The following is a 72,089-nucleotide window of genomic DNA, read 5'->3' on the forward strand; positions in this document are numbered from 1 at the left end:
AACAAGGCACACTTGATGCAATCTGGGAATCCAGTGCGTAAAAAAAACTGAGACAAAAAAACAAGAAAAGAAAACTGAGGTACCACCTGATTTTTTTTGTGTAAAGACAGGAACTCGGTTTGGCTCCTCCCCTTTCATATTCCACATCCTCCCGGGTGCTTCTGTGTTTATTCCTACTAACTACAACATTACATGTTTAAGGCTGTGGTGCTGAGAACAAAAGGAAAAAAGATGAGCAAAAAAAAAAATCGAGAGATTACACAGGATGTAACACAATATCTTGATCTGTTTCGAGTTTCAATGTGATGTGTGAAGCCCAAATATTCCCCTGAAAATATATTATTGTTCTGTGTGTGTGTGTGTGTGTGTGTGTGTGTGTGTGTGTGTGTGTGTGTGTGTGTGTGTGTGTGTGTGTGTGTGTGTGTGTGTGTGTGTGTGTGTGTGTGTAGGAATGGGAGAAGCTGAACTATGACATACACACTCTGCGTTATACCAGACGAGAGGTCAGCACGCGATGGAAGAAGATTCTACTGCAACTTGGTCTGTTCTATTTTGAACACAGATGTTTGCATTATTGGACTCACATTTTTGCATTTAAACAAAGCCCAATGTGTAATGATAGACTACTTACATAAATAACTTTTGAACAATATTCCTAAAGATTATCTAGGGTTTTCAAACGTATTCATGTCACAGACCCCCAAATTGACAGTTATTAAGCAATGGACCCCCATTTCAAACGATTCCGTTTTTTATGTCTTTATATGTCTTGATGAATTGAATACAAAGGACCACAATGTAAACAAGTATAGTATAGTTTGTATAAGTGTACCACTGTACCTTTTGCTAATTGTTAATAAAGTATTCAATCAATCAAGCAAGTAATAATAATTTCAAGTGAATTGAACTGTAGTAGATTAAGCTACTCTTCTCTCTCTCTCTCTCTCTCTCTCTCTCTCTCTCTCTCTCTCTCTCTCTCTCTCTCTCTCTCTCTCTCTCTCTCTCTCTCTCTCTCTCTCTGTAGGCTACCAGTGTGAGGTGGAGGCCCTGCTGTCAGTGAACAAGCAGAACTTGCTGGGTATGGACTGGGAGCACCTGAACAGAGCCAGTCAGTTGATACAGCGGCTACTGGATCAAACCTCTCTGTTCCCTTCTGGAACAGGAACCTCGGAGAGATACCTTTACGTTATGGTACACATGCATTATCCCACTTAAACCCCATATGGTTGAGTCCCTTAGGGCTCCATACTAGTGTCTTGAAAGCTTTCACTGAAAATAGCCGATCGACAAGCTCACGACGCGACGCAACGTGTTGCGTCGATCCGCTATTTTCAGCAAAAGCTTTCCCCACAATATAAATGCTGGGGTTTCAGTGCTTAAAAAAATCTAATCATGTGGATCTCAGGATCCACATGGGAACATCATGGATCCAATGTGGATCTCGGACTTCGTGTGGGTAAAGTATTCAACTTATGTGAAACATAATTAGTGGATGTCCTTCTACTGGCAGTGTGCACACAATTTGATAAAGCCAGTAGTTAGCTCCAGACACACGCGCACGCACACACACACACACACACACACACACACACACACACACACACACACACACACACACACACACACACACACACACACACACACACACACACACACACACTGCAGTAGCTAGAAGAAAAGCTTAGAAAAGCTCTAACCTCACACTCTGCCTCTCTCTCTCTCTCCCTCTCCCTCTCTCGTCCTCCTCCTCTTTCTCAGGACCGTTTGGTTTCTCTGGACAGTGCTGAGGACTTCATCACAATGGCAAAGCAGAAATACCCCAAGACAGAGAGCTGAGAGAGAGAGAGAGAGAGAGAGAGAGAGAGAGAGAGAGAGAGAGGGCCTATGTGTGAAGAGAAAGAGACTGGATCTGGGGAATGTTGAAAAATATTTTTTAAGTTTTGTTTCCTTTTTTTATGTACTAACTGCAGATAATTGGTGAAATGTTTGAAACTTTTTCTAATATTTTATGAAAACGATAAGTCTATTTAATGGCACACTACGCTGGACACTTACTGGTAGGGTTCACTGCTGCTTAAAATCTATCATCAAGTTTGTCTTGGGTTTTTTGTTTTCTTATAAAGATAACTGGTCTTAAACATACTATGTTGTTTGACTTAATACATATAGATTATCTTCCGGATATTCATCATTGCCCAGGTTTATCCAACCGAAGGCAAGCTCATATCAGATGCAGCAGAGCCCAAGGCTGGATAATGAGGGCAATGATTATTGCCAGGTGGGAATGTGTTTGTCACATATCCATATCCTTGTTTATTCACAAAGCAATGTAAATAAACACTTTAAGTTACGGTACTGTCAAAGGAGAATTGCACTGTTGAACAAAACGGTGTCCCACTGGACAAAACTGTGTAGTCCCACTAACAGTGGGTTAGGGTTAGAGTTAGGGTTGGCTAAGATGAGGTCCTGGCACAGATAATCACATGGTGGCACGATTGGTCTGCTGTCGTATTATCCCAAGCTTATGACCCTCTCGATTCATTTATCACCGATAACTGATGAGGGCAACATCGAATGCCAGATGATAATCTATATTTAACACGTTCCCAGCATTAACTTGTCTAGGCTGAGGGGGTGATAGCTGCCGTATCTTCCGATACCTGCCCTTATCCAGTCGATTGGAAAACACAGCAGTTGCTGGTGCAAGTTCAACTCAACTTCAACTTCATTGTCTCATAACAAGTTTACAGGTATAAAAGAGTGGGTGAAATTCCTTTTCGTTCAAGTTCCCAACATTTTACAGTTTAAAAATTGTCATAATAATAGAGAATAGAGAAAGAAAACAAAGGAAACAAAGCCAGATAACAGGACACAATGTCAAAATATAGGCTACATAAGGAAGTAAAAACACTGGCTGCCAGCCTTGTCTTGATGCAGCCATTCTGTAAACCACTGAAGGTCGCTGTTTTCCTCTGTAGCTTTCTCCTCAGCCGTGACTCTTTGCACATCATCCACAGAAACCATGTCTGAATGCCCAGTTTCATCCATGTTGGACATGGTGACTTCCTTGCGTAACAAGGTCACAGTGCCAGTTGAGTGCACGGGGGCTCTTTAGCTGAACTGACTGGTCTGGTCTGCTGCTGAATAGACCCTAGGGAAGGTAGGGCTGTAGCTTGTACTGATTGGTTAGCAGACGTATAAACTATAGGGAAGATACAGAGGCAGACCTAACAGAGCAAGGACCCTCTGAGTCCTTTTTATCACTCCCCTCACTCAGGGAAAAATATAAGTTGAAAAAAATATGTAATTATTTTTTTCTAATGATTATATTGGCTACAGCATTTTATTTTACAATATTGGCCTATGTGATTATAGCATTAATTAATTTACAGATGTCTCTTCATTCTATCCATGATTTCCCCTAAGCTTTTTGAAGCAGCAGAGGTTTAATTTGTCCAGCAGATGGCAGCATATACATGCAGTAGATACTCTTAAGGTAAAGGATAACCTTTTTGGAAAAAAAAACATTAATAAAATGATCATGTTATTGTCTGCTTTGTTCTAGGTAGGCCTATTCGTGACTGGCTTTTACATTATGAACCCTAAAGAAGTCTCAGTTCTATGTTACAGTTACATTATTAAACTATGTTACAGTCTGATTATGTTGCTGCATGTGATGTTATGGATACTGTTGAAGATAATCGAAAAAATAAACTAAGCTAAAAAGAAGTCACAGTTTTCCTACAGTAGGACTGATCTACTAACTGGTCCCAGTGAGGTTAGTGAGGCACTGGGAACAATGAGGCAGCATTTAGTTATGATGTCACACAGAACTGGAACCAACTCTGACAAGTGTCAGGGACCGAGTTGGTCGGCAAGAGAGACACAGTGAGACTTGTGTAGTTTTCTTAAAATGTATTTTTCTTTCAAAACAAATGAACATACCAATAAATCTGGGCCCAAAAACAAAGGGGGTCAAGTTCAACTTAAACAAATTGAACAGACCTCAACTGCACAGCATGACAAGCCTAACCAAAATGAGACATGAGGAGGGGAACATATATATAAGACCACTCTTAACACAAAGGGGAATGACAAAGAATAACATTTGAACAGACTACAAATAACTGCAACAAGCACTAACTCATATGAACTAATGCAATTGTCGTAATAATACATTCAAACTCATAAACCCCTGCCCCTCCCCATATGCAAAGGCGACATGGTGCAGTCCAATTACCCATCAACTCCTTATAGACTTGAAACAGCTGGTCCTTCTTTCCTTGGCCAGCCAACTAAACTCCAGCACTCATCTGAACTGAGAACTTAATGAATGTACAGTACACTCCAGTCAGTAACTTTCCCATCAAACTTGAAATAAACAGTATGTCACGTAAACAGTTCTGTGTGTAGTCCTTTACATTGTGCTATACTGAAAATAAATATAAACTAAATTAATAAACCAAAAAAGACAAATGTTCACCAAGATTTACTGAATTTGTGTGTCTTAAATCTTAAATCGAGCCTAGCCTAATTTTCTGCACTATCAATACCAGCTGTGACTGTGCAAATGACTGTGCTTCCTCCTTTCATCTCTCCCCTACCTGTCACATTTGAGGTGAATGAACAAGTTACCAGCAAGCCCTACAGAACAGTGACAACCAAGGGTGGTTAGGTTACACATTTGTTGCACTACATTGAACCAGGAGTATGATGATGATGATGAAGATGATGATCGCTCAGTGTGGGATTTATGAAACAAATATTAGCCGCAATACAAGTCAAGTGACTTTGCAAATACTTATGAACTATACAGTACTCATTTTTCAGTAAAACAAATTAAGTTGCCCTGCCAATTATGATTTCTGGAAAAAATCAATTTTAAACAGGTGTCATGTACTACTAACACTACGAACACTACGAACACATGGCAAAACAAGGGAGTCCACACACAAGTCAAATGTTTAAAGTGAAATCTGATCTAAATTAAATAAACAATGGCCATAAAATAATCTGGTGTGAGATGTGGGCAAGTCAGTAATCAATAATGTCTGCAGTCAGTGTATGGATGTGTGGAATGTGCCGTGTGAGTGTTTAAAAAGGTAACTTTAAAAAGGCAACTTAAACAAAAGGGTTAGGCCCCACAACAGGCCAGATGGCAACCCTAAGCAGATCCTGCTTCCAAGGAGGAGAGAGAGAGAGAGAGAGAGAGTGAGAGGTTGGTAGGAGAGGTCCTGACGTCACTCGTTCATCCCCAGGTTCGTAAAGTAATTTCGCTATGGAGAATAACATTGGGTCATCATAGAATCGTCTCATATAAGAATTGTGGTCCAAAAATAATCAAACTGTCTCGGCGATATTGTCAGGGAGGAGGTTCTGTATCGTTTATGATAGTCAGTCACTTATATTTGATACAGTCTGTTTCTGGCGAAAATTTAACTAATTCGGCGGAAGTAACATTATCGTTTTCTCACCATCAGTTGATGCTTCATATCCATAAGAGTAAAACCGCCGGGGCCATTTGTTTATTTTTGGAACAAAGTTCTTATTTGATGCGATATTAAGTACGTCTATGGGGATTCAGAATGTGGAAAACCGCGAACCAGGTAGACAAACCTAGGGTGTGTAAATTACGTCAGACTTCGGTGCTCTATATACAGTAGGCCTATACTCTCCCAAACCACCCCACCCAGCTGTACACAGTACTCAGGCTGCCGGCTAGCCAATAGTGGAGGCAGAGGGGCACTGCTATCCCCATTCACCTGCAGTGTGTGAGCATGAACTAAAGTTTATTGCATTAAGCCACATTAATATTAGCACAATGTGTCAAAGTACTAAGAAGTCAAAGAACTAAGCTGTTTTAAACAGTTTCAGTTACTGTAGACTGGGACAAAATATGTTTCAAATGCATTATGGGCGAACTGTCCCTCTCAGTGTCATTATTAAAACGGGTCATCAACATGTCCGTACACGTGTCTGTGGCACATTTTGGATTTTGGTTATATAATGTGTACATAATTTATCCTAAAGATTCACAATGCTTTGCTCATTAATATGTTGCAGGAGATTTGTTGTGTTGGTACCCGGCAATGATTGCATCAGGTGAGGATGCAAGACAAGACAGAGAGCTAGAAGTAATGTTTGCAAATAGCTGCCTTAATTCTTTCATTGTTCCACTGGCATACCTTACATCATACCACCTACGCATGGACTGAGACTTTCTCATCAACATCGAATACTTGTTCACCTTAACGGAAACCCCAACACTTGAAACTAACAAATGAGTGGAGCAGTGAATCAACACAGGATTGACCCTGGCAGCATATCAATGGTACATGTGTTACCTGTTTATTAAGCTACTACAATTTTTCAACCACATCTAATGAGACAAGACAGCAGTTGAATTGAGTTTGGGAACAGACCTCATGAGACAAAAGACATAGTATACAACACATTATTTTTAATGGGAAAATGAATTACAACAACTATGCAGTAAGTGAAGAAAGGGAACTTTCTTCAGAATAGAGATGGGGGGTATGAGGTGAAAGATCTAAACAGGAAGCCAGAATAGTTCCTCATCTTGTCTATCTCCCATGTCCATCAGTCAGTGTCCGACCCTGAGTATGAAAATGTCTCAACCACGCCTGTGAGTCCTTCCTCTGCAGAGCAGACACAAACCACAAAGCCACATGATGACGTTCACTGTGCTACCGTCCACTTCTCTCACGCCAACGACCAGGGAGGACCAACTGCTTTCACCAAGATGTAGGGGTGCAACAGTTAATCAAACCATATAAAAAGTAGGAATTGAAAAAAATCCCAAAAAGGTAGCACATCCAAAACTTCATATCAATCGAGGACAAATTACTCACATTTCCACTTTTTTTAATTGGCATATAAAATAATAAAGGAAAGCTTAGCGTTAGGTCTCAATGTACTAAACTGGGCAGTCTATGAATTAAAATGAGATAATAGATACAATATTATATTTTTACCAAATATTCAATTGATGAAAGTTACATTTCTGAGATCTGGGAGAATATAAATGTCAAATGCATTATGGGTGAAATGTTCCTTTCAGTGTCATTAGTCTTCAAGACGTAGATTCATCATATTTATATTAAGGAAATGATGATTAATCAGTACAAGGAATTATAATTCGTAGAGAGAATTAGCCTACTCTTTACACAGAGTACTGTATGATATTAAATGTTACTTAAATAAATGTAATTTAAATACATTTAGATGTAACCCTGACCATCATGATTGTGATTCAGGTTGGAAGGCACTTCAGTGGAAATGTCCAGTTTTTACTCATGTCCCAGTGGTTATGTAGTGTCTCAATAGAAGTGCAGGGAGACAAAATACAACCACCCTAATTGTATAAGTTATATTGTATTAACACACTCTACCATACAGATTGGACAAAATTACATTTTATTCATTAAAAAAAGTTACATAATGCCACTTTAATACTGGGAATTATGCTGTAGAGGCTTGATTGTGACGTGGAGTAACTTAGTTCTGTAAAACATCATTTGGACAAATAATATTAACTTCACATGTATCAGTGTTATGGTTGATTTATAAGTATATGTGTTCTGAATGAGTCATGTGCTGTAGCATGTGCTATTTAATTATAATGATTATATAAATATAAACTACTGATTCATGATTGTTTTGAAATCTCATCCCAGGTTAGAAATGTATATGTTTAACCTTTTATACATATTATTTGCTATATTGTACTCATTTGCTTAGTACATATAATGGATAATTATACAATATATTATAATATAATTATATTATATATCATTATAATTAATGTAATATGAGACACAAAGCCATAACCCTGTGGCAGGAGAAATGAGCGTGACAAAATATTTGATCAGAACAACAAGGCCATTTCAGTTCCTGTTTTAATCTATGTGATATCTGCTCAATCTCCCCAGAATGTCCGTCTGCCGGGCCTACACACTAATCATTGAATCTTTTTGTGTGGTGATAGCTTTTACTAGACCCTATAGCTTGTTTATCATTCTGTTGTGAAGAAGAATTTGATTATGTGGCTGAATCAATACAGAGAGGAAGGCATTCCACTCATCCTCTGTGTCATGTTTGATTTTTCTGTTATCTAAAAATGTTGTGTCCTGGTATCATATACAGTTTAAACTAGAAGGTCATCAGCATGAAACACCAGCATGACTAGCACAAATGCCAGCTTAAAGAAGCACCAGCATTCACCAACAACATATAGGCTGGTCACCAGCATGACCGGCAAGTTACGCAGTTCTTTGTCAGTGGGCATGCTCACTTCTTCTTTTTAAGATATTTTTGGGGCCTTTATTGATAGGACAGTAGACTGAGAGGAAATGGGGAGAGAGATGGGGGGGTGACACAGAGCAAAGGTCGTCGGGATCGGGAGTCGAACCCGCGACACGCTGTCAAGCTGGATCACCAGCATATGTGCCTGGACTGCTAGGCCAGCGGGTGCCCCGGGCATGTTCACTTCTTATGTGCACAGCAATCAAATTTTCAATACATATTGATTTTGAGTATTTGAGATTGTTCAATTATCATTTCTACTATGACTCTTCTCTTCTCTGCCTAGGAGATATTTGTAAGAAAACGTACTTGCGCCACAGCGCCACACACACACACACACACACACACACACACACACACACACACACACACACACACACACACACACACACACACACACACACACACACACACACACACACACACACACACACACACACACACACACACACACACACACACACACGCAAGTACAGTAGCAGCCCCACCTCTCACACACAGTGCTGCATTCAGCCCTTCTCACTTTTTTTCTCAGTTTGCGGGTGTTTACTACTGCTAGATATAAATCCGGTTTTGAGTTACAAATAAGAGGCGCTGTGGACTACAGTCAAATGACTGTGCTTCCTCTTTTCATCTCTCCGGAACCCCTCTCATTAGAATTGAATTAATTAACAAGTTAAAGGATACCAGCCAGCCTTACAGAACAGGGACAACAAAGGGTGTTAACATACTTGATGATGATGATGATGATATAATCCTATTTTTTTGTGTATGTGTCTGTAGGCCTACTGATGTGAATTATGTGTGAAATATTTTTTTTTCCTTTGGGAATTAATGAACTGTATCACTTCATGGCAACTATACAATACTTTTTCATGATATAATAATATGTAGATGTAGACTATGCTTATACCCTCAACTTATTTTTCGATTTTACCCCATGGTATTGAATATGGAAAAGGGTCAAGTAAATGTAAATAAATACAAATGTTACATTAAAAACAGCCAATAAAGTAATGATGTTTACATAAGCAGTTGCTGAACTCTGTTTTATCGGTCATTCAGAACAATACATTCCTTCAGTAAAAATGTATTCCCATGTACTCTCTCTTCAGAGTGGGATTTTGATTTATGAAGCAAACATTAGCCGCAATACAAGTCAAGTGACTTTGTAAACACCTCTGCCCCATACAGTACTAACAGAAAGTAGATGACATTTTGTCATGTTTGAGAGCACACTTAAAAGCTGGCCTTCAAACATGATAATTTCTGGCAGCATTCTGAATACATGTCTTGAGAGTTATTTTTTACACAGGGCGCTGATAAAGTTAGAGTAGGCCTATACCCACTTCTCCAGACAACACAACACCACTGCTACTTTATAAGCTATACTTTTCTGACATACTGTAACTATTTATGTAATTTTGGAAATGTAAGATACAATGTACTCCTCATATATTAGATGTTACATAATATGCAAATTGATACATACACACTGTGTTTTAGAAACATATGTAAAGCAGTTCACAGAGCAGGTTCCTTTTTTCTTTTCTTTTTTTTTCAGGTCAAGGATTCAAAATATAACAGTTGTTTTTTTGGCCCAAAGAACCCATGCATGTAAGTCAGATACAACAGTGTATCTGACTTACTTACTGTACTTACTGGTCATATACAAAGAGGAAGGATGCCAGTTCACACACATACTGTCTGTGTCAAATAACACCCACACAGAACCGCTTCTACTTATCTACAATTTTAAATAAAGTAAGTAGCCTGCAATGCTTTTGATTTCAACAAATGGGGTAGATTGCATTTGTATGAGTGGGAATACACAAAATGTTGCTTTTAGTGATGCTCTCATGAATGTTGTTACTCAGTCATCTTTCTAGTGAGAAGCAGAAGGACCAAACCACCATGTTGATGGCAGGAGCTGGGTCTGTGTTTGTGGCTTTGCTGCTGCATCTCTCAGGTATGAAGTGATTCTCAATCATTTCTTGACCAAATCATCAGAATCAGAATGTGTTTATGTACACATACAAGGAATGTGACTTGATGCATTGCTCTCAGACAGAAATTATTGACAGTGACTGCAGGTCACAGCTTTGAAGAATCATTAAATAGTCATTTATGTTTTAAGTAATGCTGTACCACTTTCTAAAATGTATTTGGCAGAAATGTGGCAGACATGAAAGTCATGTACAGAGCTTTACATGTATTTATTTTATTAAGACTAGTCTATCATTATTATTATTTTAGCATTACATTTTAAATGAGATTTAAGCAGAAACACACACAATGCATCCTCTTAGATGCTTCAGGGCCTGTGTTGAAAGAATATTTCTACTGTTCTGTTTCCCAGTTTGTGTTTTGGTTCCTTTGAGCGCAGATAAAGTCCAGTGTTGTCTTCATATTTCTAACATTCTGTTTCAGTAGCTCTTGGTGAAACAAACATCTGTGCCTTGAAGGGATCAGAGGTGGAACTGCCCTGTTCTATCAAAGATCCTTCAAGCAAGAAATGGTTTACTGCCCAACGGAATGGCCAAGAATATGACAATCTGCAGGAAGTCTCAGTAGATACAAATCGTTTAATGTATAATGGATCTAAACAAAGCAGCTCCTCTCTAAGAATCCATGACCTGAGAGAGACTGATTCAAATACATACTTGTGCCGAGATGATAAGGGCCAATCAGAATCACTTAGTCTCAGTGTCACAGGTACAGTAGTGCTATGTCAGTAATTGATTACTAAAAGTAGGATAATAATGATCAATGTAATATTAATGCTTCTATCACATCCTTTCATTCCAGACGTACAGGTGTCTCGTGCAAGGCCCAATGAAGGTCAAGTTACGCTGAAATGTGACCACAGCTGTAAACTGACTGATATTACCAACCCTACCTACTACAGTTGGTATGAGAACCAGTACAAGCAGGCTGAGTCAAGTCAATATCTTGATGTTACAGTTCCCTCTGCAAAAAGTTACTCTTGTTCTTTAAAAGACCATGATTATCCCCGCTCAGCTGCAGTGTGTGAGTATGAAACAAACATACAGCATTAGGTTACATTGATATTAATATGTATGTGATTTTAATACTATTGGTCAAATGTGCTTAAACACTTTCACACTGCATTTCTTTTTTGATCATAATATTATATAAATATAGCTTGATCAAAAAATAAATTCTCATTTGTTGCTATATAATCTCACAGATTTTAACCAATTTTAAACAAATGTATTAGTTTGTCTCCATATTGATGCCTATATATATATATATATATATATATATATATATATATATATATATATATATATATACATATATATACATATATATACATGGACAGATATATATATATATATATATATATATATATATATATATATATATATATATATATACATACATATATATACACATACACATACATACACACACACATATATATAAATATATATATAATCAAATATTCAATTGGTGAAAGTTACATTTCTTTACTTTTCTGTAGACTGGGAGAAAATGTATTTCAAATGCATTATGTGTGAAATGTTCCTTTCAGTGCCATTAATCAGTACAAGGAATAAGCTACTCTCTTCACATATTAAATCTTTATAAATATATGTAATTTAATGCATTTAGATGTAAACCTGACCATCATGATTTTGATTCAGGTGCTGTTGATAACTGCTGGAGTGTGAATTACATCAAGAGGAAAATCTGTGCCCTGGAAGGCACTTCAGTGGAAATGTCCAGTAATTACTCATATCCCAGTGGTTATGTAGTGACTGACATAATCTGGTTTACTGAACTGGACAAGGAAGGTGCTCACACAAATCTGCTTTCTATCCCAAAATATAATGATCGTTTAGAGTACAATGGAAATATGATGAACCAGAACCACCATAAACTGATAATCAAAAATGTGACAAAGTATGATTCTGCAGATTACGGATTCAGATTTATAACAGATAAGACAGAAGGCAAATATGCTGGTATTCCTGGAGTGATATTAGATATAACTGGTAAGTAAGTAACGAAAAAGGTACTTAGATATGGAATTTTAACATTAATTTCTCTCTATATTTCTACTTTGTCGTGACAAAACAGTTAATCAATTAAACAAACTATAGTCTTGTATCGTGGTCCCCATGATAAATGATGATATAATAACATTTACCCATCAGCTCTGACAGTGACAGTGACTCCTGCTACCACGGTAACAGAGGGACAGAGAGTGACACTGTCCTGTACAACCAGCTGTCCTCTGAGTGACTTCAACCCCATCTACATCTGGTACCAGAACCATCGATTTCTAAAGCAGAGCCAACAGAACTATGTGACTCTAGACCCAGTGCTCAGTCAGCATGCAGGAAACTACTCCTGTGCTGTCAAAGACCAAGAGACTCTCAGAAGTCCAGGAAAGACTCTCAATGTCAGATGTAAGTATACAAATATATTTCAATAATATCATAAATAATAATTTATATTCGGGTACATTTAAAATGTACCCGAGTTCCTTATAAATTAACATTTTATATTTTAAATGGGGAATTAAAATATTTCCCCAGTTTCAAAAAGTATGCACGCAAGCATTTACTTGTGCTGTATATGTCTACAAGAAATGCTTGTTTTCCTTTTGGCATTAAGATACTATTACCTATTCAATTCATACCTATATGCATGTATGTATACATATACTGTATGTTTGTATGTAGGTAGGCATCATCATGTGTTTTGGTTGCTGTTGTAAATATCAAGTTTACTCCTGCAAAATCATGTCATATCAGACCGTCCAAAGACCCCCTTGGTGTCAGTGAGCCCCTCTGGTGAAATAGAGGAGGGCAGTTCAGTGAGTCTGACCTGCAGCGGTGATGCCAACCCACCAGTGAAAACATATGTCTGGTACAAGAAGAGTTCAACGTCACCTAAGTCTTTGGGACAGAACTACATTATCCTAAACATAAGCCTTGAGGACGGTGGAGAGTACTATTGTACAGCCACAAATGAACTAGGGGCTATAAACTCTACTATCCAACTCACTGTAACAAGTTTTTAAAAGTAAAATAAAACTATTCTCTAAAATAATTATAACAGTGGAGATTCAGCTAATCAGAGACAGCATTTTATTGGACAATGTCAAAATAATAATTGAAATCTGTATTTACCTTTCATACCTCATGTCTCCTCTCCTCTCCATTTAAAGGGAAAACAATGGCAGCTAATGTGGGTGTAGTCATCAATGCATTCCGTCTCATCCTCGTACTGCTCGTCTCTCTTCTACTGCTCATCTACATGGGAATCAGGTAACAAAAGAAAAATCCCAGGCAATTATTTCTCTCACAAGTCATTTACTTCCAGTCATCAACCATTGTCATTTATGTTTATTTACTAATGGTACAATGACTCAATCCAGCATGAAGAAATGTCTGATGTCTGACACTGAGCCTAGTGACCCTGTACAACCTGGACAGGTGAGGATTATCGTATATTGCAGGTGTGTGTGTGTGTGTGTGTGTGTGTGTGTGTGTGTGTGTGTGTGTGTGTGTGTGTGTGTGTGTGTGTGTGTGTGTGTGTGTGTGTGTGTGTGTGTGTGTGTGTGTGTGTGTGCCTCCCTCCCTCCCTCCCTCCCACATCTGGTGGTTATACAATGTGTGGGTCCAAATATTTTGAAGGGGGGGGGGTTAGAGAATAGAGATGGGGGGTATGAGAGGTGAAAGATCTATGTAAACAGGAAGCCAGAATAGTTCCTCATCTTGTCTATCTCCTATGTCCATCAGTCAGTGTCCGACCCTGAGTATGAAAATGTCTCAGCCACGCCTGTGAGTCCTTCCTCTGCAGAGCAGACACAAACCACAAAGCCACATGATGACGTTCACTGTGCTACCGTCCACTTCTCTCACGCCAACGACCAGGGAGGACCAACTGCTTTCATCCAGATGTAGGGGTGCAACAGTTAATCATACCATATAAAAAGTAGGAATTGAAAAAAGGTAGCACATCCAAAATTTCTAATCAATGGAGGACAAATTACTCACATTTCACTTTTTTTATTGGCATAAAAAATAATAAACGAACACTTAGCGTTCGTTTTAGATCATGGTTTGACACGATCTAAATGTCTCAATAGAAGAGCAGGGAGACAAACCACCCCAATTGTATAAGTTATATTGTATTAACATACTGTACTCTACCATACAGATTGGACAAAATTACATTTTATTCATTAAAAAAAAGTTACATAATGCCACTTTAATACTGGGAATTATGCTGTAGAGGCTTGATTGTGACGTGGAGTAACTTAGTTCTGTAAAACATCATTTGGACAAATAATATTAACTTCACATGTATCAGTATATGTGTTCTGAACGAGTCATGTGCTGTAGCATGTGCTATTTAATTATAATGATTGTATATAAATATAAACTACTGATTCATGATTGTTTTCATATCTCATCACAGTTTAGAAATGTTTGTTTTAACCTTTTATACATATCATTTTCTATATTGTACTCAGCTGCTTAGTACATATACAGTAATGGCTAGTATTTTTTTTTTCCATTGCAAAGTGTTTTGCAATGAATACATTACAATAGACAGTGTTTTTTGTAATTTGGGAAATTCTATGTAAAAATCAGGCTATAGCTATCATACAGTATAACATAGAATGTCCCAAATTTTATTTTGTTGTGTAAATAATGTAAATCCAATGTGCTTAGTGTTTCTTGACCATCTCTGTATAAACCAGTGGTTCTCAAACCACAGATTTGAGTGCGCAAATGCCCTTTTCTTTCAATTTAGTATTTACTCCAGCACCTCAGCTATGTCTGATACCTGGCGAGCGGTGAATTCGTCTGTAAAATAAAAATAAATAATTTACCATAAAGTGGTTTGTCTACTGTCTGAATATCTAATGCAATGTCTTAGTGCACTAATGTGAATCCCATATGTCCATGTACAGTATGTACTTTGATTGATTTCAAATGTTAAAGGGGTATTTCACTTCAAAACACTTCTGGGGTCATTTTAATGTCTACTCAGGCTTTTGTGTGCACCCCAGATTCAATGCTTGATTCAATATTTAGATATTTGATATTCGTTTGATCAAACACTGTCCCCTCCTAAGCCCATTCAACTTCTGACTCCATGTTAATCACGTTAGACTCACACACATCCCTGGTTCTGGTGACTGATTGTCCTTTGAGGTGAAGTAATAGTGAAGTTTTAGTTAATTAATTCAATCACTTTTTTTTTCTTAAACAATTAAGTAAAATTATAAGCACACAGATTCTATGCCTTTATAGCACATTTCCCTTGGATATGCAATACCATTGTACTTGTTGTCAGCATATTTAGTGCAATTATCGTAGTACTTTCGATTTCGGTTTCTGTTCTGAACAGAAGAGAGATATGCAGGGGAAACAAAGACCTTAAATGTGAAAAAGCGAGATCAAAATCCTCTGTCTTTGGAGGTTGGGTGCGAGTACAATGGCTTCTGCTGTATGTGTTTGATCAAACCTAGCTAGTATAGCAGAAGGGGTTTAACTTATCCAGCAGATGGCAGCATAGACATACAGTATAGTCTCATAAGGTAAAGGATAACCTGCTGAACAGTGGTTCTCAGTCCTCGATCAAATAACTGCTCTCACCTGGTGTCCTAGGTCTAAATCAATTGATATGATGGCTAAATGATAAGTAGCAATATTCAGACAATTAGTCATTGAGAGAGAAAGAAGAAAGAGTACAATTCATGAAAATCAATAAACATGGGATTTACCATGATTTTGTCTCCTTATGAGTGACTTTTACAGTACATCAAGAAGTATCAGTTCGCCTTTGGTAGGCCCAGTCTAGAGTATTTAGTTATGATCTCACACCCATTGGAACAAACTTCCAGAGGATCTGAGACTTGCACCAACTCTGACAAGTTTTAAATCCAGACTAAAAGCTTCTGTGCTCCAACTGCCCTTTATTAAAATATTCAGCCTACAGTACTAAAATACTGATTATTGAGTTAATAAATACTTGTTTTTTTCTGATACAAAATGGTAAATTCTAAGTTGTGAATTGTTCATTCTGATTGAGTAATGAAAACTGCACACTGAAAGAATAAAGAGAAAAGGCATTTGGGACTACTACAAACAGGGTGCATCTAGACAAGTATTCATGGACACTAGAACATCTTGGCAAGTGAATGTTGAAGTTCTGTTAAGAGGGATTTGGACTGCATAATGTTAAGGGAATGTTTGTTCTGGAATCACAAAATATCTGAATATATATGAACATGCTTTCTGTAAAAAACAATGACAAATTGATAAACCAGAAAGAAAGAAGTAAGAAATGGTTCAGACCATTACAAGTTACAATGTAATAAAGATGTTTCAGAGTTGAGTAAAAATGCACCAAAGAATGCAGTCTCTGAAGCTGTCTAAACCAGCAGTCATGTCACCATTAAAAACACTGCTCAATGTAAAAAAAAAAACACAAAAAAAAGAAAAGAAAAAGAAAATTAGTCCAGTGGACAGAAGTGCCTGGGGCAGACTCATCATAACAATGGTTCGAATACCTCATTTTATATTTTAATCCTCTCATACTGGTTTGGGAAGTTGCACACATGATTATTTAACATGTTATTAACAGACTCTCAAGAAAGTTTTTTCCAAGCTTATCAACTGGAATCAAGTGGAACAGTGCAATCACATGTGTAATATGAAGCACAAAGCCATAGCCCTGTGACAGGGGAAATGAGTGTGCCAAAATATTTCATCAAACAACAAGGCCATTTCAGTTCCTGTTTATAAGCTACAGTATATGATATCTGCTCAATCTCCCCAGAACTTCTGTCTGCCGGGCCTACGCACTAATCATTGCATCTTTTTGTGTGGTGATAGCTTTTACTAGATCAAACCGTATAGCTTGTTTATCATTCTGTTGTGAAGAAGAATTTGATTAGGTGGATGAATAAATGCAGAGAGGAAGGCATTCCACTCATCCTCTGTGACATGTTTGATTTTTCTGTTATCTAAAAAAAATTTGTCCTGGTATCATATAAATACCAGTTTAAACTAGAAGGTCATCAGCATGAAACACCAGCATGACTAGCACAAATTCTTCAACCAGCTTAAACAAGCACCAGCATACGTACCAGCAAACACCAACAACATATAGGCTGGTCACCAGCATGACCAGCAAGTTGGCCAGTGCTGGTACAAGACGTATACGCAGTTCTTTGTCAGTGGGCATGCTCACTTCTTATGTGCACAGCAATACATTTTTCAATACATAATGAATTTGAGTATTTGAGATTGTTCAATTCTCATTTGTGTATTCTACTATGACTCTTTTCTGCCTCTGGGACATTTTTAAGAAAAATTACTTGCGCGGTTGCGCCACAGCGACACACACACACACACCCACACACACACACACACACACACACACACACACACACACACACACACACACACACACACACACACACACACACACACACACACACACACACACACACACACACACACACACACACACACACACACACACACACACACACACACAGTTGCCCGCAAGTACAGTAGCAGCCCCGCCTCTCATGCACAGTGCTGCATTCAGCCCTTCTCGACTCGTCTTGTTGGCTTCACTTGAAAATAGCTGTCACAGTGTTATAGTTTGCGGGTGTTAACTATTGCTAAATATAAATCCAAACGGTTTTGAGTTACAAATAAGAGACACTGTGCATTAAAAATGACTGTGCTTCCTCTTTTCATCTCTCCGGAACCCCTCTTATTAGAATTGAATTAACAAGTTAAAGGATACCAGCAAGCCTTACAGAACAGAGACAACAAAGGGTGTTAACATATTTATGATGATGATGATGATGATGATGATGATGATATAATCCTACTTTTTTGTCTCTGAACTGGTGTGAACTATGAATTTTCCCATTGGGGGTAATTAATAAACTATATCACTTCAACAATACAATACTTTTTCATGATATAATAAAATGTAGACTATGCTTATACCCTCAACTTATTCTTTGATTTTACCCCATGGTATTGAACGTGGAAAAGGGTCAAGGAAGGTATTGCTTCAAGTAAACGTAAATAAACACAAATGTTACATTAACAACAGCCAATAAAATAATGATGTTTACATAAGCAGTTGCTGAACTCTGTTTGATTGTTCATTCAGAACAATACATTCCTTCAGTAAAATGTTGATTTATGAAGCAAACATCAGCCGCAATACAAGTCAAGTGACTTTGTAAACACCTCTGGCCCATACAGTACTCACAGAAACTAGTTGACAATTTATCATTTTTTAGAGCACACTTTAAGCTGGCCTTCAAATATGATAATTTTTGGCAGCATTCTAAATACATGTCATCAGAGTTATTTTTACACAAGGTGCTGTTAAGGCAAAGTTAGAGTAGGCCTATACCCACTTCTCCAGACACCACAACACCACTGCTACTTTATAATATAAAAATGAGCTACTCTTTTCTGACATACTGTAACTATTTATGTAATTTTGGAAATGTAAGATCCAATGTACATATATTAGATGTTACATAATATGCAAATTGATACACACTGTGTTTTAGAAACATATGTAAAGCAGTTCATGGAGCAGCTTTTTTTCTTCTTTTCTTTTTCAGGTCAAGGATTCAAAATATAACAGTTGTTTTTTTTGGCCCAAGAACCCATGCATGTAAGTCAGATACAACAGTGTATCTGACTTACTTACTTACTGGTCATATACAAAGAGGAAGGATGTCAGTTCACACACATACTGTCTGTGTCAAATAACACCCACACAGAACCTCTTCTACACATCTACAATTTTAAATAAAGTAAGTAGCCTGTAATGCTTTTGATTTCAACAAATGGGGTAGTTTGCATTTGTATGAGTGAGAATACACAAAATGTTGCTTTTAATGATGCTCTTATGAATGTTGTTACTCAGTCATCTTTCTAGTGAGAAGCAGAAGGACGTCTGGACCACCATGTTGATGGCAGGAGCTGGGTCTGTGTTTGTGGCTTTGCTGCTGCATCTCTCAGGTATGAAGTGATTCTCAATCATTTCTTAACCAAATCATCAGAATCAGAATGTGTTTATGTACACATACGAGGAATGTGACTTGATGCATTGCTCTCGGACAGAAATTATTTAAATTTATGTTTTAAGAAATGCTTTACCACTTTCCAAAATGTATTTTGCAGAAATGTGGCAGACATGAAAGTCATGTAAACGACAGAGCTTTACATGTATTTATTTTATTAAGTAATTAATAAAATAATATTTTATCATTATTATTTTAGCATTACATTTTAAAATGAGATTCAAGCAGAAATATGCACAATGCATCCTCTCAGATGCTTCAGGGGCTGTGTTGAAAGCATATTTCCACTGTTTTCCACTTTGTGTTTTGGCTCCTTTGTGCCCAGATAAAGTCTTCATATTTCTAACATTCTGTTTCAATAGCTCTTGGGGAAACAAACATCTGTGCCTTGAAGGGATCAGAGGTGGAACTGCCCTGTTCTATCACAGATCCTTCAAGCAAGAAATGGTTTACTGCACACTGGAATGGCCAAGAATATGACAATCTGCAGGAAGTCTCAGTAGATACAAATCGTTTCATGTATAATGGATCTAAACAAAGCAGCTCCTCTCTAAGAATCCATGACCTGAGAGAGAGTGATTCAAATACATACTTGTGCCGAGATGATAATGGCCAATCAGAATTGACTTCGTCCAGTGGAATTAGTCTCAATGTCGCAGGTACAGTAGTACTGTGTTAGTAATCGATTAATATAAAGATCATATTAATTATCAATTTAATATTAATGCTTCTATTATCCTATCAATGCAGAGCTACAGGTGTCTCGTGCAAGTTCAAGAGAAATAAATAAAGTGGAGCTGAAATGTAATCCTAGCTGTATTTTGACTGATATTACCAACCCCACCTACACCTGGTATAACAATAAGGTAGAGGTGGCTCAGTCAAATCCATACCGTGTCGACGTTACCTCTACTGACAGTTACTCCTGTGCTGTAAAATACCATGATTATCCCCGCTCACCTGCAAAGTGTGAGTATAAAGCAAACATACAGCATCAGATTACATTAATATTAATATGTATGTGATTTTAATAATGTCAAAATGTGCCAACTACTTTCACACTGCATTTATTTCTGAATCATAATGTATTAATAATGCATTAGTTTAAATAATCAATTTGAATATGACTATGATGCTAATAGGGGATAAATGCAATGTTGAAATAATCCAAATGAAATGAAAATAATTATTCTGGCCTAAAAGCATAGTGGAGAAAACACAGGTGTATATGTACTAAACTGGGCAGGCTATGAATTCAAATGAGATAATATATTATTACCAAATATTTCATTGATGAAAGTAACATTTCTGAGATCAATTAATGTAAACTGTCAGAAAATAATTATGGGTGAAATGTTCCTTTCAGTGCCATTAGTCTTCAAGATGTAGATATTCATCATATCTATTAGAGAAATTATTATTATTTGCTAGAATGTTTTAGTACAAGGAATTAGCCAACTCTCATGATATTAAATGTTATTTAATTAAATGTAATTTAAATGTATTCAAATGTAACCCTGACCATACTTTCTACCATTTGTGATTCAGGTGCTGTTGATAACTGCTGGAGTGTGAATTACAACAAGACGAAAATCTGTGCCCTGGAGGGCACTTCAGTGGAAATGTCCAGTTATTACTCCCATCCCAGTGGTTTTAAAGTGACTGACCCATTCTGGTATACTGAATGGAATAAAGACGTCGGCGATCCCACAAACCTGTCTTCTAACCCCAAATATAACGGTCGTTTAGAGTACAATGGGTCCATGATGAACCAGCATAAACTGATTCTCAAAAACGTGACAGAGAACGATTCTGCACATTACAAATTCAGATTAATAACAGATCAACCAACAGGCAAATATGTTGGTGATCCCGGAGTGATATTAAAAATAACCTGTAAGTAACGAAACATCTTACATATGAAATGTTAATTTCTCTCTATGTTTCTACTTTGACATGACAAAACAGTTAATTGATTAAACCAGTAATTTCAAACTTTTTCGTGCCAATGACCCCCAAATTGATATATAATTGGCGGCGGACCCTCATCTGATTTTTTTTGTGCCAGGGACCTCCCGAAGAGAATATGTTTGGTTTTTTTTAATTCAAAATGATTCAAAACATTCATGATTTTTCAAAAACAATTCAAAAATAGCAGATGTACAAGCTCACAGCGTGGCACAATTGAAACGCTGTGAGCTTGTAGATCTGCTATTTTTGAATAGCCAACATATAAATGGATAAACTGGTTAAAATGATTGTGACGCTAAATTAACTATTTTGCTGGGGAGACCCTGGAACCCCCGCCAAAAGGACCCCTGGGGGGTTCCCGGTCCCCACTTTGAGAACAAAAGAATTAAACAAATTATAGTCTTATATCATGGTCCCCATGATAAATGATGATTTCATAACATTTACCCATCAGCTCTGACAGTGACAGTGACTCCTGCTACCACGGTAACAGAGGGACAGAGAGTGACACTGTCCTGTACAACCAGCTGTCCTCTGAGTGACTTCAACCCCATCTACATCTGGTACCAGAACCATCTGTTTCTAAAGCAGAACCAACACAACTATGTGACTCTAGACCCAGTGCTCAGTCAGCATGCAGGAAACTACTCCTGTGCTGTCAAAGACCAAGAGACTCTCAGAAGTCCAGAAAAGACTCTCAATGTCAGATGTGAGTATAAAACTATATTTCAATAATATCATAAATAATAATTTATATTATTCAGAATTATTTAAAATGTACCCGAATTCCTTATAATTTCACATTTTATATTTCAAATGGGGAATTAAAATAATTCCCCAGTTTCAAAAAGTATGCACGCAAGCATTTACTTGTGCTGTATTATGTCTACACGGAATGCTTGTTTTCCTTTTGACGTTAAGATGCTATAGATGCTATTACCTATACAATTCATACCTATATGCATGTATGTATATACTGTATGTGTGTACTGTATGTATGTAGGCATCATGTGTTTTGGTTACTGTTTTAAATATCAAGTTTACTACAGCAAAATCATGTCATATCAGACCGTCCAAAGACCCCCTTGGTGTCAGTGAGCCCCTCTGGTGAAATAGAGGAGGGCAGTTCAGTGACTCTGACCTGCAGCAGTGATGCCAACCCACCAGTGAACGCATACGTCTGGTACAAGAAGAGTTCAACATCACCTAAGTCTTTGGAACAGAACTACATCATCCCAAACATAAGCCTTGAGGACGGCGGAGAGTACTATTGTACAGCCACAAATGTACTAGGGGCTAGAAACTCTACTATCCAACTCACTGTAACAAGTAAGAGTTTTTATTTTGTTAACAGGCTAAGGAAACAGGTAACGCCTCAATAAAGAATACAAATTAAATAAAGAACTATTCAATATAATCAATATGAACAGCTCTTTATCATTAAGCATATTTTGGCTTTTAGTAATTACTGGAAAATGCCAAGCTAATTAACATCTGTATTTACGTCTATCATACCTCATACCTCCAGATAAAGGGACATCGAATGCAGGTAAAATTGTGGCTGTAGTCATCACTGTAATCTGCCTCTTCCTGTTTCTTCTATTGCTCATCTACCTGGGGATCAGGTAACATAATACAAAAACAGTTCACTTAAATTTAGCCAATGTACAATGTGCTTATTAACATCTGGTACAATTAATTCACCGACGCAATTCAGGAAGAAGAAATGTCTGAAGTCTGGTACTGAGCCTAGTGACCCTGTACAAAGTGGACAGGTGAGGATGACTGAAAAACTGCAGGTGTGTGCATGCGCACGTGTTTGCGTGAGCGTGTGTGTGTGTGTGTGTGTGTGTGTGTGTGTGTGTGTGCGTGTGTGTGTGTAGAGTGTGAGATGCAAATAATTCACACTTTGGTAACTATAGCGGCAGCCCTATATGTATGCATGAGCGGATACATATCTGTTGCGAGAGGGAGAGTAAGGAAAGAAGTGAGAGTGAAAGAGAGATATAGAGATGGGGGTATGCTGTGTATAAGAACTATAAGACATTAAGTAGATTTCATCATTTTGTCTGTCTCTGATGTCCATCAGCGAGTATCTGTCCCTGAGCGTGGCAATATCTCAGCCACGCCCACAAGTCCTTCCTCTGCAGAGCAGACACAAAACCCAGAGCCACAGGATGATGTCAACTACTCCACCGTACACTTCTCTCTCCCTAAGAACCAGGAAATGCCTCCATATTCCAATGATCAGATGCAGAGGGATGAAGGGGATGTGCAGTATGCCACTGTCAACTTCAACAAGCCCAGTGCTTCCCCCCGGTGAATATCTCCTGTCATTACAACTAACTCAACCTCTAGTTGTGCATAGCTTGTCAACATGCAATCTGGGAACCCATCTTCAAATAAAAAGGAAAAACAATGCCCTCTGCTGTTTTTTACGTGCAGAGCAGAATCTGTTCTTGAGAGATTAGTCATGTAACATTGTTTATTTATGATAATGATGTTTCCTTTTGTTTGGCTGTTAAAATATTGTGTTGTAAGTAAAGTGAAATATTCTACTATTAGTATTCCCTGACTTACACAACTGGAACACACCTCACATCAAAATCACACAGAATTGTCTTTGTAAGGAAATGTATTTGTTCTTTTGTGTCATCAGACCCAGAGGACAGGCTACTGAGGATGTCTCTGGCTTGTACGCCACAGTCAGCAAACCACCCAGAGTTTGAAGACAACAGATCACACTCCTACTCTGTGTCACAGACAATATATTTAACCTGCTTTCGCTGCCGCTTTTATGCAGATGAGTGACTTTGAGTTATTGAGCAGGCAGGGTTTTAGTGCTTTCTCAAGGGCAAATCAGCAGGACTTTTTTTGTCAGATGTTTTGCATGTTTGTTTGCGGGAATTGAATGTGTGACGTTTTGATTTTGTCGTGGTCTCTGGGCTTCTCCTCAGGGCTCCAAGCTAACCACAGACTGGTCACTCAGATACAGCTGTGACCTGCTGAACCACTGCTTGTAACATGGAGTAACTTACTGTATCAGAATCAGAATCAGAATTAACTTTATTGTCAACTGTATTAACACAGGTTTACAGGTGTAAATAAATGGGTGAAATTAGTTATTGTACAAGATCCATCATTTTGTAGTTTTCAGAAGAAAAAAAGTCAGAGGGAGGGGGCCAAAGGCATAGGGAGAGCAAGGGAAAAATAAAACAGTAAAGAAATATATCAAAAAGAAACAAAATCAAATATGTCTACATATTCACATAGCATAAAAACAACGAGCAGGTAAATGAGGATAGACATAAGGTGCAAAAGAGATGACACATACTGTAGGTTCACAGCAGGTAATACCTTAGACATACTGTAAGGTGCAGGGAAAGGTAGCAAGGCATTAGCAGATCCACTTAGAATGGTAAGGCTTTAAAGCATAATTTGGACACCTAATGTTAACATTACATGTATTGATGTTACATACACACTTAACAACTTAAAACCTTGTACATAGTTGACATCTATACTAGGCCCTATTCTGTTTTCACTAAACAGTAAATATCTTCACCGAAAATAGCTAATCACAAGTTCACAACACGTTGCAATGCATTGTGAGCTTGAAGATATGCTATTTTTGGGACACTAGGGGTTAACTTAACAGTCAAGGTGAGACAGAATCTGAGCTTGCAAGACCTGTTTAATTTATTCTGATTTTCAAGTTCTGATGAATAGGTTTGTCCCAATTTGCACAACTGTGCTGTGCTTTGACGAAGATAATCTACATTCAAGGGTTGGTTTCTTCAACTTCTTCAATAAATATATCCCTGATTATTTATTATTATTATTATTTTATTTATCTGTGGCTTTGCACATGAATAATAATTTGAACCAGAAAGTATGCTTTTTGTTTTTGAAATGTAAAGTATCAATCTATTGCTGTTTGCACAGTTCACTACCTTTTATAACTCATTGTCATATAATTGTTAATGTGTATCTGTGTGTTAATTGACTGAGGATACAGACGTAATAGAGTCATCAACATATTTACTGTACATAGAATTGGGATATGTTATATGTGAGTTATATGTGTACATTATATGAGTATAATGTATATGAGTTGATTTATGATTTGGGTTGTCTTTTTTATTATTCATGTTTCAAATAAAATGTAGTACAATCTATATGTAATCATACTGCTGTTGTTTCCTTGAAGTACTCCAACATATAGCCATACTGAGAAACTATTGATTGAGCGTAAACAATTTTTCTCTTTCTCTTACTAAGGTAGCTTTCTACTAAAGGGACAGCAGATAGTCTAATTAACTGTTGTTGTCCTTGTAGTTTCTCCAGTAGCAGTTTACGGTCTATTTGTGTCACATCAAAAACTGGGCTAATATCCAATTGTAGCCTACAGCTCCTGTCACCTCCCTGAACCTGGTTGGGCCCATTGCTACCATTTAACAGATTGCTGGGGTGACTGAGGTCCTTGATGATCCTCTGGTAGAGGTCCTACATGGCTGGCAGTTCAGTTCTGGTGATGTGCTGCACTGTTTTAACCACACTCTGTAGAGCCTAGCAGTCTAGGGTGGAGCATCTACTGTACCAGGTAATTATAATATAGTCCCCACTCCCTGTGGTGTTTTTTGTCACTGTGTATATATATATATATATATATATATATATATATATATATATATATATATATATATATATATATATATATATATGTGTATAGGGATATGTATATATATGCATATACGTGGAATTCGTCCTCTGCATTTACCCATCCTATAATCACTAGGAGCAGTGAGCAGACATTCGCCCGAGGAGCCGGCGCTCGGGGAGCAAACGTAGTGATGCAGCCAGTCAGGGTATTTTGAATTGTGCACCTTGTACAAGTTGCAAAGTATTCTGGAGATGTGAGAGTTTTTTTTAAGTTCACACCATCTTCTGCTATCTGCCTGTTATGTATTGTCCTATTTCATCAATGTCCTATAGCTCTAATATCTTATTGCACTAAATGTGAGTCATGTTGTATGTACTTAGTTTGACATGTAGGTCACCCGAATATCAGAATATAAGGAATTAACCGCATTACGTTGTATTTCTGCTTGGTAGTTCCAAGTGAACAAGCTAATGCACTGCCTTCCAGCGTCCAGCTGAGAGACATTTGCCAATTGAAAGAGAAACTGTACTCTGTTGATATAAACACACCTCGTCCAGAAGATGGCAGCATAGACTCATATTGGAAATGAAGTCAGGGACAGACGTAGGCTATAGGAATACTAATATGTTAATAATTTGCTAATGTGAGTTATGTACTTTATGTTTCTTGACCATCTCTGTATAGACCAGTGGTTCTCAAACCTTTTAATTTCAAGGACCCCCTTAACTCTGGAAGTGTGCACTCTCAGAGTTACAGACCTGTAAGAGAGTCCATTTGGAACCCCCCCCCCCAAGGAACCCTGAGGGTCCCTGGACCCCACTTTGAGAACGAATACTGCTACTGTTGTCTTTAATTTATTATCCATTGTATTCAGGACTACAGTTCTCTTGATGTTTAGTCACACATTCAAATGTAAAGGTGTTCTGTATTAAGGCTAATCAAGTGATATTCTGACTTGCTCCTGTCTCTGACCGAAGACTGGCTGCACATTAAATTAAATTTTGCACAGATTTGAGTGTGTGCAAATGCCCTTTTCTTTTGTCTTTAATGCAATGTCCTAGTGCACTAATGTGAATACCATACGTCCATGTATGTACTTTGATTGTTTTCCAATGTTAATGGGGTATTTCACTTTAAAAACACTTCTGGGTGGCTTTTGTGTGCACCCCAGGCAGTTTCTTGTCTAATTCTCCGTAACATACTCACTATGGGATATCAGCGCCCCCTGGCGTGATGCAGAGCTACATACCATAAACTCCCGGGCCATTCATTGGCTGAGAAGGGTATGTCACGTGTCCGGTAAACCGGAAGAGGTATAAAACCTCTTGCGTGACGTGGCTCATCCTCTTTCGCTTCTCTGCATGGCAGATGCTACAGCTACAAGACATACCTCAAAGACCGAAACTTAACAAACTTTGTGAATTAGACCGAAACCAGCTTTAGCCCACTCAGGTGGTACTTGTACTGACCCACGGGTTTTCCTCTACTGCAAAAAAAAAAAAGTTTTATTATTCTTTCCGCTCCCGCGGCTCTCTTATCTTTTCTTTCTATCCTGAAAACAAGTTTTCCTCCTTTTGCTTTCCTCGTGTTTAGCCGGCCGGCTAAAGGCTAATAGGTTAGCTCCATGGAGGCTCCACGTTCATGCGGTCTGACGCCACGGTGCCGCTTGCTGATCGCCGCGGACGACCCTCACGGGTTTTGTATCTCCTGCCTCGCACTTCCGTGGTGCACCGGGAGGTTGCGACGACTGCACCCGGTTCTCCAAGCGTCGCCTCGATCGCCGCCTAGACAGGGCCGACGAACTGGCCCCAGGCGGCAGCGCCGTAGCGGATCCAGCCCGCATGGACACCGGCCCAGGTAACGTGGATGGTGGCGTCCACCACGTGCGCCCTCACCCCACAATGGGCCCCCCAGCTGCGGGCGGTCCCAGCAGCAACCGCTCGCAGCAACACCAGAGTGCGCCGTCGCAGCAGCTCCAGTCTGCTACACCCTCCGTGCCGCGCAGCACTCCACCGGCCGCCGCAGTTGTGCCCGGGGGAACCACCCGGGTGCAGCTAGCTAGCGGCGCTTCATCCCCCTCTTCCCAGCCGCTCTCTCCGAGGCCGCAGCAGGCGTACCGTGACAGCGGGGCGTCGCCTTCGTTCAGCGACGTCTCCGACGACGACAGCACCCACAGCATGGACGAGGGGGCGGAGGAGGGTGAGATACAGTCGTTCCAGGGGGCTACCGGAGCAGCCGCCTCCAGCCCTCGTCAGGACGACGACCTCGGGGCTTCTGGCGGTCAGCTGGGGCCCAGCTGGCCGGACGCCCAGGAGCTGGAATCCGATCCCGCAAGGCGCGAGGAGCCGGTCTCGGCTATCATCGACAGAGCCTTGCTCAGATGTGAGCTCGTTCGCCCGATGGAGGAGCGCGCATCCTCCACCGGGCAAGATGACGAGTACCAGGGCTTGGCTCCCCAGGATCAGCGCGCGCAGAGGTCCAGGAAAGTCCCGGCCGCGCTGGGCTTCGCCAACGCCCTCATGTCCACCTGGGAGGTCCATTCCGAGCCGCATCGGCTGGGTTTCCCCCTCGAGGTGGTGGACGCGCCGAAGTTGGGGCTCATCGCCTGTCCCCCCATGGACCCCGTCCTGGCCCAGGGCATCATGGACCAGCGTCATCCAGTGGCCCTTACTCCCGAACCGCACTTCACCATCGCCAAGGAAAAGGCGCTTTCCGTGGCGGTGAAGAAGGCGTACAAGTCGGCAGCGCTGGCGGCGCGCGCGCTGAACATGGTCGCCATTCTCCAGGGCTCGACAGCTAAGCGGCTAGCCGAGCTAAGAGAGGCGTGGGGCGAGGACGCTGAGGAGCTGGAGGCCCTTCAACAACTGACCATTAAGGTCACTCGTCACGCCACAGCCTGGGTGGGGAAGTCCATGGCGGACAGCGCGGCGATTGAGAGGGCTCGTTGGCTCGATCTGGCCATCTTCCGACACGAGGTGGTGGACGCAAAGAAAAGCGTCATGGCGCTCCCGTTGAAGCCAGACAACCTCTTCGCTGGAGCGTCGGATTTCCTCCGAGTCTCCACCGACTCACGGAAGGCCCAGAGGGAAGCCGCGGCGGGGGTTTTGGAGCCAGCCCCTCCTCCATCTGCGAAACCCCGCAACGAGAGGCCCGCGGGCAGAGGACGTCCCTCCTCCTCTCGCCGAGGGTCCAACACTTCCCGCTCCTCTTCAGCCCAGGCGAGCTCGCGGGAGAGACCGCAGAGCAACGCGGGCAATCGTGGCAGAGCTTCCCCCCGCCAGCCACCCGCCTCTACCAACACAAACACCGTAGGAAGCTCCAGCCGGCCTCCACGTCGCAACACAGGAGGGAAGCCTCGTGGCGGGCGGGGTAAGTGACATTGTCTCGCCGGTGCACAGACCGGCTCAGCCCGCTGTTCCGCCGTTCGTGTTGGGGAAGAGGACCGTGGCTTTTCAGGCCTCGTTGGACAGAGTCGAGGACGGCTCCACGAGTGCCAAGAAACTTTGTTGTGTTCAGAGTGTGGACGATTTATGTGTGCAGAATGTGGACGTTTTAGTTGTGCAGCGCAATGTTTCAGTGAAAAGTGCCCTGTATGTACCTCCTTTTTCTCTGCAAAAGAAAATAAATGTACCGAATGTTACAAACAGTCTCGTTCTTTCACATGGCATGGGGCCTTGGAGCAGAGGGGTCCCCGTCTCGCGGGCCCCTCTGTTCCAGCGCCCTCACTGTATGGGCCAACAAGGCCTGGAGCCCCCGATTTCCGGGGCTCCAGGTATTGCTGGGGGTCCCCATGTGCATGCATTAAATCTATGTCGTCTTCCCATAAGCCCAAAGTGCCTGGGGCCCCCGATTTCCGGGGCTCCAGACACTGCTGGGATACCCTCTGTGAATGCATTAAATCAATACCATCATTCCATGAGCCCACAAGGCCGGGAACACCCGAACCCCGGTGTTCCAGGCATTGTTCGGACAACATCTGTGCATGTTTTGGGTCATATGAAGGTAATCGGAAAGGTATTAAACAAACCGACGCCGCTTTTGTCCACAAGAGGGCGCCAAAGCGCCAGTGGAACAGGGTCACGTCGGTTTTGCCTTTCGCCTCACAGGCTTCCGTCTCACGGGGTGCAGCGAAACGCCACTGTGGACCGGAAGTCAGACAGAGCGGGCCTCTGTCTCCGCCATTTTGGAGGGACAGATGCCCCCTCTCTCGCAACGCGTCACGATGGGCGGGCCACGTTCGCTTGTAACGGGCGACAACGCATCCCTTACGGGGAGGAGGGTTTTGTCGCCTCACAGGCTTCCGTCTCCCAGGTTGCAGCAGCACGTCACTGTGAACCGGAAGTACTTGGCTCAGAAAAGGCGGACCTCGGTCTCCGCCATCTTGGAGGGACACTTGCCCCCTTTTCCACACCGCCTCTCGAATTACAGGCCACGTTCGCCATTTCCGAGCGACAAAACATCCCCTACGGGGAGGAGGGTTTTGTCGACGCTACGTGCGGAGCCTTTGGGCTCCGACGGGAGGGCGACGGCCAAGGTAGGCTTAGTTCGGGCGGCCCCGTTTGTCCGGGTGACAGCGCCGTCGGTTTCCATGGAAACAGGCAGCCGGCGCGGGCCGGACAAACCGTATGTTGACGTCAGGCAGATCGTCAATGCCTCTGCTGCCTCGAGCGGTCACCTCAGGGTTAGCACCGCCGGCGGCAGTAGCAGCAGCGTCACTGCTCCCCATGGCAACCGTCCCCATAGCGACGCTCCCACTCTCCGAGCGGCCGATGACGTCACCGGCCAATCCACTCGCTCGGTGTGTGGAGGAATGGAAGATTTGCAAGCCAAATCCTTGGGTATTACGCACAATACAGAAGGGTTACAGGTTACAATTTTCCAGAAAACCCCCAATGACAGACAGAGTGTTGTTTTCCAAGGCCACAGGTCCAGCGGCCAGTACTCTGAGGGAGGAGGTTGCCTCCCTTTTGAGCAAAGGCGCTGTCACGGAATTACTTCCGAACCAGAACCGACTGGGTTTCTATTCGAAATATTTTCTGGTGGCAAAGAAGGGGGGGGGGGGGTGCGACCCATTCTGAACCTGAAGGGTCTCAACAAATACCTCACGGTTTTCCATTTTCGAATGCTGACAACCGCTGCGCTTTTACGCACCGTGCGTCTTGGGGACTGGTGGACAAGTATCGATCTCAAGGATGCTTATTTTCACATTCCAATCTACCCACCGCACAGGAAGTTCCTGCGCTTCGGGTTCGAGGGGAGGGTGTACGAGTACAATGTCCTCCCGTTTGGAATGTCTCTCAGCCCCAGGGTGTTCGTGAAATGCACGGACGCAGCCGTGGCTCCACTGAGGAGGCAGGGGATCCGGTTGTCCACTTACATAGACGACTGGCTCCTGGCGGCGGGCTCGAGAGAGGAGGTGATGCGACACACGCGCGTGGCAGTCGCTCACCTGACGTCCCTAGGTTCCGGGACTGGTTCCGTCTCAGCGGACCACCTTCTTAGGGATCCTGCTGGACTCGAACACGCTCATGGCGCGCCTATCCCAGGACAGGGTAGACAGCTTTTTGGCGTGTGTGAGATCTTTCCACGTGGGGCGTCCAGTCAGTTACAGACTGTGCATGCGGGCGGCGGGTCTCATGGCCTCAGCCATACACCTGGTCCGCCTAGGCAGACTCTACATGAGACCTTTCCAGCGGTGGATGTTGGCGCTAGGGATCCCATCCACTATGGGTTCGCGGAAAGTGGTGGTGCCCCCACGGTGCGTGGAGGCTCTCAAACCATGGTCACAGGCGCCCTTTCTGACCGAGGGGGTCAGTGTGGGGGTTGTGACGTCACGGATGGTTATCACCACGGACGCCAGCCTGACGGGATGGGGTGCCGTCCACGAAGGCCGCTCGGCCAGAGGGGTGTGGGACTCCAGTCTACGGGAGGCTCACATCAACTATCTGGAACTAATGGCGGTTTTTCTCGCCCTCAAACATTTCGAGGCTCACATCCACGGTTGTCACGTCGCTATCAGGACGGACAACACCACGACCATGTGCTATATCAACAGGCAGGGGGGCTTGCGCTCCCAAGTGTTGGACAGCCTGGCGTGCAGACTGACGCGTTGGTGCGATTCGCATCTCGCGTCGATTCGAGCTTCACATGTGCCGGGTCTCCTGAACAGCGGAGCGGACTTACTGTCCAGGGGCGAACCCCGGTACGAGGACTGGTCCCTCAAGCCGTCGGTGGCGGACCTGATCTGGGCCAGGTTTGGCCGGGCGCAGGTCGATTTGTTTGCCTCCGAGGAGAACGCGAAGTGTTCGCGCTTTTTCTCGGTGAGGGTGGGGGACCGTTCACTGGGCATGGACGCACTAGCCCACGACTGGCCGGACGAACTGCTGTATGCGTTCCCGCCACTGGACCTGATCCCCTCAACACTGGAGAGGGTGAGACTTCAGGGTCGGTCAGTGCTGCTAGTGGCTCCGGCATGGGGCGTATGGAGGTCGGAGATAAGACCTCTCCTCTACGCCGAGCCTTGGCCCCTCCCGCTGTACAGGGACCTACTACGGCAGGGAGGGGTCGACATCTTCCACGAGAGGCCTCAGGACCTAGACCTGTGGGTTTGGTCCGTGAGAGGCAGACCTTGACTTCGTATGGCCTGCCCCCTGACGTGGTGGCCACCATCCAGGGGGCAAGGGCCCTTTCCACGAGGTCCGCGTACGACGACAGGTGGAACCTGTTCGTGGCATGGTGTCTGAGTCAGTCACCGCCGGTTGAGGCCTTTCGGGCCCCGGTACGCAGCATCCTCATGTTCCTACAGGAAAAATTGAGGCAGGGTCTGGCTTTCTCGACGATTAAGGTGTATCAGGCGGCCATTTCCGCGTGTCACGAGAGTTTCGATGGCATGACGGTTGGCCAACACCCGATGGTGCGTGGGTTCATGAACGGCGCCAGGCGGGCCAGGCCGGTCTCTAGGGCTCTGTTCCCGGCTTGGGACCTGACGGTGGTGCTGGGGGCGCTTTGCCTCCCACCGTTCGAGCCTTTGGAGTCCGCGGATCTGAGGATCGTCAGCCTCAAAACGGTTCTTTTGGTTGCCCTGACTACAGCCAAACGGGTCAGCGACATACATGCGCTCTCAGTGAGTTCGGAGTGTATGAGGTTTGTGGGTGACGACAGCAGGGTTTTGCTTAAGCCAAACTTGGCGTTTGTCCCCAAGAACGGGGTGGTCACCCAGACGCCGGTTGAGCTGGTAGCTTTTCATCCGCCGCCTTTCGCTTCAGCGGAGGATAGGCGGCTACACTGTCTTTGCCCGGTAAGGGCTTTGAGGCTCTACTGCCAGAAGACGGTGGCCGGCCGGTCGTCGTCGCAGCTGTTTGTCTCCTTCGGCCCAGGTGATCAGAGGAAGGCAGTGGCTAAGGCGACGCTTTCTAGATGGATTTTGGATGCCATTAGGCTGGCCTACGTCAGTGGTGGCGTTCCAGTTCCAGAAGGACTGAAGGCTCATTCTACTAGGGGCGTGGCTGCTTCCTGGGCCCTCTCCAGGGGGGTTTCGGTCCAGGAAGTGTGTGCGGCCGCAAACTGGTCGTCACCTTCAACGTTTGCGGCTTTCTATAGCCTAGACGTGGCAGCAGCGTCAGTGGCGCATGCTGTCCTAGGGGTGGCGGCTGTCTCTAGTTAGAATGGGGGGAGCTAGGCTGGTTTTGTTTTTAACCTGCCTTTTTTCTCTTCCCTATCTTCCTTCTCTTGAAGTCCCCTCGGGACCACCTGTGGTAGGTCTCCAGGGGAGGGGGGGCCCTGTTTCCTTGTTTCACTTAAGGAACGGTGTTGTGTCCCCTACCTTCCTTCTCTTAAGTCCCCTCGGGACCACCTGTGGTAGGTTCCCAGGGGAGGAGGGCCCTGTTTCCTTGTTTTCACTTAGGGGACAGACTTGTGTCTGTCCATTAGTTGAATAAGGCAGACTTGGTCTGTCAGGGTCCTTTTATTAACATCATATACCGCACCCTGGCCCGGAGGGCTGGGGCGCCCGTGAGGCCGAAGGTCACGTCCAGGGGGACGGGGCCTTATGGCTAGGGGGCGTGCGGACCTGAGATTCGGTATGGCTATAAGCCCCAGGGGGGTTTATGCATCCCATAGTGAGTATGTTACGGAGAATTAGACAAGAAACTCAGGGTTACGGATGTAACCCCGGTTTCTTTAGAATTCGGAGTAACATACTCACCTAACACCCCTGTTTGTGTGCATCTGCATGCAGGAAGCGTGTTAAAGAGGATGAGCCACGTCACGCAAGAGGTTTTATACCTCTTCCGGTTTACCGGACACGTGACATACCCTTCTCAGCCAATGAATGGCCCGGGAGTTTATGGTATGTAGCTCTGCATCACGCCAGGGGGCGCTGATATCCCATAGTGAGTATGTTACTCCGAATTCTAAAGAAACCGGGGTTACATCCGTAACCCTGAGTTTTTACTGTAAGTTGCTTGACTCAATATTTAGATATTTAAAATTCATTTGATCAGACACTCTACCCTCCTAAGCCCATTAAACTTCAGACTCCACGTTAATCATGTTAGACTCACTGAAAACACACTGGTTCAGTTACTGATTGTCCTTTAAGGTGAAGTATAAGACCGACAAGCACACGCACGCACGTGCACACACATTTGAAATATTTATTTATGCCCACATAAACAGAAGTACAAGAAATGCCTTGTACAAAGGACAAACACTGCCAGTGCAGTCAGATAATGTGAAAACAGCCAGTTACAAAGTGCATATAAGGCAGAACATTGTTACATACAATAATGTTGGCATACTTGACAAACACAGCAGACAACAATCATGGGTAAAGGAAACAACGCCTCCTCCAAATTGAGCGGCTTCCTATAATAGCTGATATTGAGCAGTACCTTGCTAATTGTTTAGCCCTCCTTTTGGAGAGGCCGGCCATTTGAAGGCCCCTCACAACCAACTTGTGCACGTGCCCTAGGCTACCAAAGATAAAAACCAAAAGTTTACATCTGTAGCCTAGCTGAGAGATGGTCTGCTCTAGCTGATGATATTTTAGCACTTTGGTTAGGAAGGCTTCCTCTAAGCTGTAATCAATGTACAACCGACCTCGAGAATGAACACCTCCCTATGGTTTTCATTAACAACAATGACATCAGGGGTGTTAGCTGAAATGTTAGAGAACACAGAATCATCATTACACAGGCTAAACATGCTTGGCTTCACAGTAGAATGCTTATACAGCATTCAGGACCTGAAAATAGAAGAGATATATTTTGATATCAAATCCACTATTCTGTCATGCATACTTATGTAGAGTCCCCTGTATACATGGCACCCATTTAAGATGTGGGATATGGTTTCAGCTATTTGTTCATGACCATGATGTATACAGTGAGGAGCATGGTTGCCTGGAAACCAGATGTAGAGGTTAAGTTTAGATGGTAAAACCTGCAACCTCGTTTTCAGAGTAAAGACAACAATGCACTCGTCTAAAGCAACATTTTTGAACACAGAGTGAGAGACAGAATGGTCCGCAGCAGGGAGACATGCAGTCTTCCCTTGTAATCTCAGCTCAGTCCAGTGTTGCCGCTGCCTTTGCTGTTGTGCCCATAAGAGGCGACCTCGGGCATTAGTCAGTGGGAGTTGGTGTTCTGTTCCACACACAGTCAAAGATGCTCTGACAGAGACACTGGAGTCAGATATAAAGTCCTCTGAGACAGCCATCGCCTCAGAGTTAGACCCTACCCACTTCAAGGTAACATCAGCCCAACAGCACAGATCGTTTAAGTCCGGCCAGTCTGACCACACACCGAAGCCGGGTGAGCGACTGTCTAGCTTTCCACTAAGTTTCCTCCTGAAGCCTAGGAAGCTAGGATCCGAGCCAAATGCCAAGGGGACCTTACGTCGTTTTAGGTCCAAGATAAGAGATGAACGTGCAAGCTCTCTCACATACTGGTCATCATTGTTCAGCATATTTAACAAATGCAATAGCAATATATGTCCATTAAAAATTGGGAACACCCATACCACCATCACACACACACACACACACACACACACACGAAGCAATGTTAATACAAGTCAAGTGACTTTGTAAACACCTCTGGCCGCCCATACAGTACTTACGGAATCATTTTGTCATGTTTGAGAGCACACTTTAAGCTGGCCTTCAAATATGGTATTTTTTGGCAGCATTCTGAAAACATGTCATGAGAGTTATTTTTACACAGGGCGCTGTTAAGACAAAGTTACAAAAGGCATATACCCACTTCTCCAGACACCACAACATCACTGTTACTTTAATATAAATATGAGCTACTGTTTTCTGACATACTGTAAATAGTTTTGTAATTTTGGAAATCTAAGATCCAATGTACTTCTCATATATTAGATGTTACATAATATGCAAAGTCACAGGAAGTCACAGGAAGTCACAATACTGTCACAACTGTGACATACTATACTGTCGACATACTGTCACAACTGATATACTGTTTGTGTCAAATGACATTCACACACAGAATCCAACCTGTTAACTAGTAAAAACTAAATCTTCTACATGTCTAGATTTTAAAATGAACTAAGCAGCCTGCAGTGCTTTTGATTTCAACAACTGGGTTAAATTGATTTTGCTTGGGTGGGATTAGAGAAAATGTTGTGTTTTTAATGATGCTCTCATGAATGTTGTTACTCAGTCATCTTTCTAGTGAGAAGCAGAAGGACCAGACCACCATGTTGATGGCAGGAGAAGGGTCTGTGTTTGTGGCTTTGCTGCTGCATCTCTCAGGTATGAAGTAATTCTCAACCATTTCTTGACCAAATCATCAGAATCAGAATGTGTTTATGTACACATACAAGGAATGTGACTTGATGCATTGCTCTCAGACAGACATTATGCAGGTCACACTTTGAATAATCATTAAATAGTCGTTTGTTTTAAGCAACGCTGTACCACTTTCCAAAATGTATTTTGCAGAATTGTGGCAGACATGAAAGTCATGTAAATGACAGAGCTTTACATTTATTTATTTTATTAAGACTAGTCTATCAAAATTATTATTTTAACATTATGTTTTAAATGAGATTGAAGCAGAAACACACACAGTGCATCCTCTCAGATGCTTCAGGGCCTGTGTTGAAAGCATATTTCTACTGTTCTGTTTTCCACTCTGTGTTTTGGTTCCTTTGAGCGCAGATAAAGTCCAGTGTTGTCTTCATATTTCTAACATTCTGTTTCAGTAGCTCTTGGTGAAACAAACATCTGTGCCTTGAAGGGATCAGAGGTGGAACTGCCCTGTTCTATCACAGATCCTTCAAGCAAGAAATGGTTTACCGCACACTGGAATGGCAAAGAATATGACACTCTGCAGGAAATCTCATTAGATACAAATCGTTTAATGTATTTCTGTCAGATAACTCACGAATAGATTGAACCAATATTATAGACCGAATATATTTAAGCAATATAATAGAATGAGAATACAAGTGTGGAAGTAATATTTTATCTTGGCGTTCAGGCTCTGCTATATTTTTTCTCCCTGCTCAGCACAATCATACGGCCATCATTAACCATTAAGAGCAGGGAGATAGATATACCATAACATAACAACCCCCCATGGGGAACAGACCAATAGCAGAGCCCACTGGTGGTGCTGGGGTGGTGGTGGGAGAAAACGCTGCATGACAACAAGCTAGAAGACACAACCGGATGGAATGCCCGATTCAAGAGAACTTAAATACCCGCCCAATTGGACAGCTGATTGCCACGTCAGCGTATGACGTAAGGATCTTGCATGACGCTGTAAACAGCCATATAGAATGAGCAATGCATGTAACCTCTCGAGTGTATGCTGCCAGAACTAACTCGCAGGCTACGTATAATTTCTGTCAGATAACTCACGAATAGATTGAACCAATATTATAGACCGAATATATTTAAGCAATATAATAGAATGAGAATACAAGTGTGGAAGTAATATTTTATCTTGGCGTTCAGGCTCTGCTATATTTTTTCTCCCTGCTCAGCACAATCATACGGCCATCATTAACCATTAAGAGCAGGGAGATAGATATACCATAACATAACAACCCCCAACACGCGTGTCCTACGGTGAACGCTCACCGATTCATCCAAACAGATATCCCACTAAACTCCTTCAGGAGACAGTGACGAATATGCAGCTAGCAATTCTGGATCATGCTAGGATATTCTAACATAACCCCCAACACGCGGAACCAAGAACGCCCTACGGTGAACGCTCACCGATTCATCCTAGCAGATATCCCACTAGACTCCTTCAGGAGACAGTGACGAATATGCAGCTAGCAATTCTGGATCATGCTAGGATATTCTAACATTATGTGAACTTGAATGTGAAGCCATGGCTACGCTTGCCGTAAGCCTTATCTATGTGAACTTGAATGTGAAGCCAATCCATGGCTACGCTTGCCGTAAGCCTTATTCTATATGATAGGAAAACTATGTGTGGGGCGAATTCTCAAACCCATACCAATTGACCAAGCTGATATCCCATCCACCACAGACCAGCGTCTGGGATCAGCGAGGACATACTAACTTTATGTGAACTAAAAGGCCTTAGCTGCCATGCACAGGCAGCACTTAACCATTCCTCTAATAGCCACAGAGGAATATACTACATAAACTTAACATGCCTAAGTGTTAAGAGTTGATGCCCCCAACCGCATCCTACTGATGCCCCCAACCGCATCAACTCTTATGCAAGCCAACTGCATCACCGTGATGCTATACCCAACCGCATCAGCCATGATGCAAACCAACCGCATCAACCATGATGCCACTTTTTTTTTTTTTTTTTTTTTTTTTTTTTGAGTTTGAGTTTGAGCAACCAGCTGAACTCTTTAGTGCCAACTAAAGAAACATTTAAAACTTAACATGACTTTGAAGTCACGCTACATCTTACCTTCACCCAGCGACCACCAGATATGCATGGTAATAACAGAACTACCATTTGCATTTAGCTATTACAACACTTGTATTCATTACATCCTGAGCCAACAAAGAACTCCCCATTTTAGCGCACATGACGAACATGGCACTAAGGACCATTTTATTCAGAACGGTTGATCTGTGCACCAACTGAAAATATGCAGATGGTTAAGATTTGTTCTGTTGAATTAAAGCTTAAACTGAAGACGGGACATGACCTGTTGAACAAATGAGCCACAGATAAAACATAATGCTGCTTGTGTGAGAACAGACTAAGATCTGTGTTTTAACAGCTAAGATCTATGACTGCCCCATCTAACCATAGATTGACTTCTAATTAACTAAGAATACTGAAGCAGCTTCCAATGAGAGATTTAAGATATATTCATAAAATGTCCCTCCATAGAAATAAAACATCAGAAATCATGGATGCATGACTAACTCTTGATATACACTTAGATTAGACTCCACGTAGATGAAAGCAATGGTTATCGACTTATAGTAGTTAGTAGTACCAACAATATTTAATCTGAATCCAGTACTCCCTTTACATTACATGCTTGTAAAATTGCAACCTTGCTTACAAGACTGCAAGAAGAACCACGCCAACATAATACCAAGAATGATAAGCCACCATTTAAAGAACATAACATTAAATAATTGCCTCCTGAGCAGATTTTAATTAATGACCATAACATTCATTATCCAATAACTTCATAACAATAATAACGGAACTAAGTTTGGATTCCAAGAACCTTTGAAATGCCCATCAACCATGACTCTACTGAAGAGCCCCACCATTTATCTGGTAGCAATAACTTTACTCCTGTAGCTTGTCACACAACATGACATCAATTGTCAACCGCTTTTATAAGAATGCATTACAACCGGGGATCTGAACATATGTTGATCCCAAGATAAGACATGAGTGCCCTCATAAATTGCTCCCCTCCTTTATGCCCTGAGAGCATGAATGCCCTCTGCTGGACTGACTGCATTTCCCAATTAGCAGTGTTAAACCATCTTTAATATAACAAAGACCATTTAGATGGGCTGCTATTGCTAAAGATAAAGAAAATCAGTTGTTTTTCTTCAAGTGTTTCAAGATTTACTTAAGAAAATCCCTGTAACCTACCGGTCTCTTATCCAAGGTGTAAGCAGCAAAATGTATATCACCTTGACAGCAAGAATAGCTTAATTAGCTTTGCAATACAATAGCACAGGGGGAACTTTAGAATGTAACCAAAAGCTTACATCTAACCAAGCACTGCAGCCAACACAGTACAATAGCCCATTACTTACTTGATTTGCACAATTTACTTCATTATTATATTTACCAGCATCCACTATATCTTAGAGGCAAATTATTACCAGAAAATGTAGGCTACATCAGATGGAAGTAGCTATAGCCACCAATTAGCACATACTAGCTGCAACATAAAATATATTACCACAATATAATGGCCATACTGCACACTATAGTCTACTTTAGTATAAAATTATGCACCATGAACCATAAGTTCTCTTTACAGCATATTTGAATGCAGTCTCCTAGATTTGAAAAACTGCTGAAAGAATGAATCACTAATATAAATAGCCTATATATATTTTAACCAACTGTAGATTAACTTGAAACATTATTAATTCCTAGACTGAGATACCTGGTGCTATGCTGCTTTACTCAAGTAAATCCGCAGACTACTGTCTGCAACACTAAAACGAGATCAAGAAAAATGACTTAGTATAACTTGTGCTTATAATAAGCGGACATGGCAACCCAGCACTGCGTTGCGTCTATGCTTGCAATGCAGTCCCATAGCCCGGAGGGAACGCACTCGACGTTGATCAGTGAGCCACAACATGTTTGGAAGCGCAAGAACACACACTAGCTCTTCTTCATCCACAAGTGTACTTTCTTATCCCACTCAAGATGACTGTGTGCATTAAACGTTTTTAACCAGTACATTATATGAAACATAAGATTTGAGCAATGCACTGCATAAGTGACACTAACTATTGGTCCTCTCTCCCTCTCTGCTCTGAACAGCTGATCACTGATACGTGCAGTGATGCCGGTTTGAGAGAGAAATCAGCCAACCTAGACCACGAAAATACTTGTATTTAACCTGTATTATCCTAATGTATGCATTGCCATTGAAATAGCCTGATCTGCTATTTCGAAATCTTGTGATAAAAAGTGGAATATTTGGAATATATATATTTTTAACTACACATTAATCTGGGGACCATGACAGAACCACATAAGAAAGCGATCCCAAAATAACTTTTCCCCAGAATTAAGCCAAACCACCAATAAGCGATTTGACAGAAAACCAGCCAATGTTGCTAATAATGAGATGAGACCCCATAGCCCGGAGGGACACAACAGAAAGCTCTGCTGGCTGAGCTAAAACACCGCTGTTTTTCAGCTTAACTTTGAAAACATTAGCAAGGAGCAGTTTCACTACAATTTAAGTTGCTTTGCTTTTAGTAATAGAACAAGTATCATATAACAACCAGCGGCACCAGACCACCACTGAAACCTCAACAATGACATTAGCATCAACAGCATATTAGCTTTTTTCAGCAGCATAGAGAAGAACACAGCAGCCTTAGAAGATAAACAAACGCGACGCCATACCACCTGGACTTCACAGTAGCCTATAATAGACAGCAGCTTATGAGCAGAAAGCATGATTCAAGTAGCATGAAGCAGTAACACCAGCAAACAACAGCAGCTTCTGGGAAGCATGATAGCAAGTAGCAGTAGCTCCAGCAAACAACCAAACAACCAGCCAGGAACAGCAACGCTGCATGACAACAAGCTAGAAGACACAACCGGATGGAATGCCCGATTCAAGAGAACTTAAATACCCGCCCAATTGCACAGCTGATTGCCACGTCAGCGTATGACGTAAGGATCTTGCATGACGCTGTAAACAGCCATATAGAATGAGCAATGCATGTAACCTCTCGAGTGTATGCTGCCAGAACTAACTCGCAGGCTACGTATAATAATGGATCTAAGCAAAGCAGCTCCTCTCTCAGAATCCATGACCTGAGAGAGAGTGATTCAAATACATACTTGTGCCGAGATGATAAGGGCCAATCAGAATCACTTAGTCTCAGTGTCACAGGTACAGTACTGCTATGTCAGTAATTGATTCATATAAGAATGATAAGAATGATCAAAGTAATATTAATGCTTCTATCACATCCTTTCATTCCAGACCTACAGGTGTCTCGTGCAAGGCCCAATGGAGGTCAAGTTAGGCTGAAATGTGACCACAGCTGTATTCTGACTGATATTACCATCCCTACCTACAGTTGGTATAAAGACGGGAACAAGCTGACTGTGTCAAGTGAATATCTTACAGTTTCCTCTGAGTCTACCAACAGTTACTCTTGTTCTTTAAAAGACCATGATTATCCCCGCTCAGCTGCAGTGTGTGAGTATGAAGCAAACATACAGCGTTAAGTTACATTGATATTAAAATGTATGTGATTTTAATACTATTGGTCAAGGGTGCTAAATACTTTCACACTGCATTTTTTTTAATTATATTATATAAATGTAGCTTTATAGAAAATACATTCTCATTTGTTGCTAAACAATCTCACACAGATGAAAAATCTACAACCAATTTTAAACAAATAATTAGTTTGTCTCCATATTGATGCTATCAGGGGATAAATGCAGTGTTAAAAATGACTCAAATGAAATTATAAACAAAACATACAGTAGAGAAAACACAGGTCTCAAACTGGGCAATCTATGATTTTTTTTTCCTCCAAATATTCAATTGATGAAATTTACATTTCTGAGATCAGTTACTGTAGACTGGGAGAAAATAAATGTCAAATGCATTATGATTAATCAGTACAAGGAATTAGCCAACTCTTTTCACAGAGTATGATATTAAATGTTACTTAAATAAATGTAATTTAAATGCATTTGGATGTAACCCTGACCATCATGATTTTGATTCAGGTGCTGTTGAAAACTGCTGGAGTGTGAATTACATCAAGAGGAAAATCTGTGCCCTGGAAGGCACTTCAGTGGAAATGTCCAGTAATTACTCATTTCCCAGTGGTTTTGTAGTGAAGGACACATTCTGGTACACTGAACTGGACGGAGAAAGTGCTTACACAAATCTGTTTTCTAACCCAAAATATAATGGTCGTTTAGAGTACAATGGGAATATGAGTAATCAGAACCACCATCAACTGATAATCAAAAATGTGACAACGTACGATTCTGCAGAATACAGATTCAAAGTTTTAACAGATAAATCATTTGGCAAATATTTTGGTGTTCCTGGAGTGATATTAGATATAACTGGTAAGTAGATAACAAAATAAGTGCTTGCATATGGAATTGTAATGTTCATTTCGCTCTACATAGGCTCTATATTTCTATTTTGTTGTGACAAAACAGTTAATTAATTAAACAAACTATAGTCTTGTATCCTGGTCCCCATGATAAATGATGATTTCATAACATTTACCCATCAGCTCTGACAGTGACAGTGACTCCTGCTACCACGGTAACAGAGGGACAGAGAGTGACACTGTCCTGTACAACCAGCTGTCCTCTGAGTGACTTCAACCCCATCTACATCTGGTACCAGAACCATCTGTTTCTAAAGCAGAACCAACACAACTATGTGACTCTAGACCCAGTGCTCAGTCAGCATGCAGGAAACTACTCCTGTGCTGTCAAAGACCAAGAGACTCTCAGAAGTCCAGGAAAGACTCTCAATGTCAGATGTAAGTATAAAAATGTATTTAAATAATATACTATATTATAAATAATCAATTATATTACTCAGGATATACAGTGTTATTTATGATATTTGCTGAGATGTATTCTGGTGATATATCCAAATTGTGTATTTTAAATTTGGAATGAAAATATATGTATTTGTAGTTAATATTACACCTACAAGTAATGCATGTTTTCTTTTAGCTATTAAGACTATATTAAGGCAAATGCATGCATATACAGTATACTGTAGGCATGATGTGTATCTGTTGCTGTTTTAAATATCAAGTTTACTACAGTATTGTGCAAAATCATGTCGTATCAGACCGTCCAAAGACCCCCTTGGTGTCAGTGAGCCCCTCTGGTGAAATAGAGGAGGGCAGTTCAGTGACTCTGACCTGCAGCAGTGATGCCAACCCACCAGTGAACTCATACGTCTGGTACAAGAAGAGTTCAACGTCATCAGTGTCTTTGGGACAGAACTACGTCATCCTAAACATAAGCCTTGAGGACGGTGGAGAGTACTATTGTACAGCCACAAATGAACTAGGGTCTAGAAACTCTACTATCCAACTCATTGTAACAAGTAAGAGTTTTAAAACTAAAATAAAACTATTCTCTAACATAATTATAACAGTGGATATTCAGCTAATCAGAGACTGCATTTTAATGGACAATGTCAAAATAATAATTGACATCTGTATTTACCTTTCATACCTCATGTCTCCTCTCCTCTCCAAACAAAGGGAAAACAATGGCAGCTAATGTTGTGGGTGTAGTCATCAATGCATTCCGTCTCTTCCTCGTACTGCTCCTCTCTCTTCTACTGCTCATCTACATGGGAATCAGGTAACAAAAGAAAAATCCCAGGCCATTATTTCTCTCACAAGTCATTTACTTACAGTCATCAGCCATTGTCATTTATGTTTATTAACTAATGGTACGATGGTTCAATGACTCAATCCAGCATGAAGAAATGTCTGATGTCTGTGACTGAGCCTAGTGACCCTGTACAACCTGGACAGGTGAGGATTCTGTGTGTTCGTGTGTTCGTGTGTTCGTGTGTGTGTGTGTGTGTGTGTGTGTGTGTGTGTGTGTGTGTGTGTGAGGATACAAAGTGCTCCCGCCCTCCCACATCTGGTGGTTATACATGTGAGTGTGATGGGGGGTATGAGGTGAAAGATCTAAACGGGAAGACAGAATAGTTCCTCATCTTGTGTATCTCCTACAGTATGTCCATCAGTCAGTGTCCGACCCTGAGTATGTAAATGTCTCAGCTACGCCTGTGAGTCCTTCCTCTGCCACCGTCCACTTCTCTCACGCCAACGACCAGGGAGGACCAATTGCTTTCATCCAGATGTAGGACGACCAGGGAGGACCAATTGCTTTCATCCAGATGTAGGGGTGCAACAGTTAATCAAACCATATAAAAAGTAGAAATAGAAAAAATCCTAATAAGGTTGCACATCCAAAATTTCAAATCAACGGAGGACAAATACATTTTAAAAAATGTATTGGCATATAAAATATTAAACCGAACGCTTAGAGTTAGTTTTAGATTGAGGTTTGACACAACTGAAATGTTTCAATAGTAGAGCGGGGAGACAAAATACAACCACCCCAATTTTATAAGTTATATTGTATTAACATATACAGATTGGACAAAATTACATTTTATTCATTAAAGTTACATAATGCCAGTTTAATACTGGGAATTATGCTGTAGAGGCTTGATTGTGACATGGAGTAACTTAGTTCTGTAAAACATCATTTGGACAAATAATATTAACTTCACATGTATCAGTGATATGGTTGATGTATCAGTATATGTGTTCTGAATGAGTCATGTGCTGTAGCATTGTATTATAATGATTGTATAAATATAAACTACTGATTCATGATTGTTTTGACATCTCATCACAGTTTAGAACATTTTGTTTTAACCTTTTATACATATTATTTGCTATATTGTTGCTTAGTACATATAATGGCAAGTAAATCTCTTTGTTTTCATTGCAAAGTGTTTTTTAATGAATATATTACAATAGACTGTGTTCTATGTTATATGATGGCTATAGCCTGATTTTTTACATAGAATTTCCCACATTTTATTTTGTTGTGTAAATAATGTAAATCCAATGTGCTTAGTGTTTCTTGACCATCTCTGTATAGACCAGTGGTTCTCAAACCACAGATTTGAGTGCGCAAATGCCCTTTTCTTTCAATTTAGTATTTTACTCCAGCACCTCAGCTATGTCTGATACCTGGCGAGCGGTGAATTTGTCTGTAAAATAAAAATAAATAATTTACCATAAAGTGGTTTGTCTACTGTCTGAATATCTAATGCAATGTCTTAGTGCACTAATGTGAATCCCATAAGTCCATGTACAGTATGTACTTTGATTGATTTCAAATGTTAAAGGGGTATTTCACTTCAAAACACTTCTGGGGTCATTTTAATGTCTACTCAGGCTTTTGTGTGCACCCAAGACAGTTGCTTGATTCAATATTTAGATATTTGATATTCGTTTGATCAAACACTGTCCCCTCCTAAGCCCATTCAACTTCTGACTCCATGTTAATCACGTTAGACTCACACACATCCCTGGTTCTGGTGACTGATTGTCCTTTGAGGTGAAGTAATAGTGAAGTTTTAGTTAATTAATTCAATCACTTTTTTTTCCTTAAACAATTAAGTAAAATTATAGAACAGAAGAGAGATATGCAGGGAAAACAAAGACCCTAAATGTGAAAAAGCTAGATCAAAATCCTCTGTCTTTGGAGGTTGGGTGCGAGTACAATGGCTTCTGCTGTATGTGTTTGATCAAACCTAGCTAGTATAGCAGAAGGGGTTTAACTTATCCAGCAGATGGCAGCATAGACATACAGTATAGTCTCATAAGGTAAAGGATAACCTGCTGAACAGTGGTTCTCAGTCCTCGATCAAATAACTGCTCTCACCTGGTGTCCTAGGTCTAAATCAATTGATATGATGGCTAAATGATAAGTAGCAATATTCAGACTATTAGTCATTGAGAGAGAAAGAAGAAAGAGTACAATTCATGAAAATCAATAAACATGGGATTTACCATGATTTTGTCTCCTTATGAGTGACTTTTACATCAAGAAGTATCAGTTCGCCTTTGGTAGGCCCAGTCTAGAGTATTTAGTTATGATCTCACACCCATTGGAACAAACTTCCAGAGGATCTGAGACTTGCACCAACTCTGACAAGTTTTAAATCCAGACTAAAAGCTTCTGTGCTCCACTGCCCTTTATTAAAATATTCAGCCTACAGTACTAAAATACTGATTATTGAGTTAATAAATACTTGTTTTTTTCTGATACAAAATGGTAAATTCTAAGTTGTGAATTGTTCATTCTGGTTGAGTAATGAAAACTGCACACTGAAAGAATAAAGAGAAAAGGCATTTGGGACTACTACAAACAGGGTGCATCTAGACAAGTATTCATGGACACTAGAACATCTTGGCAAGTGAATGTTGAAGTTCTGTTAAGAGGGATTTGGACTGCATAATGTTAAGGGAATGTTTGTTCTGGAATCACAAAATATCTGAATATATATGAACATGCTTTCTGTAAAAAACAATGACAAATTGATAAACCAGAAAGAAAGAAGTAAGAAATGGTTCAGACCATTACAAGTTACAATGTAATAAAGATGTTTCAGAGTTGAGTAAAAATGCACCAAAGAATGCAGTCTCTGAAGCTGTCTAAACCAGCAGTCATGTCACCATTAAAAACACTGCTCAATGTTAAAAAAAAAACACAAAAAAAAGAAAAGAAAAAGAAAATTAGTCCAGTGGACAGAAGTGCCTGGGGCAGACTCATCATAACAATGGTTCGAATACCTCATTTTATATTTTAATCCTCTCATACTGGTTTGGGAAGTTGCACACATGATTATTTAACATGTTATTAACAGACTCTCAAGAAAGTTTTTTCCAAGCTTATCAACTGGAATCAAGTGGAACAGTGCAATCACATGTGTAATATGAAGCACAAAGCCATAACCCTGTGACAGGGGAAATGAGTGTGCCAAAATATTTCATCAAACAACAAGGCCATTTCCGTTCCTGTTTATAAGCTACAGTATATGATATCTGCTCAATCTCCCCAGAACTTCTGTCTGCCGGGCCTACGCACTAATCATTGCATCTTTTTGTGTGGTGATAGCTTTTACTAGATCAAACCGTATAGCTTGTTTATCATTCTGTTGTGAAGAAGAATTTGATTAGGTGGATGAATAAATGCAGAGAGGAAGGCATTCCACTCATCCTCTGTGACATGTTTGATTTTTCTGTTATCTAAAAAAATTGTGTCCTGGTATCATATAAATACCAGTTTAAACTAGAAGGTCATCAGCATGAAACACCAGCATGACTAGCACAAATTCTTAAACCAGCTTAAACAAGCACCAGCATACTGTACCAGCAAACACCAACAACATATAGGCTGGTCACCAGCATGACCAGCAAGTTGGCCAGTGCTGGTACAAGACGTATATGCAGTTCTTTGTCAGTGGGCATGCTCACTTCTTATGTGCACAGCAATACATTTTTCAATACATAATGAATTTGAGTATTTGAGATTGTTCAATTCTCATTTGTGTATTCTACTATGACTCTTTTCTGCCTCTGGGACATTTTTAAGAAAAATGACTTGCACGGTTGCGACACACACACACACACACACACACACACACACACACACACACACACACACACACACACACACACACACACACACACACACACACACACACACACACACACACACACACACACACAGTTGCCCGCAAGTACAGTAGCAGCCCCGCCTCTCATGCACAGTGCTGCATTCAGCCCTTCTCAACTCGTCTTGTTGGCTTCACTTGAAAATAGCTGTCACAGTGTTATAGTTTGCGGGTGTTAACTATTGCTAAATATAAATCCAAACGGTTTTGAGTTAAAAATTAGAGACACTGTGCATTAAAAATGACTGTGCTTCCTCTTTTCATCTCTCCGGAACCCCTCTTATTAGAATTGAATTAACAAGTTAAAGGATACCAGCAAGCCTTACAGAACAGAGACAACAAAGGGTGTTAACATATTTATGATGATGATGATGATGATGATGATGATGATGATGATATAATCCTACTTTTTTGTCTCTGAACTGGTGTGAACTATGAATTTTCCCATTGGGGGTAATTAATAAACTATATCACTTCAACAATACAATACTTTTTCATGATATAATAATATGTAGACTATGCTTATACCCTCAACTTATTCTTTGATTTTACCCCATGGTATTGAACGTGGAAAAGGGTCAAGGAAGGTATTGCTTCAAGTAAACGTAAATAAACACAAATGTTACATTAACAACAGCCAATAAAATAATGATGTTTACATAAGCAGTTGCTTCAGTAAAATGTTGATTTATGAAGCAAACATCAGCCGCAATACAAGTCAAGTGACTTTGTAAACACCTCTGGCCCATACAGTACTCACAGAAACTAGTTGACAATTTATCATTTTTTAGAGCACACTTTAAGCTGGCCTTCAAATATGATAATTTTTGGCAGCATTCTAAATACATGTCATCAGAGTTATTTATACACAAGGTGCTGTTAAGGCAAAGTTAGAGTAGGCCTATACCCACTTCTCCAGACACCACAACACCACTGCTACTTTATAATATAAAAATGAGCTACTCTTTTCTGACATACTGTAACTATTTATGTAATTTTGGAAATGTAAGATCCAATGTACATATATTAGATGTTACATAATATGCAAATTGATACATACACACTGTGTTTTAGAAACATATGTAAAGCAGTTCATGGAGCAGCTTTTTTTCTTTCAGGTCAAGGATTCAAAATATAACAGTTGTTTTTTTTGGCCCAAGAACCCATGCATGTAAGTCAGATACAACAGTGTATCTGACTTACTTACTTACTGGTCATATACAAAGAGGAAGGATGTCAGTTCACACACATACTGTCTGTGTCAAAAAACACCCACACAGAACCTCTTCTGCACATCTACAATTTTAAATAAAGTAAGTAGCCTGTAATGCTTTTGATTTCAACAAATGGGGTAGTTTGCATTTGTATGAGTGAGAATACACAAAATGTTGCTTTTAATGATGCTCTTATGAATGTTGTTACTCAGTCATCTTTCTAGTGAGAAGCAGAAGGACGTCCAGGCCACCATGTTGATGGCAGGAGCTGGGTCTGTGTTGGTGGCTTTGCTGCTGCATCTCTCAGGTATGAAGTGATTCTCAATCATTTCTTGACCAAATCATCAGAATCAGAATGTGCTTATGTACACATACAAAGAATGTGACTTGATGCATTGCTCTCAGACAGAAATTATTGACAGTGACTGCAGGTCACAGCTTTGAAGAATCATTAAATAGTAATTTATGTTTTAAGCATTGCTGTACCACTTTCCAAAATGTATTTAGCAGAAATGTGGCAGACATAAAAGTCATGTAAACGACAGAGCTTTACATTTATTTATTTTATTAAGACTAGTCTATAATTATTATTATTTTAGCATTACATTTTAAATGAGATTCAAGCAGAAACACGCACAGTGCATCCTCTCAGATGCTTCAGGGCCTGTGTTGAAAGAATATTTCTACTGTTCTGTTTCCCAGTTTGTGTTTTGGTTCCTTTGTGCCCAGATAAAGTACAGTGTTGTCTTCATATTTCTAACATTCTGTTTCAGTATCTCTTGGTGAAACAAACATATGTGCCTTGAAGGGATCAGAGGTGGAACTGTCCTGTTCTATCACAGATCCTTCAAGCAAGAAATGGTTTACTGCACACTGGAATGGCAAAGAATATGACAATCTGCAGGAAGTCTCGGTAGATACAAATCGTTTAATGTATAATGGATCTAAACAAAGCAACTCCTCTCTAAGAATCCATGACCTGAGAGAGAGTGATTCAAATACATACTTGTGCCGAGATGATAAGAGCCAATCAGAATCACTTAATCTCAGTGTCACAGGTACAGTACTGCTATGTCAGTAATTGATTCATATAAGAATGATAATAATGATCAATGTAATATTAATGCTTCTATCACATCCTTTCATTCCAGACCTACAGGTGTTTCGTACAACGTCAAATGGAGATCAAGTTACGCTGAAATGTAACCACAGCTGTATTCCGACTTATTTTACCAACCCTACCTACAGTTGGTATGAGAACCAGTTCAAGCAGGCTGAGTCAAGTCAATATCTTGATGTTACAGTTCCCTCTGCACAAAGTTACTCTTGTTCTTTAAAAGACCATGATTATCCCCGCTCAGCTGCAGTGTGTGAGTATGAAGCAAACATACCGCATTAGGTTACATCGACATTAATATGTATGAGATTTTAATATTATTATAGTGCAAAACACTTTCACACTTTATTTCTTTTTTGATCATAATATTAAATATAGCTTGATCCAAAATATAGAAATATAGAAATCCAAATGTATTAGTTTGTCTCCATATTGATGCTATCAGGGGAAAAATGCAGTGTTAAAGATAACCCAAATGAAAACTAAAACATACAGTGGAGAAAACACAGGTGTCAATGTACTAAACTGGGCAGCATATTATTATATACATGTTATAATAAATGTGTGTGTTTATGTGTATATATATATATATATATATATATATATATATATATATATATATATATATATATATATATATATATATATATATATATATATATATATATATATATTCAATTGGTGAAAGTTACATTTCTTTACTTTACTGTAGACTGTTTACTGTTAATCAGTACAATGAATTTGCGTACTATTTTCACAGAGTATGATATTAAATGTTACTTCAATAAATGTAATTAATGCATTTAGATGTAACCCTGACCATCATATTTTGATTCAGGTGCTGTTGATAACTGCTGGAGTGTGAATTACATCAAGAGGAACATCTGTGCCCTGGAGGGCACTTCAGTGGAAATATCCAGTAATTACTCATATCCCAGTGGTTATGTAGTAACTGACATAATCTGGCACACTGAATGGAGGAAAGGAGAAAGTGCTCCCACAAATCTGTCTTCTAACCCAAAATATAATGGTCGTTTAGAGTACAATGGGAATATGATGAACCAGAACCAACATAAACTGATTATCAAAAATGTGACAAAGAACGATTCTGCGGATTACAGATTCAGATTAATAACAGATAAGACAGAAGGCAAATATTCTGGTATTCCAGTAATATTAGTAATAACTGGTAAGTAAGTAACAAAAAAGTACTTACATATGGAATTTTAATGTTAATTTCTCTCTATATTCCTATTTTGTCGTGACAAAACAGTTAGTTAATTAAACAAACTATAGACTTGTATCATGGTCCCCATGATAAATGATGATTTCATAACATTTCCCCATCAGCTCTGACAGTGACAGTGACTCCTGCTACCACGGTAACAGAGGGACAGAGAGTGACACTGTCCTGTACAACCAGCTGTCCTCTGAGTGACTTCAACCCCATCTACATCTGGTACCAGAACCATCTGTTTCTAAAGCAGAACCAACACAACTATGTGACTCTAGACCCAGTGCTCAGTCAGCATGCAGGAAACTACTCCTGTGCTGTCAAAGACCAAGAAACTCTCAGGAGTCCAGGAAAGACTCTCAATGTCAGATGTAAGTATACAAATATATGTCAATAATACATAAATAATCAATATATATATAGTATTATTTAAAATATTTGCTGAGCTGTATTTACAGATTATGTAAAGTAAACCTCAACCCTAAGCCCAAAGTCCTTACACACTGGGAGAGTGACGAATAAACAATACAAAAATATGTTGTGAATACTTCACATTAAACTATTAATTTGGTGATGCCTCATATACAGTAGGTTGATGCTTTTATTAACTGTAAAAATCGACCTTGTCTCAAAAAATAATTACATTGCTTTCGTCTCGTAATATTCACGTTCTGTGTGGATGTACGCATGACACAACAGCTGTACGGACCTTAACCCTAACCATAACCTAAACCGTAACCTTAGCTAAACTCTGGTTGGTTGGTTGGTTGATTGATTGATTGATTGATTGATTGATTGATTGATTGATTGATTGATCCATTCATTGATTTTATTAGGATTCAGACATCATCCCATGATAACATGAGGTAATACAAAATCCAGAGGATAGCGCTTAAAAGCATCCAATATCAAACCATGCACGGTTTCTGCCCGACAGCAACGATATGTCTGCCCTAGATTCCAGTTCATCCCCCCGCTCTTCACTAACTAATGCTATAATATCAGTCTTAGAAAACTTCTAGTTACTTAAAACACGTCCTCGGTCTAAACCAAACTCAATAAACCAAATTGCCTAAGAATATAAGCAAGAGCACTTAGATCTGTCTACATGTTTTCAAATGTATTACTATTACAAGTTCATCATTAGCTCTTCCCACAAAGCCTCCTTCAGTCTTAAGAGTGAAACCATATAAACCTAAACCTTAAAATAACCCCGACCCTGTTTCAATTGATTAATTACATTAAAAAGTAAAATGGTATTATCAAAAACAAATTTGTCAGGTGAAATGTTGTTTTTCCTGGTTACTGTCAGCTTTTCCTCAAATTCACTAGTAAGTGCGCAAACTCGATCTAGTTTGTAAACTTCATTGATTTCTCAAATTCACTGTGATATACATTTTAAATAAGTACAAACTTATGCATGTCTGCAAGGATGTTTTTTCCTTTGCTATTAGACAATATCAAGAAAGGGAAATACAAAATATATGCATGCATGTAATATATTTGCTGTAGGTTTGTATGTAGATATCATGTGTTTCTATCTATTTTAAAAATCAAGTTTACTACAGTAGTGCACAATATCATTTCAAATCAGACCTTCCAAAGACCCCCTTGGTGTCAGTGAGCCCCTCTGGTGAAATAGAGGAGGGCAGTTCAGTGACTCTGACCTGCAGCAGTGATGCCAACCCACCAGTGAACTCATACATCTGGTACAAGAAGAGTTCAACGTCATCAGTGTCTTTGGGACAGAACTACATCATCCTAAACATAAGCCTTGAGGACGGTGGAGAGTACTATTGTACAGCCACAAATGAACTAGGGACTAGTAACTCTACTATCAAACTCATCACTTTAAGTAAGGATTTTTAATTTGTTTACCTAAAGAAACAGGCAAGTACAAGAAACAATAATGGGGCAAAAAACAATACATCAACATTCGACAGCTTTTTATCTTTTAGAGTATTTTTGATTTTTTTAATTACAATGCCATACTAATTTACACCTGTGTTTACATTTTCATACCTCATGTCCCCTCACCAGATAAAGGGACATCGAATACAGGTAAAGTTGTCGCTGTAGTCATCACTGTATTCTGCCTCCTCCTGTTTCTTCTATTGCTCATCTACCTGGGGATCAGGTAACATAACATTTAACATTAACATTAACATTTCCAGCCAATGTACAGTGTGCTTATTAACATCTGGTACAATGGTTCATTGATTCACTGACGCAATTCAGGAAGAAGAAATGTCTGAAGTCTGGTACTGAGCCTAGTGACCCTGTACAAAGTGGACAGGTGAGGATGACTGAAAAACTGAAGGGGTGTGCATGCGTGTGTGTGTGTGTGTGTGTGTGTGTGTGTGTGTGTGTGTGTGTGTGTGTGTGTGTGTGTGTGTGTGTGTGTGTGTGTGTGTGTGTGTGTGTGTGTGTGTGTGTGTGTGTGTGTGTGTGTGTGTGTGTGTGTGTGTGTGTGTGTGTGTGTGTGTGTGTGTGTGTGTGTGTGTGTGTGTGCGTGTGTGTGTGTGTGTGTGTGTGTGTAGAGTGTGAGATGCAAATAATTCACTGCACTTTGGTAACTATAGCCCTATATGTATGTATGCATGGAAACATATCTGTTGCGAGAGGGAGAGTAAGGAAAGAAGTGAGAGTGAAAGAGAGATATAGAGATGGGGGTATGCTGTGTAAGAACTAAATAAGACATTAAGTAGATTCCATCATCTTGTCTGTATTTGATGTCCATCAGCGAGTGTCTGTCCCTGAGCGTGGCAACGTCTCAGCCACGACCACAAGTCCTTCCTCTGCAGAGCAGACACAAACCCCAGAGCCACAGGATGATGTCAACTACTCCATTGTGCACTTCTCTTGCCCTAAGAACCAGGAAGTGCCTCCATATTCCAATGATCAGATGCAGAGCGATGAAGGGGATGTGCAGTATGCCACCGTCAACTTCAACAAGCCCAGTGCTTCCCCCCGGTGAATATCTCCTGTCATTACAACTTACTCAACCTCTAGTTGTGCATATAGCTTGTCAACATGTAGCATTGTTTATTTATGATGATGATGTTTCCTTTTGTTTGGCTATTAAAGCATTGTGTTGTAAGTAGTAATATAAGTGTTGTAAGTGTAATATTCTATTATTGTTATTAGTATTCCCTGACTTACACAAGTAGAACACACCACACATCAAAATCACATAGGATTGTCTTTGTAAGGAAATTAATTTGTTCTTTTGTGTCATCAGACCCAGAGGACAGGCTACTGAGGAAGTCTCTGGCTTGTACGCCACAGTCAGCAAACCACCCAGAGTTTGAAGACAACAGATCACACTCCTACTCTGTGTCACAGACAATATATTTAACCTGCTTTCGCTGCCGCTTTTATGCATGACTTTGAATTATTGAGCAGGCAGGGTTTTAGTGCTTTCTCAAGGGCAAATCAGCAGGACTTTTTTTGTCAGACGTTTTGCATGTTTGTTTGCGGGAATTTAATGTGTGACGTTTTGATTTGATTCACCGCCTTTTGTAACTTTTGTAAAGTGTATGTGTATGTACAGACGTGTAGGCCTATAGAGTCATCGACATACTTACAGTACATAGAATTGGGATATGTTATATGTGAGTTAAATGCGTATATTTCATGAGTATATTGTATATGAGTTGATTGAGTTGAGTAGAGGTAGGAATGAATAAATGTACTTCTAGTCCTTTTCAAACATATTTCATTTGCGTTGTTGTTTATGAGAATTTGTTTATTGAGTTTGTTGTAGTGGCTTCTTGATCATTTCAATTTGAAAGTTATTCTTCTTTTGTTTTTGGGTTGTCTTTTTCTTTTTTTTTCTTTTTTTTTTATATGTTTATTTGACAGGGACAATACAAAAAACAATGAATCAGTTGTAAAAACATGAAACCGTTGCAATTGTACAAGGGGTTTATAGCCGAGGCTAATTTGCGACCCCAGTCCCTGGTTAGACCTTTCTATACTAATATAAATATCTACCTAATAAAAAATTCTGTTACAAAAAGGACCTGCATGAAGCTCTAATCTAAACAAGTACAATAACAATAACATTCCCAAATTACATTCATGAAAGCAGTGACATTAACGTTTAAAAACGTGCCTAGCATTAGTGTTCACAGCTTTGGTTTGATTTCAGCCAGTATTTAACCTTTTCATTAAATATTTTGAGATCAGTTAGTTTTTTTATTTTAGTTGGTAGGGCATTCCACAAGTGTATCCCTTTCACTGAATAAGATGACTGACCAAAAGTGGTGCTGCGCATTGCTACCTTGTGGTCTCCATCGCTGATCCCCTGGTGATTCTATTAGTACCTGTCCCTTTCACCTGAGGACAAATTACATCTGGGGCAAGATCATTAACACATTTAAAAATCTATTTGATGAAGGAGAATTTAATAAAACTGTCAAAACTAAGCATGTTGTATTTTCTAAGGATTATGCAATGGTGCCATTTCATTCGTTTTTTATCCATTATTTTTCAGTGCTTGTTTATTATTCATGTTTCAAATAAAATGTATTACAATCTATATGTAATCATACTGCAGCCAAACTGAGAAACTATTGATTGAGGTAGCTTTCTACTACAGGGACAGGAGCTAATTAACTGTTGTCGTCCTTGTAGTTTCTCCAGTAGTAGTTTACGGTCTATTTGTGTCACATGAAAAGCTGGGCTAATATCCAATAGCCTACAGCTCCTGTCACCTCCCTGAACCTGGTTGGGCCCATTGCTCAGATACCATTTAACAGATTGCTGGGGTGATTGGGGTCCTTGATGATCCTCTGGTAGAGGTCCTGCATGGCTGGCAGTTAAGTTCGGGTGATGAGCTCTGCACTGTTTTAACCACACTCTGTAGTGTAGAGCCTAGCAGTCGAGGGTGGAGCATCCACTGTACCAGGTAATTGTGGGATCGCTAAAGCGATCACACTAATGTTATTGCCACTATTTATTATATACTTCCCACCGTTTTTTGGCGGCTAACTAGTCCTTCATACTTTTAGCTACAAACTCCGTTCCAACTCGTCAACGTTCGGCCTACTCAGGACATATCGGCTACCATTTGAATTTTTGAAATAATTTGGACTTTTAGAGATATTTCACTTTTTACTTCTAAAAAACTCCCATTCATTTCAATGGAGAAATTCATACTTTTAGCTAGAAACTCCGTTCCAACTCTATAACGTTCAGCCTACTTAGGACATATTGGCTACCATTTGAATTTTTGAAATAATTTGTACTTTTAGAGATATTTCACTTTTTACTTCTAAAAAACTCCCATTCATTTCAATGGAGAAATTCATACTTTTAGCTAGAAACTCCGTTCCAACTCTATAACGTTCAGCCTACTTAGGACATATTGGCTACCATTTGAATTTTTGAAATAATTTGTACTTTTAGAGATATTTCACTTTTTACTTCTAAAAAACTCCCATTCATTTCAATGGAGAAATGCATACTTTTAGCTAGAAACTCCGTTCCAACTCTATAACGTTCAGCCTACTTAGGACATATTGGCTACCATTAGAATTGTTTTAATAAGTTGTACTTTTAAACCTTTTGAACCTTTCAAACCTTTCAAACCTTTCAAACCTTTCAAACCTTTCACATCTTTCAAACCTTTAGAACCTTTAGAACTTTTCAAACCTTTCAAACCTTTAGAACCTCTTAAACCTTTCAAACCTTTCAAACCTTTAGAACCTTTCAAACATTTCAAACATTTCAAACCTTTAGAACCTTTAAAACCTTTCACATCTTTCAAACCTTTAGAACCTTTCAAACCTTTAGAACCTCTTAAACCTTTCAAACCTTTAAAACTTTTAGAACTTTAAACCTTTCAAACCTTTAACTTACTTTACTAACACTATCAATACTCAATACCATCAACATTCTTAGCGATCCCACACTGTTTCTTCAGGAACAGTACCTTCTAGTTATAATATAGTCCCCACTCCCTGTGGTGTTTTTTGTCACTATATATATATATATATATATATATATATATATATATATATATATATATGCATATACATGGAATTCGTCCTCTGCATTTACCCATCCTATAATCACTAGGAGCAGTGAGCAGACATTCACCCTAGGAGCCGGCGCTCGGGGAGCAAAGGTAGTGATGGAGCCATTGGAGCCAGTCAGGGTATTCTGAATTGTGAACATTGTACAAGTTGCACAGTATTCTGGAGATGTGAGAGATTTTTTTAAGTTCACACCATCTTCTGCTATCTGCCTGTTATGTATTGTCCTATTTCATGAATGTCCTATAGCTCTAATATCTTATTGCACTAAATGTGAGTCATGTTGTATGTACTTAGTTTGACATGTAGGTCACCCGAATATCAGAATATAAGGAATTAACCGCATTACGTTGTATTTCTGCTTGGTAGTTCCAGGTGAACAAGCTAATGCACTGACTTCCAGCGTCCAGTTGAGAGACATTTGCCAATTGAAAGAGAAACTGTACTCCTCGTCCAGAAGATGGCAGCATAGACTCATATTGGAAATGAAGTCAGGGACAGACGTAGGCTACAGGAATACTAATAGGTTAATAATTCGCTAATGTGAGTTATGTGCTTAATGTTTCTTGACCTGTATAGACCAGTGGTTCTCAAACCTTTTAATTTCAAGGATCCCCATAACTCTGGAAGTGTACACTCTCAGAGTTACAGACCTGTAAGGGTCCATTTGGAACCCCCCCCAAGGAACCCTGAGGGTCCCTGGACCCCACTTTGAGAACGACTACTGCTATATACTGTTGTCTTTAATTTATTATCCATTGTATTCAGGACTACAATTCTCTTGATTTTTAGTCACACACATTCAAATGTAAAGGTGTTCTGTATTAAGGCTAATCAAGTGATATTCTGACTTGCTCCTGTCTCTGACCTAAGACTGGCTGCACATTAAATGATTTTTGCACAGATTTGAGTGTGTTTATGCCCTTTTCTTTTGTCTTTAATGCAATGTCCTAGTGCACTAATATGAATACCATACGTCCATGTATGTACTTTGATTGTTTTCCAATGTTAATGGGGTATTTCACTTTAAAACACTTCTGGGTGGCTTTTGTGTGCACCCCAGGCAGTTTTTACTGTAAGTTGCTTGACTCAATATTTAGATATTTTAAATTCATTTGATCAGACACTCTACCCTTGAATAAGCCCATTCAACTTCAGACTCCACGTTAATCATGTTAGACTCACTGAACACACTGGTTCTGTTGACTGATTAACCTTTCAGGTGAAGTATAAGACCGACAAGCACACGCACGCACGCACACACACACACATTTGAAATATTTATTTATGCCCACATAAACAGAAGTACAAGAAATGCCTTGTACATAAACACTGCCAGTGCAGTCAAATAATGTGAAAACAGCCAGTTACAAAGTGCATATAAGGCAGAACATTGTTACATACAATAATGTTGGCATACTTGTCAAACACAGCAGACAACAATCATGGGTAAAGGAAACAACGCCTCCTCCAAATTGAGCGACTTCCTATAATATGATGATATTGAGAAGTACTTTGCTAATTGTTTAGCCCTCCTTTTGGAGAGGCCGGCCATTTGAAGGCCCCTCACAACCAACTTGTGCACGTGCCCTAGGCTACCAAAGATAAAAACCAAAAGTTTACATCTGTAGCCTAGCTGAGAGATGGTCTGCTCTAGCTGATGATATTTTAGCACTTTGTATAGGAAAGCTGTAATGAAGGTACAACCGACCTCGAGAATGAACATACATGGCACCCATTTAAGATGTGGGACATGGTTTCAACAATTTTTTCATGACCATGATGTATACAGTGAGGAGCATGGTTGCCTGGAAACCAGATGTAGAGGTTAAGTTTAGAAGAAAAAAAAAACCTGCAACCTCGTTTTCAGAGTAAAGACAACAATGCACTCGTCTAAAGCAACATTTTTGAACACAGAGTAAGAGACAGAATGGTCCGCAGCAGGGAGACATGCAGCCTTCCCTTGTAATCTCAGCTCAGTCCAGTGTTGCCGCTGCCTTTGCTGTTGTGCCCATAAGAGGCGACCTCGGGCATTAGTCAGTGGGAGTTGGTGTTCTGTTCCACACACAGTCAAAGATGCTCTGACAGAGACACTGGAGTCAGATATAAAGTCCTCTGAGACAGCCATCGCCTCAGAGTTAGACCCTACCCACTTCAAGGTAACATCAGCCCAACAGCACAGATCATTTAAGTCCGGCCAGTCTGACCACACACCAAAGCCGGGTGAGCGACTGTCTAGCTTTCCACTAAGTTTCCTCCTGAAGCCTAGGAAGCTAGGATCCGAGTCAAATGCCAAGGGGACCTTACGTCGTTTTAGGTCCAAGAACAGAGATGAACGTGCAAGCTCTCTCACATACTGGTCGTCATTGTTCAGCATATTTAACAAATGCAATAGCAATATATGTCCATAAAAAATTGGGAACACCCATACCACCATCTCTATCACTCTCTAACACACACACACACACACACACACACACACACACACACACACACACACACACACACACACACACACACACACACACACACACACACACACACACACACACACACACACACACACACACACACACACACACAGCAATGTTAATAAGTCAAGTGACTTTGTAAACACCTCTGGCCGCCCATACAGTACTTACGGAATCATTTTGTCATGTTTGAGAGCACAGTTTAAGCTGGCCTTCAAATATGATAATTTTTGGCAGCATTCTGCAAACATGTCATGAGAGTTATTTTTACACAGGGCGCTGTTAAGACAAAGTTACAAAAGGCCTTTACCCACTTCTCCAGACACCACAACATCACTGTTACTTTATAATATACATATGAGCTACTGTTTTCTGACATACTGTAAATGTTTTTGTAATTTTGGAAATCTAAGATCCAATGTACTTCTCATATATTAGATGTTACATAATATGCAAATGGTTACATATACACTGTGTTTTAGAAACATGTGTAAAAAAGTTCATGGAGGCGGAGCAGGTGATTTTTTTTCTTTCCTTTTTCAGGTCAAATATTCACAAATATATCAGCTGTTTTGCTGGCCCAAGAACCCATACGTGTAAGTCAGATACAACAGTGCCCTTCACTTAGAATACTATTACCATTCATATACAAAAAGAGGAAGGAAGTCACAGGAAGTCACAGTTGTGACATACTGTCACAACTGTGACATACTATACTGTCGACACTCGACATACTGTCACAACTGATATACTGTTTGTGTCAAATGACATTCACACACAAAATCCAAACTAAATCTTCTACATGTCTAGATTTTAAAATGAACTAAGCAGCCTGCAGTGCTTTTGATTTCAACAACTGGGTTAAATTGATTTTGCTTGGGTGGGATTAGAGAAAATGTTGTGTTTTTAGTGATGCTCTCATGAATGTTGTTACTCAGTCATCTTTCTAGTGAGAAGCAGAAGGACCAGACCACCATGTTGATGGCAGGAGCTGGGTCTGTGTTTGTGGCTTTGCTGCTGCATCTCTCAGGTATGAAGTAATTCTCAACCATTTCTTGACCAAATCATCAGAATCAGAATGTGTTTATGTACACATACAAGGAATGTGACTTGATGCATTGCTCTCAGACAGACATTATGCAGGTCACACTTTGAATAATCATTAAATAGTCGTTTGTTTTAAGCAACGCTGTACCACTTTCCAAAATGTATTTTGCAGAATTGTGGCAGACATGAAAGTCATGTAAATGACAGAGCTTTACATTTATTTATTTTATTAAGACTAGTCTATCAAAATTATTATTTTAACATTATGTTTTAAATGATATTGAAAAAGAAACACACACAATGCATCCTCTCAGATGCTTCAGGGCCTGTGTTGAAAGCATATTTCTACTGTTCTGTTTTCCACTCTGTGTTTTGGTTCCTTTGAGCGCAGATAAAGTCCAGTGTTGTCTTCATATTTCTAACATTCTGTTTCAGTAGCTCTTGGTGAAACATACATCTGTGCCTTGAAGGGATCAGGGGTGGAACTGCCCTGTTCTATCACAGATCCTTCAAGCAAGAAATGGTTTACCGCACACTGGAATGGCAAAGAATATGACACTCTGCAGGAAATCTCATTAGATACAAATCGTTTAATGTATAATGGATCTAAGCAAAGCAGCTCCTCTCTCAGAATCCATGACCTGAGAGAGAGTGATTCAAATACATACTTGTGCCGAGATGATAAGGGCCAATCAGAATCACTTAGTCTCAGTGTCACAGGTACAGTACTGCTATGTCAGTAATTGATTCATATAAGAATGATAATAATGATCAAAGTAATATTAATGCTTCTATCACATCCTTTCATTCCAGACCTACAGGTGTCTCGTGCAAGGCCCAATGGAGGTCAAGTTAGGCTGAAATGTGACCACAGCTGTATTCTGACTGATATTACCATCCCTACCTACAGTTGGTATAAAGACGGGAACATAAGGACTGTGTCAAGTGAATATCTTACAGTTTCCTCTGAGTCTACCAACAGTTACTCTTGTTCTTTAAAAGACCATGATTATCCCCGCTCAGCTGCAGTGTGTGAGTATGAAGCAAACATACAGCGTTAAGTTACATTGATATTAAAATGTATGTGATTTTAATACTATTGGTCAAGGGTGCTAAATACTTTCACACTGCATTTTTTTTAATTATATTATATAAATGTAGCTTTATAGAAAATACATTCTCATTTGTTGCTAAACAATCTCACACAGATGAAAAATCTACAACCAATTTTAAACAAATAATTAGTTTGTCTCCATATTGATGCTATCAGGGGATAAATGCAGTGTTAAAAATGACTCAAATGAAATTATAAACAAAACATACAGTAGAGAAAACACAGGTCTCAAACTGGGCAATCTATGATTTTTTTTCCTCCAAATATTCAATTGATGAAATTTACATTTCTGAGATCAGTTACTGTAGACTGGGAGAAAATAAATGTCAAATGCATTATGATTAATCAGTACAAGGAATTAGCCAACTCTTTTCACAGAGTATGATATTAAATGTTACTTAAATAAATGTAATTTAAATGCATTTGGATGTAACCCTGACCATCATGATTTTGATTCAGGTGCTGTTGATAACTGCTGGAGTGTGAATTACATCAAGAGGAAAATCTGTGCCCTGGAAGGCACTTCAGTGGAAATGTCCAGTAATTACTCATTTCCCAGTGGTTTTGTAGTGAAGAACACATTCTGGTACACTGAACTGGACGTAGAAAGTGCTTACACTTACACAAATCTGTTTTCTAACCCAAAATATAATGGTCGTTTAGAGTACAATGGGAATATGAGTAATCAGAACCACCATCAACTGATAATCAGAAATGTGACATCGTACGATTCTGCGGATTACAGATTCAGATTTTTGACAGATAAGTCATTTGGCAAATATTCTGGTGTTCCTGGAGTGATATTAGATATAACTGGTAAGTAAGTAACAACACATTTACTTACATATGACATTTTAACGTTTCTCTCTATATTTCTATTTTGTCGTGACAAAACAGTTTAATTAATTAAACCAACTATAGACTTGTATCGTGGTCCCCATGATAAATGATGATTTCATAACATTAAACCATCAGCTCTGACAGTGACAGTGACTCCTGCTACCACGGTAACAGAGGGACAGAGAGTGACAATGTTCTGTACAACCAGCTGTCCTCTGAGTGACTTCAACCCCATCTACATCTGGTACCAGAACCATCTGTTTCTAAACCAGAACCAACACAACTATGTGACTCTAGACCCAGTGCTCAGTCAGCATGCGGGAAACTACTCCTGTGCTGTCAAAGACCAAGAGACTCTTAGAAGTCCAGGGAAGACTCTCAATGTCATATGTAAGTACAAAAATATATTTAAATAATTTATAGATAATCAATAAATATACAGTATTATTAAAAATATTTGCTGAGCTGTATTTATTTTTACAGTATATGTAACAGTGAACCTCAACAAGGTTCAACAAGGCTCAATAAGCCCAAAGGTCAATGTAAAATAAACAATACAAACAAATGTTGTGAATACTTCACATCAAACTATTAATTTGCTGGTGCCTCATTCACATATTTTGATGCTTTTATTCTCTGTAAAAATCAATCTTGTCTCTAAAAATAATTACATCGCTCTATTATCTCGTAATATTCACGTTCTGTGTGGATGTACGAATGACAAAACAAGCACTAATTTAAATTAATCTTTCTTTGTTTTAAATCTTTAAATGTTTTCAAATGTATTACTACTACAAGTTCATCATTAGCTCTTCCCACAAAGCCTTCTTCACTCTTAGGAGTGAAACCGTAACCTAAACATTAAAATAAACCCGACCCTTCTAATTGATTAATCACATTGTGTTTTAAAATGCACATTTTGGTCATGAGTGGTATGACTGACTTGGTAGTATTAAAAAGTAAAATGTTATTATCAAAAAAAAAATGGTCATGTCAAATGTTGTTTTTCCTCGTTACTGTCAGCTTTTCCTCAAATTCACTAAAGTGTGCAAACTCAGTGTTTGCACACACATTGATTTCTCAAATTCACTGTGACATATACACATTTATATTTTAACACAAAAGTACAAAATGATGTATGCAAGCATTTATTTGTTCTGTATATATATGTCGGCAAGGATGTTTTGTCCTTGTGCTATTAGACAATATCAAGAAAGGGAAATACACGATATATGCCTGCATGTAACATATTTACTGTAGGTTTGTATGGAGCTACCATGTGTCTCTGTATCTGTTTTAAATATCAAGTTTACTACAGTATTGCATAATATCATTTCAAATCAGACCGCCCAAAGACCCCCTCGGTGTCAGTGAGCCCCTCTGGTGAAATAGAGGAGGGCAGTTCAGTGACTCTGACCTGCAGCAGTGATGCCAACCCACCAGTGAACACATACGTCTGGTACAAGAAGAGTTCAACGTCATCAGTGTCTTTGGGACAGAACTACGTCATCCTAAACATAAGCCTTGAGGACGGTGGGGAGTACTATTGTACAGCCACAAATGAACTAGGGACTAGTAACTCTACTATCCAACTCACTGTAACAAGTAAGAGATTTTAATTCATATACACTAAATAATAATAATTAAATAAAACTATATTCTCTAACATAATTATAGAGTTTTTAATTTGTTAACAGGCTAAGGAAACAGGTTAACACCTCAATAAAGAATACAAATTAAATAAAAAACTATTCAATATAATCAATATACTGTAAACAGCTTTTAGCATATTTTGGCTTTTTGTAATTGCTGGACAATGTCAAGCTAATTAACGTCTGTATTTACGTCTTTCATAACTCATAGCTCCACATAAAGGGACATCGAAGGCAGGTACAATTGTGGCTGTAGTCATCACTGTATTCTGCCTCTTCCTGTTTCTTCTATTGCTCATCTACCTGGGGATCAGGTAACATAATACAAAGACAGCCCATTTCAGATTTCCAGCCAATGTACAATGTGCTTATTAACATCTGGTACAATGGTTCATTGATTCACTGACGCAATTCAGGAAGAAGAAATGTCTGAAGTCTCTCACTGAGTCTAGTGACCTTGTACAAAGTGGACAGGTGAGGATGACTGAAAAACTGCAGGTGTGCGTGTACGTGTGCGTGTGCGTGTGCGTGTGCGTGTGCGTGTGTAGAGTGTGAGATGCAAATAATTCACTACTCTTTGGTAACTATAGCTTTATATGTATTGTATGCATGTGTGGATATATCTGTTGCGAGAGGGAGAGTAAGAAAAGAAGTGAGAGTGAAAGAGAGATATAGAGATGGGGGTATGCTGTGTAAGAACTAAATAAGACATTAAGTAGATTTCATCATCTTGTCTGTCTTTGATGTCCATCAGCGAATGTCTGTCATTTACAGACACAAACCCCAGAGCCACAGGACGATGTCAACTACTCCACCGTACACTTCTCTCGCCCTAAGAACCAGGAAGTGCCTCCATATTCCAATGATCAGATGCAGAGGGATGAAGGGGATGTGCAGTATGCCACTGTCAACTTCAACAAGCCCAGTGCTTCCCCCCGGTGAATATCTCCTGTCATTACAACTTACTCAATCTCTTTTCAACATGTAACATTGTTTATTTATGATAATGATGTTTCATTTTGTTTGGCTGTTAAAGCACTGTGTTGCAAGTAAGTGTAATAGTCTACTATTGTTATTAGTATTCCCTGACTTACACAACTAGAACACACCTCACATCAAAATCACACAGAATTGTCTTTGTAGGGAAATTAATTTGTTCTTTTGTGTCATCAGACCCAGAGGACAGATCACACTCCTACTCTGTGTCACAGACAATATATTTAACCTGCTTTCGCTGCCGCTTTTATGCAGATGCGTGACTTTGAATTAGTGCGCAGGCAGGGTTTTAGTGCTTTCTCAAGGGCAAGTCAGTAGGACTTTTATTGTCAGACTTTTTGCATGTTTGTTTGTGGTAATTGAATTTGTGACATTTTGATTTCGCTGTTTTCTGTTTTCACTATACAGTAAATATCTTCGCCGAAAATAGCTAATCACAAGTTCACAACACGTTGCAATGCATTGTGAGCTTGAAGATATGCTATTTTTGGGACACTAGGGTTGCGTTCGGAAATACAGCAATGAGCGCACTGGCCAATACAAACTAATAGGCGAGTGCGCTCCGGTGCGCAATTTCCGAACGCACCCTAGGGGTCAAGTGGTTAACTTAACAGTCAAGGTGAGACAGAATCTGAGCTTGCAAGATGTTTAATTTATTCTGATGTTCAAGATCTGCTGAATAGGTTTGTCCCAATTTGCACAACTGTGCTGTGCTTTGACCATGATAATCTACAGTCATGGGTTGGTTTCTTCAACTTATTCAATAGATATATCCCTGATTAACAAATAGCTGTGGCTTTGAACATGATGAATAATTTGAACCAGAAAGTATGCTTTTTGTTTTTGAAATGTAAAGTATCAATCTATTGCTGTTTGCACAGTTCACTGCCTTTTGTAACTCATTGTCAAGTGTATGTGTGTGTTAATTGACTGAGGATACAGAAGTGTATAGAGTCATCGACACACTTACTGTACATAGAATTGGAAATATTATATGTGAGTATATTATATGAGTATATTGTATATGATTTTATTTATGAGTAGTTCAGAAGAGGAAGGAATGAAAAAATGTACTTCCTAGTCCTTTTCAAACATGTCATATTTCATTTGTGTTGTTTATGAGAATTTGTTTATTGAGTTTGTTGTAGTGGTTTCTTGATCATTTCACTTTTAATTATTATTATTAGTTATTCTTCTTTTGTTTTTGGGTTGTCTTTTTTATTGTTCATGTTTCAAATAAAATGTATTACAATCTATATGTAATCATATTTTGTTGTTTCCTTGAAGTACTCCAACATATAGCCAAACTGAGAAACTATTGATTGAACGTATTCCACTTTGCACTTTCTCTTACTAAGGTAGCTTTCTACTAAAGGGACAGCAGATAGTCTGATTAACTGTTGTTGTCCTTGTAGTTTCTCCAGTAGCAGTTTACGGACTATTTGTGTCACATGAAAAGCTGGGCTAAAATCCAATAGTACAGCTCCTGTCACCTCCCTGAACCTGGTTGGGCCCATTGCTCAGATACCATTTAAATTTGGTTAAGTTCACACACCATCCTCTGCTATCTGCCTGTTATACATTGTCCTATTTCATCAATGTCCTATAGCTCTAATATCTTATTGCACTAATGTGAGTCCTGTTGTATGTACTTAGTTTGACATGTACAGTAGGTCACCCAAAATTGCCAATAAAATGTTTTCTGATACAGATCCCTTCCGAAGATTCAGAATATAGGGAATTTGTTGAATGACCGCATTACGTTGTATTTCTGCTTGGTAGTTCCAGGTGAACAAGCTAATGCACTGCCTTCCAGCGTCTGAGAGACATTTGCCAATTGAAAGAGAAAATGTACTCTGTTGATATAAACACACCTCGTCCAGAAGATGGGAGCATAGACTCATATTGGAAATGAAGTCAGGGACAGTTGTAGGTTATAGGAATATTAATAGGTTCATAATTTGCTAAAGTGAGTTATAAGCTTAATGTTGAGAGTCCCTGGACCCCACTTTGAGAACGACTGCTATAGACTGTTGTGTCTTTAATTTATTATCCACTGTATTCAGGACTACAATTCTCTTGATGTTTAGTCACACACATATGTAACCGGGTGGAGTATTGACGTGTCATTTATTGTATTCCTACTAGTGTCTATGTGGGTGTGTCATTGACACCAACTAATTGCTTGTTATTGATTGCAGGTGTTTGTGGGTGTGGTGCCAGTGCTCTTTAAAAGCAGTGTTTTGGCACAAAGAGACTGAACATGGAGCGAGCAGAGTGGGATCCAGCGTGACCGCAAGAGATGGGTTTATGGTATGGGGTTGATTTGTAAATGATGTGTAATGCTTATGGTTAAAACTGTATAAGTGAGGCAGCTTTCTGCGAAGGTGCGCTGCACTCTGCTCGCCCCGTGGTAAGTGGTTTTAGGTATTGCGTGCACGAAATGTTGACTTGTTGTTGAAATGTGTATTTATTTAACCTGGTAATGTTTTAAACCCACTGAATTAGAATGTTGGTCCTCCCTCCTTTTATATGCCAGATTTTGAGATTGCAGTAAACCCTATTTGTAGTGCTGTGTGCTTTGTTTGCTGTGTATTTTATGTGTTTATTGAGTCAAAAGGAAATGGTAACTTATTGAGGAAGACCATGACTAATTTATTAATGTGGCCTAATGCACTGTTTTAACTTGATATGAATAAAATGTCAACTTTAACCTGGTGTCTTCCCTGAGCCTCCCTACCCAGTTCTTCTAAAGCTCTGTTACGAACCTCCTTTTCTTAAGTTAAAGCCTTAATTGGTTGTTGGTGAAATTCCAACTGGCGTAGTCAGTAGTGTATTTTAATAACCTCAAAAAGTCCATTTGGTTACATTTGGCGTAAGTCGGCAGGACAGAGCACTGGGTGGGAGCTAGGTGAGGAACATCATGGTGAGACTGAAGGTGGAATTTGCTCTTTTGCCAGACCAGCAATGTTTTTAATTGGTTTTATCAAAGTAATGTGTATTAATTGTTTGCCCCATTGGCCATTACCCCTGTGTGTGAGATGTGTTATCTAGGGGGAGAGAGCCGTTGAGGCGGTTGGCCTCTGCAGCTCCAGTGCGGGTCCAGGCTTTCCCATCAAGGGACTGGGCGTTAAGAGGCTTGATCGGGTTGGTTGCCAGTCCTTAAAGGAAGTTGGAGGTGGTCCAAAGGGACCACTTCCCTGGAGCCACTCCTTTCTGCAATGCCGCTGTGGCTGGGCTGTGAGGGGGACTGGGGTTCAGGTGCTATGGGCGATGGCCATGCGGCACCCGGTGGACCTGTCCCTGCCCAAGTTGAGTCGAATCGCCCATGAGGAGCAGCCACCCCATAAAGGGGGGACGCATGGTACAGTAGGAGTGCAGATGGCATGGAGCTTCCCCACGGATGGTGTGAGTGGTATGACTGAGGGGATGGTGTTGGGCAATATAAATGTTATGGGCAGGAATTAAATGTTGTGTGGTCTGGTGGGACTGTAAATTGCTGGTATAGGTCCTGTTTTTGCTGTCTGTCTGGTCCTTTAGGAAGGTGTGCTGCTGGGAACGGTATTGGAATCCAGGCGACCCCTTACAAGTCTGACCAATGTCGGTGTGATGTGACTGTCACTGACCAGAAGCAATGGAGGCCCCTCCAGAGAGCAGGACCATCCTGTAGCCTTGTTTATTATTTTTGTGAGCCATGAGGACATGGCTGTGTAAAAGTTGGGGTGGATGTAACCGGGTGGAGTATTGACGTGTCATTTATTGTATTCCTACTAGTGTCTATGTGGGTGTGTCATTGACACCAACTAATTGCTTGTTATTGATTGCAGGTGTTTGTGGGTGTGGTGCCAGTGCTCTTTAGTGTTTTGGCACAAAGAGACTGAACATGGAGCGAGCAGAGTGGGATCCAGCGTGACCGGCAAGAGATGGGTTTATGGTATGGGGTTGATTTGTAAATGATGTGTAATGCTTATGGTTAAAACTGTATAAGTGAGGCAGCTTTCTGCGAAGGTGCGCTGCACTCTGCTCGCCCCGTGGTAAGTGGTTTTAGGTATTGCGTGCACGAAATGTTGACTTGTTGAAATGTGTATTTATTTAACCTGGTGGTGTGTTAAACCCACTGAATTAGAATGTTGGTCCTCCCTCCTTTTATATGCCAGATTTTGAGATTGCAGTAAACCCTATTTGTAGTGCTGTGTGCTTTGTTTGCTGTGTATTTTATGTGTTTATTGAGTCAAAAGGAAATGGTAACTTATTGAGGAAGACCATGACTAATTTATTAATGTGGCCTAATGCACTGTTTTAACTTGATATGAATAAAATGTCAACTTTAACCTGGTGTCTTCCCTGAGCCTCCCTACCCAGTTCTTCTAAAGCTCTGTTACGAACCTCCTTTTCTTAAGTTAAAGCCTTAATTGGTTGTTGGTGAAATTCCAACTGGCGTAGTCAGTAGTGTATTTTAATAACCTCAAAAGTCCATTTGGTTACACATACAAATGTAAAGGTGTTCTGTATTAAGGCTGATCAAGTGATTTTCTGACCGAAGACTGGCTGCACATTAAATGATTTTTGCACAGATTTGAGTGTGAAAATGCCCTTTTCTTTCAATTTAGTATTTAGTCCAGCACCTGGCGAGCGGTGCATTTGTGATTTGCCTCCTGTCTGAATGTCTTTAATGCAATGTCCTCCTAGTGCACTAACGTGAATCCATAATTCCATGTACTTTCATTGTTTTCCTATGTTAATGGGGTATTTCACTTTAAAACACTTCTGGGGTCATTTTAATGTCTCTACAGTCTCTACTGGCAGTTTTAAGTTGCTTGACTCAATATTTAGATATTTGAAATTCATTTGATCAGACACTCTACCCTCCTAAGCCCATTCGACTTCAGAATGTTAATCATGTTAGACTCACTGAAAACACACTGGTTCTGTTGACTGATTGTCCTTTGAGGTGAAGTTTTAGTGAAGTATTAGTAAATAAAAAAGATTTTTGTTTTTTTCAAACAAATTAAAAAGGAATACATTTAAGCACACAAACTCTGTGCCTTTATAGATAGACTAGGACTATCTATACCTGTTCAGAACGCATTCCCCTTGCATCCACATTATCGTAGCCTATTATGTCAGATTGATGCCATCAGGGATCTGCATTTGTGGGCATAAGAGCCACACGCACACGCGGTTTGTGTGTGAACAGAAAAGAGTTATGCAGGGGGAAACAGACCCTAAATGTGAAAAAGCGAGATGGTCATCATTTGACATGTCTTTGGAGGTTGGGTGTGAGTACAATGGCTTCTGCTGCATGTGTCTGATCAAACCTACAGTATAGCAGAAGAGGTTTAACTTATCCAGCAGATGGCAGTATAGACATGTACAGTATACCGGTATTCTCAAAAGGTAAAACGATAACCTACTACTGAACTGTGGTTCTCAGTCCTCAATCAAATAGTTAACTGCTCTCACCTGATGCCCCGGGACATGATGGCTAATTAGTAGTACTAACTGGTGCTGAGCATTTAGTGATGATGTCACACACACAACTGGAACTGAAAGGATCTGAGACTTGCACCAACTCTGACTTAAAACTCGAAGTCTTAAATCCAGCCTACCGATAAAAGCTTCTATGTGCTCCACTGTCCTTTCATATTCATATATATCCATTCAGCCTACAGTACTAAAATACTGATTATTGAGTTAATAAATACTTGGTTTCTTCTGATAAAAATGGTAAATTCTAAGTTGTGAATTGTTCATTCTGGTTGAGTATTGTGTTGTAGGAAGGTAATACCCTTCCAGTCAA

At 40.1% G+C, this 72,089-nt stretch overlaps 4 protein-coding genes across 4 annotated transcripts in view; all 4 read left to right on the forward strand.

The window, feature by feature from the left end:
• Positions 1–1,836, forward strand: part of LOC308106312 (melanoregulin) — a gene marked incomplete at both ends in the record, with an annotated part of 7,432 nt that extends 5,596 nt beyond the window's left edge. Inside the window, 3 exons of the mRNA XM_080457353.1 lie at positions 450–540; positions 1,025–1,191; positions 1,759–1,836. Of these exons, the coding sequence (XP_080313479.1) occupies positions 450–540; positions 1,025–1,191; positions 1,759–1,836 (336 nt within the window). The remainder of the gene's footprint in view (positions 1–449; positions 541–1,024; positions 1,192–1,758) is intronic.
• An 8,151-nt stretch (positions 1,837–9,987) lies between these two features.
• On the forward strand, positions 9,988–46,036 carry LOC308106313 (uncharacterized protein). The gene is made up of 32 exons (XM_080457354.1): positions 9,988–10,089; positions 10,203–10,294; positions 10,756–11,040; positions 11,134–11,355; positions 11,997–12,347; positions 12,510–12,764; positions 13,113–13,373; positions 13,529–13,628; positions 13,739–13,796; positions 14,103–14,263; positions 19,285–19,385; positions 19,810–20,106; positions 20,198–20,416; positions 20,996–21,343; positions 21,873–22,127; positions 22,487–22,753; positions 22,947–23,043; positions 23,136–23,217; positions 23,508–23,737; positions 24,078–24,141; positions 25,880–25,949; positions 27,819–28,129; positions 28,268–29,450; positions 30,680–30,762; positions 42,047–42,179; positions 42,273–42,491; positions 43,034–43,384; positions 43,558–43,812; positions 44,133–44,393; positions 44,554–44,656; positions 44,775–44,832; positions 45,039–46,036. The coding sequence occupies exons 2-32, from the start codon at positions 10,240–10,242 to the stop codon at positions 45,168–45,170; spliced, it is 6,867 nt and encodes a 2,288-aa protein (XP_080313480.1). The 5' UTR covers positions 9,988–10,089; positions 10,203–10,239; the 3' UTR covers positions 45,171–46,036.
• A 3,781-nt stretch (positions 46,037–49,817) lies between these two features.
• LOC308073643 (sialoadhesin-like) lies at positions 49,818–55,844 on the forward strand. The gene is made up of 11 exons (XM_080412666.1): positions 49,818–49,876; positions 49,990–50,084; positions 50,551–50,835; positions 50,929–51,147; positions 51,733–52,083; positions 52,245–52,499; positions 53,723–53,983; positions 54,169–54,265; positions 54,367–54,424; positions 54,872–55,101; positions 55,370–55,844. The coding sequence occupies exons 2-11, from the start codon at positions 50,030–50,032 to the stop codon at positions 55,437–55,439; spliced, it is 1,881 nt and encodes a 626-aa protein (XP_080268792.1). The 5' UTR covers positions 49,818–49,876; positions 49,990–50,029; the 3' UTR covers positions 55,440–55,844.
• Positions 55,845–61,531: 5,687 nt separating this feature from the next.
• Positions 61,532–72,089, forward strand: part of LOC308106314 (uncharacterized protein) — a 19,989-nt gene continuing 9,431 nt past the window's right edge. Inside the window, exons 1-12 of the mRNA XM_080457355.1 lie at positions 61,532–61,670; positions 62,123–62,407; positions 62,501–62,719; positions 63,261–63,617; positions 63,777–64,031; positions 64,986–65,246; positions 65,505–65,607; positions 65,710–65,767; positions 66,068–66,231; positions 68,491–68,602; positions 69,344–69,704; positions 69,830–69,893. Coding sequence (XP_080313481.1) covers positions 61,565–61,670; positions 62,123–62,407; positions 62,501–62,719; positions 63,261–63,617; positions 63,777–64,031; positions 64,986–65,246; positions 65,505–65,607; positions 65,710–65,767; positions 66,068–66,231; positions 68,491–68,602; positions 69,344–69,704; positions 69,830–69,893 — 2,345 coding nt within the window. The 5' untranslated portion in view covers positions 61,532–61,564. The remainder of the gene's footprint in view (positions 61,671–62,122; positions 62,408–62,500; positions 62,720–63,260; positions 63,618–63,776; positions 64,032–64,985; positions 65,247–65,504; positions 65,608–65,709; positions 65,768–66,067; positions 66,232–68,490; positions 68,603–69,343; positions 69,705–69,829; positions 69,894–72,089) is intronic.

The sequence above is a fragment of the Gymnoscopelus braueri genome, assembly GCF_963280865.1.
Source record: "Gymnoscopelus braueri genome assembly, chromosome: 18".
Lineage (NCBI taxonomy): Eukaryota > Metazoa > Chordata > Actinopteri > Myctophiformes > Myctophidae > Gymnoscopelus > Gymnoscopelus braueri.

Coding starts and splice junctions, on each gene's coding strand:
- LOC308106313 (XM_080457354.1), top strand. CDS start 10,240: ATGTTGATGGCAGGAGCTGGGTCTGTGTTTGTGGCTTTGCTGCTGCAT. Junction 12,765..13,112: donor AAAGACTCTCAATGTCAGAT/GTAAGTATACAA, acceptor ATGTCATATCAG/ACCGTCCAAAGACCCCCTTG. Junction 44,657..44,774: donor CTCATCTACATGGGAATCAG/GTAACAAAAGAA, acceptor GACTCAATCCAG/CATGAAGAAATGTCTGATGT.
- LOC308073643 (XM_080412666.1), top strand. CDS start 50,030: ATGTTGATGGCAGGAGCTGGGTCTGTGTTGGTGGCTTTGCTGCTGCAT. Junction 50,836..50,928: donor ACTTAATCTCAGTGTCACAG/GTACAGTACTGC, acceptor CTTTCATTCCAG/ACCTACAGGTGTTTCGTACA. Junction 51,148..51,732: donor TCCCCGCTCAGCTGCAGTGT/GTGAGTATGAAG, acceptor ATTTTGATTCAG/GTGCTGTTGATAACTGCTGG.